This window comes from Aquarana catesbeiana, linkage group LG06 (assembly GCF_042186555.1).
Source record: "Aquarana catesbeiana isolate 2022-GZ linkage group LG06, ASM4218655v1, whole genome shotgun sequence".
NCBI classification, from domain to species: Eukaryota; Metazoa; Chordata; class Amphibia; order Anura; family Ranidae; genus Aquarana; species Aquarana catesbeiana.
The window spans coordinates 376,145,104-376,217,192 of record NC_133329.1 but is presented as its reverse complement, the minus strand read 5'-3'; positions in this window follow the sequence as shown (position 1 = coordinate 376,217,192).

The following is a 72,089-nucleotide window of genomic DNA, read 5'->3' as shown; positions in this document are numbered from 1 at the left end:
TATACAAGACCATAATATATGGCATAGAGTTCCAGATTCTCCACATTTTCTCCAGCACAAGGCCGAATGAGATGGGTAGAATTTGGAAAGTTTGTACGGGGTAAGGTACCAAGAATGTATTACCTTTTGGTAATGTTCCCAATGGTTAATGCACTTGGATGATGTATAAGTGGTAGATAGAGCTTTCACCCAATAGGTATCTGTGAAGGTTTTTCCCAAAGCCTCTTCCCATTTTAGCATGGTAGTGGTCTTTGAGAAGGGATCTTGAGTGTTGTAGATATTATAAAAGAGGGAAATACCCCTTAGAGGGGATGATGGCTCATTGAAGAAAGTATACATGGAGACTGGAATTTCTAAATGTAGAGGTAGAGGATGTTTATGGAGGAAGGAGCGTACTTGTAAATAGGTAAATTGCGCGGGTGGCGGAAGGTCAAAGCAGGTAGATAGGGTTTCATATGTGTGGAGAGATGCATCCTGGTATAGGTCTCTCAAAAGAAGAAGGCCTTTATTTTTCCAGAGTTTAAGGTCAATGCAGGGTATAAAGTGTTGGAGCACTGAGAGTGGGGTAGGGATTTTAAAAAATGATCCCTTGGGTGAAGATAAGAGGGGAATTTCTGACCATAATTTGATGGAGATTTGTACAGTTGGGATATTAGAGATGGGTAGTGGAGCTCCCATTCTACTAGCGATTAGAGTCGATTGGTAATTTTTATGTGGAAGCGCGTTGGATTCCATAAATGCCCACGTTTTATGTTTAGGGGGTTCCACCAGTGTCTAAGTTGATCTAATACGCATGCTTTATAATACGCCATAATATTGGGTACTCCCATTCCACCATTCTTTCTATGCCTTAACATAATATTGAGGGAGCATCTTGGGGGTTTGTGGTTCCAAATAAATTTTGGAGTGAAGAGCTTTTGGGTGGCGGAAAGGAAAGTTTGTGGTAAGGGGATTATTAAGGTGCGAAAGAGATAAAGGAGTTTTGGTAAGAGCAGCATTTTTAAGGTCGCTATTCTTCCAGCCGTTGAAAGTTCCTGAGTCCTCAGAAGGGATAGTTGTCGAGGCAGTGATTCCAAGAAGGGCTTAAAGTTATGTTCATATAGCTGTGAGGTGTGTGCAGTTAATTGAATTCCTAAGAATGTCAAAAATTGGGGGGACCACTCAAAAGGGAATCTATTAGTTAGGTAAATTTGCATGGAGGGTGGAACATTAAAACCTAAAATTTGGGACTTTATGGCGTTTAATTTATAGTAGGATATGGCACTAAATTCTTCCAGCAATTTCTGTGTCTCATGTAGTGATGTTTTGGGGTTAGAGAGCATGAGCAGGACATCATCCGCAAATAGGCTAATTTTATGTTCAGTATCGCCAATAGTGATGCCTGTAATGTTGGGATGAGATCGGAAACTTTCCGCCAATGGTTCCATAAGGAGTGTAAAAATAATGGGCGATAGGGGACATCCTTGCCTAGTTCTGTTAGTTATTCGGATCGGTTTGGAGGTAAGTCCTGAGGTGAGTACAGTGGTCGATGGAGTGGAATACAGAGATAGAATGGCTGTCTGTATCCATCCCGTAATCCCAAAATTATCGAGCACTGTCTTGAGGTATCCCCAGTGGATCCTGTCGAACGCCTTCTCCGCATCCAAGGAGAGGAGCAGAGAAGGCGTCCGAGAGGGACCAACATGGGAGATTAAATTAATGAGACGTCTAGTCCCATCAGGGGCCTGGCGACCCGGAACGAAGCCCACCTGGTCAGGATGGATAAGAAATGGTAAGATTTTTTGTAATCTGATTGCTACAAGTTTGGCAAATATTTTAACATCAGCGTTTAGAAGAGATATAGGTCTGTAATTTTCAGGGGAGGTGGGGTCTTTGTTGGGTTTAGGGATAGTCACAATCACAGCTCAAAACATTTCAGGTGGGAAAGTACCAGAGGAGGAGGCAAGGTCGAATACGGATTGTAGATAAGGAGCAGTTTCAGAGGAAAGAAATTTATACTATTCATTCAAAAAGCCATCATCACCTGGGGATTTGTGATTGGGTAATTTTGTGATAAGAGAGCAAATCTCTTGGGTAGTAAAAGGTTGAGAGATGGACTGGAGTTGATCACCATCAAGGTTAGGTAGTTTGATTTTGTTTAGAAAGTTATTAATGAGTACAGGAGAGGGTTGGGGAGTAGAGTCATCATTACGGAGGTCATATAGGGACTGATAATAATCCGCAAAGGCGTTGGCTATATCCTTTGGGTTAGATAAACTATTCTTTGGTTTAAGGGTGAACGATAGAAGTAATTTTTTGTTTATTCTGTTTTGCTTTTACTTTTTTGGCCAGCCAGGATCCTGCTTTGTTATTGAGGCCATAGTAATTGGATTTAAGGTATTTGAGATGGGTTTCATATTTGTAAAGGAGCATGGACCTTAATTTTTGCCTGTCTTGTAAGATATCTTGTGTGAGACGGGGATTTGGGTTCAACTTATTCTCACTTTCTTTTAAGGTTATAGAGTTCAGCACGTCTTCGATCTGCCTCCTTCTCTTTTTTTTGACAAATGAAGCCATTTTGATCAGTACTCCCCTCATGTAGACCTTATAAGTATTCCACAGTGTAAATCTATTTATATCAGGGGTGTCATTATACCTAAAAAAGTCATGGTGTTCTTGTACGATCTGTTGGTACAGTTCCTTATCCTCCAATAGGGAGGTGTTTAGTCTCCATATTGGAGGAGGGGAGTTGCGAAATGTGTCATCAAACTCTAGCGTGATCGGAGCGCGATCTGACCAAGAGATCGTACCAATGTCTGCACGCATAACATTTTGTAGAGACCTTTTATCAGTAAAGAAAAAGTCAATGCGGGAGTAGGAAGAGTGAGCTGCAGACAAAAAAGTAAAATCTTTCTCCGATCCATGGAAGCAACGCCAGGTATCATACAACTCGTATTTATGAAGTAAGGGGACAATTGAGTGGCCAGGTCTTCTAGCGAGGGTGGTGGAGTCCAAGGTGGGGTTCAGGATAGTATTAAAGTCTCCGCCAATAATAAGGATACCCTGTGTCACTTCCATAGCCTTGGCGAATAGAGGAGTGAGGAATTTTCTCTGTTGAACACTCGGAGCGTATAGGTTAACTAGAGTAAACACTACTTGATTAAGCTCACAGATGAGGATGATGTACCGACCTTGGGGATCCTGGATAGTGCGGATATGACGAAAAGCCACAGAGTCCTTGACAGCAATAAAGACTACACAAGCCTTTTTTGGGCCATTGGCCATGTACAAATGAGGGAAATGACGAAAGGACACTCGAGGGCACTTGTGGGCAGCGAAATGGGTTTCCTGAGCAAAGATTATGTCAGCTTTGAGAGACTGTGCTCCTTTCATTAGCGCTGCACGTTTAAAGGGGCTGTTGAGGCCCTTAGAGTTCAGTGACATGAATTTTAGAGGCATATTGAAGAATGTGTACTTACTAAGGAATCGTTGCAGAAAGAAACATTGCAGAGAGGAGAGACAGGGAAAGAGTACCTGGTATGTGGAGATTTCGGCCACCGAGGATTGACAATTTGTGTAGAGTCAGTTGGTGGGTTGATTGAAGGGTCTTTTGTTGTGACGAGCAGCAGGGGGAAACAAATGCGATAGTTCAGATTGAGTTCTGGTAGACATAGCGGTATAGATGGTGACTGGCTGGATGGTAGAAACTAGAGAAAGAGGGGTCAAACAAAGGAGAAACAAATACAACATACATAAAAAATGCCTGTCAAAACGCAGGCACAATGGGCAGCCGGAGCTGCTGTGGTGTCGTAGGGGGGAAATCATACTCAGAGATGGAATGAGGGCCTTCATGAGGCGTTGCACATAATTTGTTAATTCGTTTGGCGGAATGGATTCGGGTATTCCCCTAAATTTGATGTTGTTGCGCCGTGAGCGATCTTCGAGGTCCGCCATCTTATATTGGAGGCGTTCCATCTCAGATTCTTGATCCGCATAGGCATCAACGAGGTCATTGTGTGCAGAGTACAGATCTGCCATTTTAGTTTCTAGGTGTCAGATTTTGACAGCATGTGTTTGGACAGTCTCATTTAAGGGTGCAAACATATCTGAAAAATCATTAAACAGAGTGCTTCTGAGGGAGAGAAGCATGTTTTTCATGGTGTTCTCAGAAATGGATTGTTCTGTGGCTGGGAACATTTCAATTGACATTCCTGGGTGCACGTTCTGCAGAGATACCTGGGGAGGAATGCTCTGCAGTGCAGGGGAGAGCGCATCTTCCTCCCTGCGCTGTTTTGATTTCACTGGGCTGCGAGTGGAGGGAGTAGAGGGAGGAGAGCGTTCTTCCAGCTCCTCGGGCTGGGTGGTAATATGCAGCCCTGCGGCTTGATGGCCGTGTGGGGATCGGGCCGTTCCTGTGGAGCTAGGGCCGGCGCCATTTTGCCCACCTCCCTGAGGTACTGCAGGATAGAAGTCTGTGAGGCGCTGCGGCTGCCTATATGTCTTCCGCTGTTTAGTCATCGTTCCTGCGGGTGACAGGCGCTGCGGTGTGCGTGTGTGGAGCCGTAGGAGACCTCTCTCCGTGGTCGCTGAGTGTCAGTCAGAGCGTGAGGCTGCCGGAGCTCCGAGTTATGCGGCCATCTTCTCCGCCGGCCGGACACGTCCCCCACACAATGTGTTTTTATTGTGTGGGGCCTGAAGGGTCTGGTATATATTATGGGAGCCCCCACATTTTTTTTTGTGTGTGTGTGGGTGGTCCCCATTAACATCTATATCAGACCCTCATCTAAGGTAAAGGTCTGGTATAGATGAGAGGAATCTATCTGTTTACACCCAGAACAAAGCATCTCGGAGCTGCCATTTTGCCAGCAATTTAAACATGCTTTTCAGTGTTGGTTGATATTAATTGATTGTTTTTTCAATGTTGGTTGATATAGTCGGCTGTGTACATTGCACCAGCTCACAGGCAAGGTCAGGATATCCTCCAGGCATGCTACAGTATTTAATGGAGTTTTGCATTTCAATGTTTCACTTTAAGTATTACTAAAATTATTGCTCCCCAGTCAAAAAAAAACTTTTTTGCTTTGGTACTAGCTCCCCAGGGCAGTGCCCACCCCCCCATGATTTTTTTCTGACAATCCCTTGCCTAGAAAATGGCCATAACACTCGGTATTGATCCTAGCAGTCCCGTGGTCAGACCACGATCCAGTTCTAACGGTTTGTCGTTCTCTACTTAATAAACCACAACACGCTCCCTGGGTGATGAATGATTCACTTTTATATTTCAAACCGATCCTCAGTGAACTTAAAGAAGCTTCTGTGGAATACTTTAGACTTAATGCAGGTTCGGTTTCGTCCCCAATAACGTTATGGGAGGCTTATAAGGCGGTCCTCCGAGGTCGTGTTATTCGAATAGCATCTCAACGCAAAAGAGAAAGAATTCAGGCCCGACGCAAGCTAGAGCAGAACTTGGAGGACCGCTCGGCGGCCTTTAAACTAACCCCCACCCCAGCTAATCGCAGATCTTTAGACAAAGCCCGTACAGACTTGGATCTATGTCTGTCAGATGAAGCGGATCATACCTTACGTTGGGCCCGCCAGAAATGGTATGCTAAGGCAAACAAACCCAACGCGCAGTTGGCTAACAGACTGCCTACCTTTACCCCGAAATTTACCCCCATAACCTTGCGCACCCACCATAACATCCTCACGGGAAACACCCAGCGGATTTTGGAAGAATCCTGTTACCGACTTACTAAGCTTTACTCCCCCCCAAATCACCTTTCAACACAGGGCCTGAATGCTTTTTTAAGTAAACTATCTTTACCTTCCCTATCGGAATCCCATATTTCCCTAATGGACCGAGACATACAGGTCTCTGAGGTTCTCCAGTGTATTAAGGAACTGAAAGTGGGCAAAAGACCAGGTCCGGATGGTTTCACTGCTTTGTATTATCAAAAGTTTGCAGAGGTTCTGGCCCCACACCTAGCGGTTATGTATAATTCGGTCAAGGGGGGTCATACATTTACACCAGACTTGCTGACTGCCAACATAGTGATGATCCCTAAGCCAGACAAGGATCATTCTTCCTGGGCAAACTTTCGGCCAATCTCTTTAATTAACATTGACATGAAGATATTGACGAAAATTCTGGCCAACCGTTTGAATTCCTTTCTACCGCGCCTGATAAAAAAGGATCAGGTGGGTTTTGTCCCCCGCAGGCAGCTAGGAGATGCCATTAGACGACTCCTTCAAATCCAACATATAGCACATGAAAGGTCCCTGGAGACAATGTTTCTTTCCTTAGATCTTAATAAGGTTTTCGATACTTTATCCTGGCCCTATTTGACACAGGTCCTCACACATTATGGTTTTGGGACCTCTTTTTGGGTTGGGTCTCAGCCATATATCACTCCCCTCAGGCTAAAGTGCGTTATTATGGATATGAATCATCCACTTTCCCTATTAAGAGGGGAACCCGCCAGGGATGCCCGCTCTCCCCACTTCTATTTATACTAGCACTCGAACCCCTGGAGGAGGCCATACGCTCTCATTCAGATATATCAGGAGTGGAAATAGCAGGGACCGCGCACAAATTGTCTCTGTTTGCAGATGACATTTTATTAACCATTACTAAACCCAGAATCTCCCTTCCCAATTTATTCTCTCTCTTAGACTCCTTCACCTCGTTTTCGGGCCTTTCAGTTAATCCGGCAAAATATAAAGCAATGTCTATCAACCTTCGGGCCCCGGAATTAGAATCCCTACAATCGGCATTTTCATTTCAGTGGTTAACCTCACTACCCTGTCTGGGTATTAAACTTACCCTGAAGTACTCGGGATTATATCAAGCCAATTTTGCTCCGCTTTTCCGAAAGCTGGAGGCTATGCTTGCCTCTTGGTCCACACTTCCGATCTCTTGGTTCGGCAGAATAGCGACGGTACGCATGACATACCTCCCTAAATTGCTTTATTATTTTAGAGTTCTGCCAGTCCAAGTGCCCCCCATATCATTCGAATACATCAATGTAAAATTATGCAGTTTATATGGGGCCCCAAGAGACCCAGGATCAAGAGACAAGTGCTTTACGCGCGCAGGATCAATGGTGGCCTTTCAGTTCCTAATTTGCAAGCATGTTATATAGCTGCGGGTATCGCCCCATTAACTCACCTTCATGAAAAGCAACAAATGTCACTATGGGCCACCATTGATTTAGTCGACGCACACCCAACGCCTCTAGCTTCTCTTCCTTGGCTTCCTAAAGCACATCGCCCCCATACCATATGGTCCCTGTCTAGCTCACTCCCTTAAACTGTGGGATGTGGTTAAGTGCTCAGCAGGCCTAATTTCTCCTCATCTCCCACTACTTTGTCTCCTCCACTGCCCCTTATTTAAACCAGGTTGTGATAATCCACTGCAGTTTAAATGGTGGTCCGATAATGGTTTCACAGATGTTCATTCGTTATTCACCCCAACCAAGATCGTCTCTTTCGCGGCTTTACGTTCCTCACACGATATCCCCCTTAGGGAGCATTATAGTTACCTACAAATTAGATATTTTCTCCAACAGCTTACAAAATCCCATTCTGCCCCCTTTACCATGACCCAATTTGAAAGCCTTTGTAGATCGCGCCCCCAATCCTCGGGTTTGATTTCCCTAATATATATCGCTATAATTGAGTCTAAGACACCACCATTGAGACCCTACCATCTCCAATGGGAGGCTGAGCTTGGTAAACAACTAGACCCGGAGGATTGGCAAAGCATGACTACTGCGCTATCTAAATGTTCTAAGAATGTTCTCTTTTTGGAGAACGCTTACAAAGTCTTCTATAGATGGTATTATACCCCGGCTAGATTAGCAAGCTTCATTCCATCCTATTCTCCTCTCTGTTTTCGTGGGCGTTCACAGGAGGGCACAATGGCGCATATTTGGTGGACCTGTCCCAGGGTTTGCAGACTATGGGCCAGTCAGAGTATATGCACTATTACGCAATCTTTTTAATACCAATATAAAGCGGGACCCTTTTGAAGCCCTTTTATGGAAACCGATTACAGAACTTCTTCGTCCTGAACGCCAATTAGCAGCACATATTTTCACTGCAACTAAATTGACCATAGCAAGGGCCTGGAAAACTCCGAACCTTAGTTTTGAAGCAGTTAAAAACAGTGTGAATGATATCATGGTAAACGAGAAACTTACGGCCACATTGTTGGACACACATGACAAGTTCCTCAGGATATGGCAACCCTGGGTGACTTATAACCGCCCATCAAGATTTGACCTAACGCTCCTTTCCCTATAATGAGCCTCCGTTCCCCCCACCCCAGGGTCCTTCCTTCCCTTCTTTCTATCCCCTTCTTCTCCCACTTTCATTTTCTCTCTCCTTCTCCTCATTCAGGCCCTCAGGCTTAATTCTGCAGAGATTGGATATTTAATATAACATACGAATTATCACATGCAGAGGCATGTTCTCCTCTTTGAAGTTATAAAATTTAAGCCGATTTTGTTTTTGGTTCTTTTTGTTCCTCATTTTATTGCATGTAACGTTACATATTGCAACAACATCTTGCTATGTATTTTTTTTAGTCATTCATGTGCGTTTACAAAGCTAATACTCCGCGCTGGTATTATATCGCTACGCCAGTAAACGCGAGATGAGGATATGCCTTGGTATGTTGCCTGGCCTCGGCTTTGAGTCGCCTGAGACCAAGCTTAAATCTTTGATTATTAGCTCTAATGGCCGGTTACCGGTAGCCATGTACCTGTTCATTGATGATGTATCCATCACTGTTTTGTACTTTTCTGTTGATATATTTTCAATAAAAACCTTTGTACAAGAAAATGGCCATAACTGATTTTTAACATTTTGGCCCCCATTAACTTCAACGGGGGTTTGGATTCGCCACCTGAACTTTAGGTATGTTCTTGAACCCTTCTGAACCGAATCCAAGTGTGTGAGGCTCATTACTACTACTACTCAAAATCTACCAAAAACTAAAATATTGCCTATTGATGGACTAATCCTTTAAAGAGCATCTCTAAGAAATCTCAAACCCTAGATGTGTTTATGACCTTATTCCACCTTCTGGATATAACAACACTGTAAAAATTGTGCATGCAAAGTAGGGAAATGTTTTCTAATAATGAAAAAAAAAATATTGTAATTAGAGGAAGCCTTACGTTTCTGACACAGCGTGGTATTTTCCATAAAGATTTGTAAACTTCATACATTCCTATATTTTTATTTTACAGATGAAGACAACTTTTAAGTTAACAAACTCTGTACTTTGATATTTGGCAATGTATTGCTTCTCTTGAGAAGCTATATCTAAGCACAGTTTGACATTGGCTTGCTTTGCCTTTATTTCACCGCATGTTATAAACCCTCTGAGTGGTCAGCCATATAAAGACAAAAACAAAGAAAGATATATACGACAAAGAACAAAACTTTCTTTAGACCCCAAGAGAGAGTAGATTGTCTATTACTGAATTGTATTCCTTTTCCAGAAACTGCTATGGTGGGATATTGTCCTCCTGGGATTCTCTTAACCCTGAAGTCCAATAATAAAAACATTAAAAATTGAGAACAGTTATCAAATTCCTTCAGTGATCAATACAAACCACAGTACAAAAATAACAGAAAACAACATGGCGTCCAAGACCTGCCACCCTGCTCTGAAAACTTATTGATGCCGTTACCTGGACTTGTATTTTCTAGTAACAATTCATCAAAGTAAACATGGACACTGAAAATGATGGATTCATGCTTTAGGTTTTGATTTTTTTAAATAAATTTAATTAAAAGAACAATATGTTTTTTTTTCTGTCCGGTGTCATGACTTTAACAGCATTTCTTTCCAGTAAAAACAATATATTATAGTAAATGGAATTATAGCTGAACAGTAAATAATTCCCATTGTGCCTGACTCATAATAAATTTGCTTTGTGTTTGCAACTTACAGATAAGCCAGTTTCCTTTCAAAATCGTATATTAGATTTTATTGTGAAATGCCCCAACAGAAGCGTTCAAGGCGGATTATTAGCTTGTATGCTTGAAATGATTACTTTCTGTTTTTATGCTTGACTGGGGTGCCAAGGATAACACAGACCAATGTTTCCCTTCCACAACACATTAAAATACTCAAACTAAGACTACACTTTGTGATTTTTAATTATGGCCATAACAGCCATTTACTTAAACATAAGCTATAATGATTTGGGGTAAATTTTATTTTAACAACATTTTAAATGAATATTCTATTTAACTGTTTTTAGTTTATCAGATGTGTGACGGAGAAAACCAGAGCACTATGTCCTTTCCAAAAAGAGAGAAAAGCAGAAATTGTCTCCTTTTAACATGGGGATTCCCTGTATCTGACTGAAACCTTAGAGTAGGGGTCTCAAACTGGTGGCCCTCCAGCTCTTGTGAAACTAAAAGTACCATGAGGCATTGCAAGGCTGACAGTTACAAACATGACTCCCACAGGCAGAAGCATGATGGGACTTGTAGTTTTGCAACACCTGGAGGGCCGCCAGTTTGAGACCCCTGCCTTAGAGTGTCAAACACAAGGCCTTTGGGTGCTGTATCCGGCCCACCAGGTCATTTTAAGTGGCCCTCACACCTCTCCTGCAGCTGTGGCACCCCCCTCGTCTCCACCCCCACCTTGTCTCAGAAGTTGGCAGCAGGGAGGGGGACAGAACACCTCTGCCAGATCCTGCACTTCTTTGTGCAGCCGCAGAGAGGCCTGCCTCTCCCCCCACCCCCGTCTCAGCATTTGGGAGCAGGGAGGAGGACAGAACTCCATCACAGATCCCGCGCCTCTCTGTACAGTTACAGTACCCCCTTGTCTCCACCTTCCCTGATCTCAGCATGTAAAAGACTGCAGCAGATGACTCCAGCCCTCCTCTGGTCCTCCTCCAGACCCTGCACTTTCTGCTTCCCAGCTCCTTCCTGGCAGCAGCACAAGGTAAGGGGGGTGCAGTGGGTGCACTGTGATGTAAGGGAGGGTGGGGGACTCAGGACATCTAGTCTTACAGATACAATCAGCCCTTTGAGGGCAACCATAATGCTGATGAGGCCAATGATGAAATGGAGTTTGACACCCTTGTCCTTAGTGGGAGCCGAATGAAGGAAGGGGAGAAGGTGGAGGGGGATCCCAATGTTCTGATTACTGATTAGTTCACTTGTGTATGCAAATTTCTGTATTATCTATTGAGCTGTGGAAAAAACTGGAAATGAAATGGGGCCTAAAGCTCCACCTGTTGTCCGGATATACTGTAGGTATGCATAATATTCCTATTAAGATTTTCTATCAACTGTTCTAAAATATTATTTTAATCTTCTTTTTAACCCTGGCTAGTAAATAAAGAAAGTAAGCAGACTCTATGCCTTTCATCCTTACCTTGGTCTCACTACCTAGTGATTTACTGATGTAGAACAAGTTGGCAGTATAGGAATTCAGACTATTAAGACTTTACTGGCTACATATGTTTTCCAGGTGAGCTACTTATTAAGTAGTGAAGTCAAAATGGGTAAGACAGTTATGCCCCGTACACACGACGGAAAATGTGTGATAGGACCTTGCTGTCGGAATTTCCGATCGTGTGTACACAAATCCGACGCACAAAGTGCCACGCATGCTCAGAATAAATAAAGAGATGAAAGCCATTGGCTACTGCCCCGTTTAGAGTCCCGACATACGTGTTTTATGTCACCGCGTTCAGAACGATCGGATTTTCCGACAACTTTGTGTGACCGTGTGTATGCAAGACAAGTTTGAGCCAACATCCGTCGGAAAAAATCCTAGGATTTTGTTGTCGGAATGTCCGATCAATGTCCGACCGTGTGTACGGGGCATAAGACCGCTGTTGGGAACTGGATTACCTACTTATGGCACTGTGGTTCCTGGATATGAAGGTTACAGACATCCCAACCTGCAAAAACGAAATTCAGGGAGGTGGCGCTTCGCCAATTTTAATTTCATTTTTTTTCACAATGCTTTTGGAGGAGGGGGTTGGGGCAGTGCACAGTGTTGGTAGGGCAGGGGAGAGTGGTGTCAATAGTTTATTAAATTTATTTACACTTTTTCATTTTTTTGAATTTTTTTACAATATTTTATTTTTTATTTTTTGGGGGGCTTTGGTGAGATGTCAGGATTCTAAACAGAACCCTGACATCTCCCCTTTGAGACAGACAAAGGGACTGAGGACACAGATTCCCCAGTCACTTTCTCAGCGCTAAAGATGAATGAAGAGGAGACAGAGGCTCCTGTTCATTCATAAATTGAGCAGAGTAAACTCTGCTCAGTTATCACAGGACACAGGAGCGATCTTGCACACTGTGTCCTATCCCTGACATAGTTCCCACCCCCCTTGCAGCCGGCGGAAGAGGAGAGGAGGGGAGCCGGCTGCGGGGGGACGGGGGGGTGGAGGAGGAGGACAGGAGGGGCAGAGGAGAACATGGGGGGCCGGAGGAGAACAGGGAGGGCAGAGAGGGACTCGGAGGGGGCCAGAGGAGAACAGGGGGGGCAGAGAAGGACATGGAGGGGGCCGGGGGAGGAGCACACAGAACAGCCAGGAATGATCGGTGCAGCAGGAGGGACAGTTGTGATCACCAATCTCCCTGTATAGCTTTTTAGCTGACAGCCACAGGAGGGAGAGAAGGAGAAGCAGCAGTCATCTAAAAATCAATACAAAAGGGATCGATGTTCACAGCTGTTCCTCGCCACACCATTCATTCCTGGGAGTTCGTGAGGCGCTTGCTGGTGTGCGGGAGATGTCGCAGAAATGCGGGAGACTCCCGCACCTTGCGGGAGACTTGAGATGTCTGAGGTTATAGTCCCAGTGTCCACCAGTGGGTGTCCTCCAGTAGCTAGCAGATCCCAGCAATTCGCCTCCATCCCATGCTGCCTGCTGGAAGGGTATTTGGCCCTCTGCTAGCATTTCACAGTGCCTCAGCACTTTACCTTGGGTGTCAAACATCCCAATCCTGTTACCCTGATCCTGCTGCCTCTATTTGTTCCCTTGTAGTTGTTACCTGCTTGGGCCTCCTTCCTGGACTGTTTCACCCTCTGTTTCTTGCACCTCCTGCCTGTCCCTGCATTACCAGTTTTTTTTTCCCCTGTATATAGTATATCATAGTTAGTTTGCAGGTCTTTTTTTAGTAGATTTCCTTTGTCACGTGTGTTTCACAAATGCTTATACCGTTTGTGGTGTTGGATGGTTTTGCTATATTATTAAAGTGGAACTGAACTGTAATCTGAGCACCCCAAACTGAAAACACTACTTAATTCATTTTTAACATTCACAGCAAACTCCCCCATCCATCCATGTCTCCATGCTTTATATTGTTGAGAAATTGCTTCAAAAACACCCCCTAGCATTTCTAGCTGTGGCCATCTTGAGTAAGAGGAGATGATTCATGTAGTATTTACTTCCTAGAATCCAACTGCCCTTAGCTCAGACATGCAGGCAGGAGGATGTGCTTAGCTGAGAAAGCTCCTCCTCCCCTTTCAGGATAAAAAAAAAAAAATCCCATGAAGACTATTTGGATGTATGACATCATTTTGGCATAGGTCAGAACCCAGAAAGCAACTGGAGAAATGAACAAAAAAAAAAGTTTAAAATACATAAATATAATATACAGTATCTAATATACAGTATCTATTTACTAATATTAGTAGCATATGGATTAAAAATTGTTTCATCTTGATTGAGAGAGTTTAGTTCTTTAAAGGATAATTTCACCTTTCTTAACATGTTACATGTTACACGCATATTCAGGGTGTAACGTGTAACATTTTACTGTTTCAGCAGCCCCCCGATCCTTCATTGTGACAGCAAGTAAGGGATCTTCTCCTCGCCCTTACTGTCACAATTTTAAAAACATGGGCATGCAGGGTTCTGTCTATCCGACTGCTTCATTCATTCACAGAGTTCTGTGAATGTGAGAACTACAAGTAACGAAGTAACGGCAGCTTTTGCCACTATCGGCTTATACAGTCAGGTCCATAAATATTGGGACATTGACACAATTCTAATCTTTTTGGCTCTATACACCACCACAATGGATTTGAAATGAAACGAACAAGATGTGCTTTAACTGCAGACTTTCAGCTTTAATTTGAGGGTATTTACATCCAAATCAAGTGAACGGTGTAGATATTACAACAGTTTGTATATGTGCCTCCCACTTTTTAAGGGACCAAAAGTAATGGGACAATTGGCTGCTCAGCTGTTCCATGGCCAGGTGTGTGTTATTCCCTCATTATCCCATTTACAAGGAGCAGATAAAAGGTCCAGAGTTCATTTCAAGAGTGCTATTTGCATTTGGAATCTGTTGCTGTTAACTCTCAATATGAGATCCAAAGAGCTGTCACTATCAGTGAAGCAAGCCATCATTAGGCTGAAAAAAACAAAACAAACCCATCAGAGAGATGGCAAAATCATTAGGTGTGGCCAAATCAACTGTTTGGAACATCCTTAAAAAGAAAGAACGCACCGGTGAGCTCAGCAACACCAAAAGACCCGGAAGACCACGGAAAACAACTGTGGTGGATGACGGAAGAATTCTTTCCCTGGTGAAGAAAACACCCTTCACAACAGTTGGCCAGATCAAGAATACTCTCCAGGAGGTAGGTGTATGTGTGTCAAAGTCAACAATCAAGAGAAGACTTCACCAGAGTGAATACAGAGGGTTCACCACAATATGTAAACCATTGGTGAGCCTCAAAAACAGGAAGGCCAGATTAGAGTTTGCCAAACAACATCTAAAAAAGCCTTCACAGTTCTGGAACAACATCCTATGGACAGATGAGACCAAGATCAACTTGTACAAGAGTGATGGGAAGAGAAGAGCATGGAGAAGGAATGGAACTGGTCATGATCCAAAGCTTACCACCTCGTCAGTGAAGCATGGTGGTCATAGTGTCATGGCGTGAGCATGTATGGCTGGCATTGGAACTGGTTCTCTTGTATTTATTGATGATGTGACTGCTGACAAAAGCAGAAGGATGAATTCTGAAGTGTTTCGGGCAATATTATCTGCTCATATTCAGCAAAATTCTTCAGAACTCATTGCACAGCGCTTCACAGTGCAGATGGACAATGACCCAAAGCATACTGCGAAAGCAACCAAAGAGTTTTTTAAGGGAAAGAGGTGGAATGTTATGCAATGACCAAGTCTATCACCTGACCTGAATCCGATTGAGCATGCATTTCACTTGCTGAAGACAAAACTGAAGGGAAAATGCCCCAAGAACAAGCAGGAACTGAAGATCGTTGCAGTAGAGGCCTGGCAGAGCATCACCAGGGATGAAACCCAGCGTCTGGTGATGTCTATGCGTTCCAGACTTCAGGCTGTAATTGACTGCAAAGGATTTGCAACCAAGTATTAAAAAGTGAAAGTTTGATGGATGATTGTTAATCTGTCCCATTACTTTTGGTCCCTTAAAAAGTGGGAGGCACATATAAAAACTGTTGTAATTCTTACACCGTTCACCTGATTTGGATGTAAATACCCTCAAATTAAAGCTGAAAGTCTGCAGTTAAAGCACATCTTGTTTATTTCATTTCAAATCCATTGTGGTGGTGTATAGAGCCAAAAAGATTAGAATTGTGTCAATGTCCCAATATTTATGGACCTGACCGTAGTTCTCAACTACCAGGGCGCTGTTGAGCGTTTTAGGTAGTTCATTAAAGTGGGTGTAAACCCACTTTAAAAAAAAAACAAAAAAACTAACACCTGCAAGACAAAGACATAATGAGCTAGTATGCGTAGCATACTAGCTCATTATGTAATACTCACCTGAGATCGAAGCTCTCGTTGTGGTGCCTGTACACTGCTTTGGCAGCTGACATCACTCCCGGGGGTTACTTCCGGGTATCGCGGCTCCAGTGCTGTGATTGGCCGGAGCCACGATGGCGTCACTACCGCGCATGCGCATAGTAACGGCTCACTCACTACAGCAATGGCACATACGTGCCATTGCTTCAGTTTCTGTCAGTGCTCATGTGCCGATGACGTCAGTCAGCACATGCAAATATAGGGGTAGCTACAGGTAAGTAGGGATGAGCTTCGTGTTCGAGTCGAACCCATGTTCGACTCGAACATCGGCTGTTCGATCGTTCGTCGAATTGCGAATGATATGGACCGTTCGCACCAAATTCGTGTGGCGCGTCACGGCCCATAATTCACTGCGGCATCGCAGTGCATTGCTTGCTGATGATTGGCCAAGCATGCACTATGACCCGCATGCTTGGCCAATCACAGCGCCGCCTTAACAGAGAGCCGTAATTGGCCAAAGCCAAGGAGGCTTTGGCCAATTATGGCTCAGGGGATTTAGTACACGCCCCACACTATATAAGGCCGCCTGCACGGCGGCCCTGTGCAGTGTGTTCCGGTGTGCTGAGAAATAGAGAGAGAGAGAGACAGTGTCATTTCATTTGAGTTAGCTAGATTAGGCAGGACAGTCAGTCAGTTAGCTGCACTTAAAGTGTATTGTCTATATATATGCATCCCAGGTGTTGCATATATATATATATATATATACACTGTATTCAGTTTAGCTAGATCCGTTCCTGTTATCTTCTAGACTATTTACATTTAGTGCAGTGCGTCCTGCTCACAGTGTTCAGCTAGATCCGTTCCTGTTATCTTCTTACTGACAGGCAGGCTTGTCTTGTTACAGTATTTTGAAGAAAATTACTGGTGTTCTTTTGATCCTATTAGTACCACAGTCAGGCAGCTAGACTATTTACATTTAGTGCAGTGCTTCCTGCTCACAGTGTTCAGCTAGATCCGTTCCTGTTCTCTTCTTACTGACAGGCAGGCTTGTCTTGTTACAGTATATAAAGCTACCTGAAGAAAATTACTGGTGTTCTTTTGATCCTATTAGTACCACAGTCAGGCAGCTAGACTTTTTACATTTAGTGCAGAGCGTCCTGCTCACAGTGTTCTGCTAAACCTACAAGTTAGTGGGGTGCGTCCTGCTCACAGTGTTCAGCTAGATCCATTTCTGTTATCTTCTTACTGACAGGCAGGCTGGTCTTGTTACAGTAAATACAGCTACCTGAAGAAAATTGCTTGTGTTCTTTTGATCCTATTAGTACCACAGTCAGGCAGCTAGACTATTTACAGTTAGTGCAGTGCGTCCTGCTCACAGTGTTCTGCTAAACCTACAAGTGGGGTGCGTCCTGCTCACAGTGTTCAGCTAAACCTACAAGTTAGTGGGGTGCGTCCACCTCACAGTGTTCAGCTAAACCTACAAGCTAGTGGGGTGCGTCCTGCTCACAGTGTTCAGCTAGATCTGTTTCTGTTATCTTCTTACTGACAGGCAGGCTTGTCTTGTTACAGTAAATACAGCTACCTGAAGAAAATTGCTTGTGTTTTTTTGATCCTATTAGTACCACAGTCAGGCAGCTAGACTATTTACAGTTAGTGCAGTGCGTCCTGCTCACAGTGTTCTGCTAAACCTACAAGTTAGTGGGGTGTGTCCTGCTCACAGTGTTCAGCTAAACCTACAAGTTAGTGGGGTGCGTCCACCTCACAGTGTTCAGCTAAACCTACAAGCTAGTGGGGTGCGTCCTGCTCACAGTGTTCAGCTAGATCTGTTTCTGTTATCTTCTTACTGACAGGCAGGCTTGTCTTGTTACAGTAAATACAGCTACCTGAAGAAAATTGCTGGTGTTCTTTTGATCCTATTAGTACCACAGTCAGGCAGCTAGACTATTTACAGTTAGTGCAGTGCGTCCTGCTCACAGTGTTCTGCTAAACCTACAAGTTAGTGGGGTGTGTCCTGCTCACAGTGTTCAGCTAAACCTACAAGTTAGTGGGGTGCGTCCACCTCACAGTGTTCAGCTAAACCTACAAGCTAGTGGGGTGCGTCCTGCTCACAGTGTTCAGCTAGATCTGTTTCTGTTATCTTCTTACTGACAGGCAGGCTTGTCTTGTTACAGTAAATACAGCTACCTGAAGAAAATTGCTGGTGTTCTTTTGATCCTATTAGTACCACAGTCAGGCAGCTAGACTATTTACAGTTAGTGCAGTGCGTCCTGCTCACAGTGTTCAGCTAAACCTACAAGTTAGTGGGGTGCGTCCACCTCACAGTGTTCAGCTAAAGCTACCTGTAGAAGGTTGGTGGTGTTCTCATACTACAGGCAGGCAGTTGATTTTGCTAGCTGCAGTATCAGTACATATATATATATATATATATATATATATATATCCCAGCTTAGTGCAGCTACAGGCCATTAGTATGTCTGGAAGGCCAAGAAGGAGAGGCAGACAGTCACAAGCCAATAAGAGAGGGCAAGCAGGCTCTGTGTCTAGTGCTGGTCGTGGAGACGGTGCATCCTCATCAGCACGTGGCCATGGGACACGCTTGGCATTTTTTTCGGCAGCTGGCCGTGTTGAGCCGCAACATGCGGAAGACTTGGTCGAGTGGATGACCAAGCCGTCCTCATCCTCCTCATCCTCTCTCACCCATGCCCAGGGTACTTTGTCTGGCAAAGCAGCGGCCTCTTCCCTCGGCTCAATGTCATCAGTGACTCCTTCCCTAGCCCCACCATGTCCTCCTGAGGAGTCCCTCAAACTGTTTGACCACAGTGTTGGGTACATGCTCCAGGAGGATGCCCAGCGTTTGAAAGGCTCTGATGATGATACTGAGCTCGATGAAGGCAGTAACATGAGCACGGACAGAGGGGGTGCCCAAGAAGGACAGCAATCTGGCAGTCATGCTCCCCCTGCTGCAGCATACTGCCAGGTTTGCTCCAGTGATGAGGAGGGAGGGGATGATGAGGTCTCTGACTCAACGTGGGTGCCTGATAGGAGGAGGAGGAGGAGGAGGAGGCGGCACATCACCAACGAGACAGGATGCCCTCCAGGGTCCAGCCTAAGGGCAGCACATTGACTGCATCACACCCCAAAGCTCCACATGTGCAGGGCGCTGCAGTCTCTGCGCGTTATTCAAAAAGTTCTTTGGTGTGGGCCTTTTTTGAGACGAGTGCATCAGATCGCACCGCTGCTATTTGCAACATATGTCTCAAGCGTATCTCGCGTGGCCAAAACATCTCCCGCTTGGGTACCACATGCTTGACCAGACATATGTTGACCTGCCATGCAGTTCGTTGGCAAGCGTATCTAAAAGACCCACACCAAAGAACAAAGAGGACCTCTCCTTGATTCCTCATCAGCTGAGATTTCCAACCCCACTAGACCTTCAGTCCTCTCTGAGACCTGCACTGAGAGGAATGAAGGTGTAGAATTAGGTGTGTCACAGCCAAGTACTTGTGGGCAATCTGATTTTGGTACACCGACGTCAGATTGTACCAGGCAAATTTCCCTGCCCCAGCTGCTGCACCGCCGAAAGAAGTTTCCTCCCAGCCATCCACATGCCCAGCGGTTGAATGCTAGCTTGGCAAAATTGCTAGCACTTCAACTGCTGCCTTTTCAGTTGGTAGACTCTGCCCCCTTCCGTGAGTTTGTGGAATGTGCGGTTCCTCAGTGGCAGGTACCCAAACGCCACTTTTTCTCACGGAAGGCGATTCCGGCTCTCTACCAGCATGTGGAAGGCAATGTCCATGCCTCGCTGGACAGGGCGGTCAGCGGTAAGGTGCATATTACCGCTGACTCATGGTCCAGCAGGCATGGACAGGGACGTTACCTAAGTTTCACGGTGCATTGGGTGACTCTGCTGGCAGCTGGGAAGGATGCAGGACAAGGTGCAGTAGTGTTGGAGGTTGTTCCGCCACCACGCCTCCAAAATGCTAATGATTGTGACACACCTCTCTCCTCCACCCCCTCCTCTTCTTCTTCCTCCATGGCCTCTTCCTCGGAACCAGCGGTGCTCCGTAGTCGTTCAAGGGGCTACGCAAGTACACAGGCCAAAAGATGCCATGCGGTGCTTGAGCTGGTGTGCTTGGGGGACAGGAGCCACACTGGGGCAGAGGTTCTGTCAGCTCTGCAGGGGCAGGTTCAGAGGTGGTTGACGCCACGCCAACTTAAGGCAGGAATGGTGGTTTGCGACAATGGCACCAACCTCCTCTCTGCCCTCCGACAGGGACAAATGACCCATGTGCCCTGTTTGGCTCACGTCCTTAACTTGGTGGTGCAGCGGTTCTTGGGCAGGTACCCGGGCTTACAGGATGTCCTGAGGCAGGCCAGGAAAGTCTGTGTGCATTTCCGCCGGTCATATAATGCCAGTGCTCGGCTGACGGACCTCCAAAAGGAGTTTAACCTGCCCAAGAACCGCCTAATCTGTGACATGCCCACCAGGTGGGAACTCAACGTTGGCCATGCTGCAGCGGCTGCACACGCAGCAGAGGGCCATCAATGAGTACCTGTGCGACTATGGCACCAGGACAGGGTCAGGGGAGCTTGTTTTTTTTTCCCCACGCCAGTGGGCCATGATCAGGGATGCATGCACTGTCCTGTCACCATTTGAGGAGGCCACGAGGATGGTGAGCAGTGACAGTGCATGCATCAGTGACACTGTCCCCCTTGTCCACCTATTGGAGCACACGCTGCGTGGAATAATGGACAGGGCACTTGAGGCAGAACAGAGGCAGGAAGAGGAGGACTTCCTTAGCTCTCAAGGTCCCCTTTATCCAGACAGTGTTCCTGCGTGCCCGCCGATCACACAGGAAGAGGACGAGGAGGAGGAGGAGGAGGAGGAGGAGGAGGAAGATTGTGTCAGTATGGAGGTGGAGCCTGGCACTCAGCATCAGCAGCAGTCTTTAAGGGATCAGTCCCAAGAAACACATGGACTTGTACGTGGCTGGGAGGAGGTGGCTGCGGACCATGTCGTCCTTAGTGACCCAGAGGACTCCGGACCGAATGCCTCAGCAAACCTACGCTGCATGGCCTCCCTGATCCTGCAAAGCCTGCGTAAGGATCCTCGTATTCGTGGTATCAAGGAGAAGGACCAATACTGGCTGGCAACCCTCCTTGATCCACGTTACAAGGGTAAGGTTGCGGACCTTATCTTGCCATCGCAGAGGGAGCAGAGGATGAAAAATCTTCGGGAGGCCTTGCAGAAAGGTCTGTGCAACGCGTTCCCAGAGACTGGGAGGTTACAAACTCCTGTTTCTGGACAACGTGTTGCTGAGGCTTCGGTCAGTCAAAGAAGGAGCGGTGGAGAAGGTGGCCGTCTGACCGATGCGTTCAGACAATTTTTTGGTCCGCAGCCCCAAGGTATGATCGGTTCCAGCAACCATCGCCAGCGTCTGTTTTACATGGTGCAGGAATACCTAGGGGCAAGATCAGACTTGGACACCTTTCCCACCGAAAATCCTCTGGGTTACTGGGTATTGAGGATGGATCACTGGCCAGAGCTTGCACAGTATGCAATTGAGCTACTAGCCTGTCCTGCATCCAGCGTTCTTTCGGAACGCACATTCAGTGCTGCTGGAGGCGTGGTAACCGATCACAGGTTGCGTCTGTCCACTGACTCGGTCGATCGACTGACCTTCATAAAAATGAATCAGTCTTGGATCACCACCAGCTACCAAGCACCTGATGCTGATGTAACCGAATAATTTTTTTTGAAATCTCAGATCCCTTCAAAGACTGCCTATGCTGATGCTGAGTGACTATCCCTGAGTAATTATCCTCTTCCTCCTCAATCATCACGCTGATAGCTTGTAAGAACATTTTTGGTTCTGGGCGCCACCACCAGTGCCTAAGGCACAATTTTTCAGCCCCTGTTTAACAGGGGCGTGTAATTACAATTTTTGATGTAATACTTTGCAGCAGGGCTCGTTCCTGCATTCCAACTAGAGTGTCTGTGAGGGGTTGCAGTGTTGTGGCACCAGCACCAGTGCCTAAGGCCCATTTTTTCTGCCCCTGTTTAACAGGGGCGTGTAATTACAATTTTTGATGCAATACTTTGCAGCAGGGCTCGTTCCTGCGTTCCAACTAGAGTGTCTGTGAGGGGTTGCAGTGTTGTGGCACCAGCACCAGTGCCTAAGGCCCATTTTTTCTGCCCCTGTTTAACAGGGGCGTGTAATTACAATTTTTGATGCAATACTTTGCAGCAGGGCTCGTTCCTGCATTCCAACTAGAGTGTCTGTGAGTGGTTGCAGTGTTGTGGCACCAGCACCAGTGCCTAAGGCCCAATTTTTCAGCCCTTGTTTAACAGGGGCGTGTAATTACAATTTTTGATGCAATACTTTGCAGCAGGGCTCGTTCCTGCATTCCAACTAGAGTGTCTGTGAGGGGTTGCAGTGTTGTGGCACCAGCACCAGTGCCTAAGGCCTAATTTTTCAGCTCCTGTTCAACAGGGGCATGTAATTACAATTCTTGATCTAATATTTCACAGCAGGGCCCTGTGAGGGCTTACAGTGTTGTGGCCACAGCAACACCTAAGGCCCAAATTTCTGCTGAGTATATAGGGCAGGACCCTACTTTCAAACAACTAACTTACAAACGACTCCTACTTGCAAACGGAAGGAGACAACAGGAAGTGAGATGAAATCTACCCCTAGGAAGGGAAATTCTCTCCTGTAAGAGTTAATATGGGAAAAACATTTCTCCTTTCCACTGATGCTTTCCAATCCATTGGGACAAAAAGTGAGGTGAAATCTTCTGAAGAGGAGGAAAGACAGCAAAACAAATGTCACAGGGGTGATAACCCTTCCCTATGTTTTCCAAAAAGCTTAAAAAAGATTTTTTGGCTGGAGCTAAACACGTTAAAAATGTACCCGTTCAAAATTACAAAGAGATTCTACTTAACAACAAACCTACAGTCCCTGTCTTGTTTGCACCGCCTGTATACTGCTGTTCAGAGTATATAGGGCCTGGTGGCCCCACACCTTTCCTTATTTTAATTTGGGTGTAGGGTTCCCCTTAATATCCATACAAGACCCAAAGGGCCTGGTAATGGACTGGGGGGTACCCATGCCGTTTGTCTCACTGATTTTCATCCATATTGCCAGGACCCGACATTACATTAAACCCGCAAGCAGTTTTAAATGAGATTTTTTCCTTTAAAAATGACATTTGGTGCAGGGACTGTTCTAAACACAGGAAACACGCGTCACTTTACAGGCATACTATAGACACCCCTCAGGTACGATATTTAACCACTTGACCACTGGGCACTTAAACCCCCTTCCTAACCAGACCAATTTTCAGCTTTCGGTGCTCTCACACTTTGAATGACAATTACTCAGTCATACAACACTTTACCCATATGAAATTTTTATCCTTTTTTTCACACAAATAGAGCTTTCTTTTGGTGGTATTTAATCACCATTGGGTTTTTTATTTTTTGCGCTATAAAAGAAAAAAGACTGAAAATTTGGTAAAAAAATGAATTTTTCTTTGTTTCTGTTATAAAATTTAGCAAATTAGTAATTTTTCTTCGTAAATTTTGGCCAAAATTTATACCGCTACATATCTTTGGTAAAAATAAGTACAACTTGGTGTATATTATTTGGTCTTTGTGAATGTTAGAGAGTCCAAAAGCTACGGTGCCAATATCTGAAAATTGATCACACCTGAATTACTGACGGCCTATCTCATTTCTTGAGACCCTAACATGCCAGAAAAGTACAAATACCCCTCAAATGACCCCTTTTTGGAAAGAAGACATTCCAAGGTATTTGAAAAGATGCATGGTGAGTTTTTTTGAAATTGTCATCTTTTCCCACAATTCTTTGCAAAATCAAGATTTTTTTTTTCTTTTTTTTTTTTTTTCACAAAATTGTCATATTAGAAGGTTATTTCTCACACACAGCATATGCATACCACAAATTACACCCCAAAACACATTCTGCTATTACTCCCGAGTATGGCGATACCACATATGTGAGACTTTTACACAGCATGGCCACATACAGAGGCCCAACATGCAGGGGAGCATCTCCAGGCGTTCTGGAGCGCCCAGGCCAATTCTGACATTTCTCTCCTACATGTAAAAATCATAATTTATTTGCTAGAAAATTACATAGAACCCCAAAACATTATATATATTTTTTTTAGCAAAGACCCTAGAGAATACAATGGCGGTTGTTGCAACTTTTTATCTCGCACGGTATTTGTGCAGCAATTTTTCGAACGCGTTTTTTTGGGGAAAGAAACAGTTTTGTGCTTTAAAAAAAAACAAAACAGTAAAGTTAGCCCAATGTTTTTGCATAATGTGAAAGATGAAGTTACGCCGAGTAAATAGATACCCAACATGTCACCCTTCAAAATTGCACACTCTCGTGGAATGGTGCCAAACGTCGCTACTTAAAAATCTCCATAGGTGACACTTTAAAATTTTTTCCTGGTTACATGTTTTGAGTTACAGAGGAGGTCTAGGGCCAAAATTATTGCTCTCGCTCTACCGATCGCAGCGATACCTCACATGTGTGGTTTGAACACCGTTTTCATATGTGGGCGGGACTTACGTATGTGTTCGCTTCTGCATGCGAGCACACGGACATGGGCGCTTTAAATTTTTTTTTTTTTTTTTTTATTGTTTATTTTACTTTATTTATTTTAGTTTGACACTTTTTCCCCCCCAAAAAATTTTTTGATCACTTTTATTTCTATTACAAGGAATGTAAACATCCTTGTAATAGGAATATGGCATGACAGGTCCTCTTTACAGTGAGATATGGGGTCAATAAGACCCCACATCTCACCTCTAGGCTGGGAAGCCTGAAATAATAATAAAAAAAAACGATCTTGGCTTCGATCGTAGCGGTGAGTCGGTAGAAGCACCGGAGGGTGGCGGGAAGGGGGGGGCGTCCCCTCTCGCCTCCCATAAGAATGATCAAGCAGTGGAACAGCAGCTATGATCATTCCTATGGTGTAGGAAATCGCTGGCTGAAAAAGCTGATATCTGAATGATGCCTGTAGCTGCACCCATCATTCAGATATACCCGCTCAAAGTCAGGGACGTCATATGACTGTGGGCGGGAACTGGTTAAAAATTGCGGAGTATTGCGGGCTATTGCAGAGTATTGCGGGGTATATTGCAGAGTATTGCGGGGTATATTGCAGAGTATTGCGGGGTATATTGCAGAGTATTGCGGGGTATATTGCAGAGTATTGCAGGGTATATTGCAGAGTAGTGCCCGCGTATATTGCAGAGTAGTGCCGGGTATAATGCAGAGTAGTGCCGGGTATTATGCAGAGTATTGCAGGGTGTTATGCAGAGTATTGCAGGGTATAGTGCAGAGTATTGCAGGGTGTTATGCAGAGTATTGCAGGGTGTTATGCAGAGTATTGCAGGGTGTTATGCAGAGTATTGCAGGGTATAGTGCAGAGTATTGCAGGGTGTTATGCAGAGTATTGCAGGGTATAGTGCAGAGTATTGCAGGGTGTTATGCAGAGTATTGCAGGGTATAGTGCAGAGTATTGCAGGGTGTTATGCAGAGTATTGCAGGGTATAGTGCAGAGTATTGCAGGGTGTTATGCAGAGTATTGCAGGGTGTTATGCAGAGTATTGCAGGGTATAGGGCAGAGTATTGCAGGGTGTTATGCAGAGTATTGCAGGGTATTATGCAGAGTATTGCAGGGATGGCTGAGCATTGAGGGATGGATGGATGTGACAGCAATTGTCACTGAGCACCGCTGTGGGCACTACACATACAGCACACAGCGGTGCTGCCATCCGATCCCTCCCCCTCTACCCTCGCACTGTACCGATCGGTACAGAGAGGGGAGGGAGGAACCGGCGTCATGAGATGACGCCGGTCTGTTGACATGTGATCGCTCCGTCATTTGACGGAGCGATCACATGGTAAACGGCCGCGATCTGCGGCCGTTTACCGTGATCCGTGATGCGCCGGGTCCTCCGGACCCGGCGGTCACGGAAGTTCTCGGGTGCGCGCCCCAGGGGGCGCGCGAGAGCAGTATTCTGGGAGGACGTCCATGGACGTCCACCCAGAACTAGCCGACCGCGCTGTTGCCGTCTTTCGGCTATGGCCCGGTCGGCAAGTGGTTAAAGGAATATTTCACTTTTTTTTTTTTACTTTAAGCATCATTAAAATCACTGCTCCCGAAAAAACGGCCGTTTTTAAAAGTTTTTTTTTGCATTGATACATGTCCCCTGGGGTAGGACCCGGGTCCCCAAACCCTTTTTAGGACAATACCATGCAAATTAGTTTTTAAAATGAGCACTTTTGATTTTGAACGTTCGAGTCCCATAGACGTCAATGGGGTTCTAACGTTCGTGCGAACTTTTGGTCCGTTCGCAGGTTCTGGTGCAAACCGAACTGGGGGGTGTTCGGCTCATCCCTACAGGTAAGCCTTATAGGCTTACCTGTAGCACAAAGTGGTCTGTAAGGGTTTACAACCACTTTAATGCTTCCTGTCAGTGTGTGACTACCTGCTCCTACGCGGTACAAGCAGACAGCTTACACTGACAGTCTGCAAAACCCTGCATTTGCACCCACAAAGGTGAACTTATCCTTTTTTAAAGCTCATAATATTTGCTCATAGTTTGGGTCCAGTCTCCTTTGTACAGCTACATACAGTAGAACTGGTCAGAAAGCAAGATGGGGGGGGCGCCAACTAGATAAATCCTACTGGTTTCAGTATATCCGTGTAAAGCCGTGTACACACGAGTGGAATGTCCGACAGAAAAAGTCAGACGGAAGCTTTCCATTGTATATTCCGATCGTGTGTATGCCTCATCTGACTTTTTTTTTGAAAATTCTGACGGACCTAGAAATGGAACATGTTCTAAATATTCCCAAACAATTCTTCTCTGGAAAACCGATCGTCTGTATGCTGTTCCAAGGTACCAAAAACGACGCATGCTCTGAAGCAAGTACGAGACGGAAGCTGTTGACTACTGGCTATTGGACTTCCTTTTTCTAGTCCCGTCGTACATGTTGTACGTCACCTAGTTCCGGGGCGGTCGGACTTTGGTCGGACTTTGGTTTGACCATGTGTAGGCAAGACCGCTTGAATGGAGTTCCGTCGGAGAGACCTTCGGAGTTTGGTCGTGTGTACAGGGCATAAAGGTGTATACTTACAAGTCCATGAGGTGAAGATGCCCATCAAAGATTGAAACATCCTGGGGTACTCTGATGCCGCTCTGCGGGTTCCGGTATCTATCTCTCGGTCGTGGGGGTCTTGTATTCGGTCACAGGCCTCTGTGTAGTGTGCGCTTGACAGGAAGCTCCATGCTAACCTGTCTGGAATGCGAAAGCGGAAGTGACGTCACCACGGCAGGGCGGGCATCCAAGCTGGGGATTGCAGGAAATGTACAGGCTACGCGCTCGGAGCTCACAGCTCCTTCTAGTGGCCTCTGGCCACCATGACCAGAGTGGTCAGCGTGGAGCTTCCTGTCGAGTGCACAATACACAGAAGCCTGTAACCGAATACAACACCCCCACGACCGACGGATAGATACCGGATCCCGCAGAGCAGCATCAGAGCACCTCGGGATATTTCAATCTTTGATGGGCATCTTCACCTCCACCTTACACAGATATACTGAAACCAGTAGGATTGATCTAGTTGGCGCCTCCCCCCTCTCTTGCTTTCTCACTTGTTCACAGAGGCACCAAAGACCCTCTGAGGATGGCTCCCTCCTTTTTATATTAGATCATAGTATTGATCTAAAAGCACTTGCTATTAGAGCTACTGCTATACCATTTTACCAAGGGCATCACATTATTTGGAGCGCCAGAATTTTTTCCTTTTATATGACAGTAGATCTGTTCATCAGTGCTTTTGCCGGAAATCAGCCCTGATAACCTGTACCTTAAGGTTTGGTTCACAAATATGCAAATTTGATTAGTTTTGAAACGCATCCGATTCACATAACATGTGATTCAAACAACTTTCAATGGTGCCGGTGTCTTGCAGAGAAAGTTCCCCCGACGGATAAGGACCCCCCTGTACTGCGCAGGTGCTGCCCTTGCGCAGTACGAATGACTAGGAGCCGCCAAAAATAGCTGAAGATGAAAAACTTCAATCAGCTGTACACGGCGCCTGCACCCTGGGTCCAGGTTCAAGCCCCACCATCCAAGTGGACTCAGAGGGAAAATAAAAAAGTGCCGAGCGCAGCGAAGCGTGGCGAGCGGAGCGAGGCCGTGCCCGAAGCGTGGCGAGCGAAGCGAGGCCGTGCCCGAAGCGTGGCGAGCGAAGCGAGGCCGTGCCCGAAGCATGGCAAGCGAAGCGTGACGAGGGGCCCTCTTACAGGCGCCGTATTCAGCTGATTTCTAGTCTATTTCGCTTCGGCTATTTCCGCCGACTCCTACTGCGCAGGCGCTGCGCCTGCGCAGTAGAGGGGGGTCCTTATCCGCCGACAGGAACTTTCTCGGCAGAACACCGGTTCACATATGTCCAGGGCGGCCGCGATCCATTTTTAAAAAGAGTCCTGTGCATTTTTCAGCCTGGTTAAGGTGCGATTTCAAGTAAAGATTTGCACCTGAATCGCACCTGAACCAGTGAACAAAACCGTACCGGATTCCTTTTAAAAAACTGCTCTGAAACCACGGCCAGACATACACTATATTACCAAAAGTATTGGGACGCCTGCCTTTACATGCACATGAACCTTAATGGCATCCCAGTCCTAGTCCGTATGGTTCAGTATTGAGTTGGCCCACCCTTTGCAGTTATAACAGCTTCAACTCTTCTGGGAAGGCTGTCCACAAGGTTTAGGAGTGTGTCTATGGGAATATTTGACCAATTATCCAGAAGCACGTTTGTGAGGTCAGGCTCTGATGTGGACAAGAAAGCCTGGCATGAAGTTTGCATTCATCTCAAAGGTGTTCTATCGGGTTGACGTCAGGACCAGGCCAGTCAAGTTGCTCTACCCCGAACTCGCTCATCCATGTCTTTATGGACCTTGTTGTGCACTGGTGCGCAGTCATGTTGGAACAGGAAGGGGCCATCCCCAAACTGTTGTCACAAAGTTGGGAGCATGAAATTGTCCAAAATGTCTTGGAATGCTGATGCCTTAGGAGTTCCCTTCACTGGAAGTAAGGGGCCATGCCCAATCCCTAAAAGAACAACCCCACATCATAACCCCCCCTCTACCACATGATTTGGACCAGTGCACAAAGCAAGGTCCATAAAGACATGGATGAGTGAGTTTGGGGTGGAGGAACTTGACTGGCCTGCAAAGAGTCCTGACCTCAACCTGATAAAATGCCTTTTAGGATGAATTAGAGTGGAGAGTGCAAACCAGGCCTTCCCAGAAGAGTTGAAGCTGTTATAGCTGCAAAGGGTGGGCCAACTCAATATTGAACCCTACGGACTAATGCCCTGTACACACAATCGGATTTTCCGATGGAAAAAGTGCGATCGGTTTGTGTTGTCGGAAATTCCGATCCTGTGTGGGCTCCATCGGACTTTTTCCGTCGGAATTTCCGACATACAAAGTTTGAGAGCAGGCTATAAAATTTTCCGACAACAAAATCCGATTGTTTAAATTCCGATTGTGTGTACACAAATACGACGCACAAAGTGCCACATATGCTCAGAATAAATTAAGAGATGAAAGCTATTGGCCACTGCCCCGTTTATAGTCCCGACGTATGTGTTTTACGTCACCGCGTTCAGAGCGATCGAATTTTCCGACAACTTTGTGCGACCGTGTGTATGCAAGACAAGTTTGAGCCAACATCCGTCGGAAAAAATCCAATGGATTTTGTTGTCATAATGTCCAATCAATGTCCGATCGTGTGTACAGGGCATTAGACATGTCCACACTGAAATATTTTGTTTCGGAATTTCGTTTTCGTCCGAAAAATAAATTTATTTAGTTACTCCTGAAATTCATTTTTAATCATTTCATTTTTCGTTAAAAAAAGCATTCGTCCGAAAATCCAAATTAACTAAGGTCGAATCTGTCATTGAAGGCTTATGGTGTCTGTCGAATGTTCAAAGAAGATTCAACAGAGCAGCTAAACTGTACGTGTACATTTCCGGTCGAATTTTCCTACAAGCTAGCTGTAGTAGAATTCTAACGTTGTATGACTAGTAATAATTATATTTATTAATTATTTTACTAGTCAACAAACAGTAGAATTTCTCTATAGCCTATGGGCGGATGCATTTGACCGGAAATGTACGATTGCAGCGTCATACAGTTTAGCTGCTCCTTAGAATCTTCTTAGAACTTTCGACAGTTTGTATGTTTTTCGTTGCTTTGTCGAATCTTCGTCGTTCATGTTCAATGGTCTACTCTACCCCAACAGTCAGCCAACTTTCACATTTGTTTCTCAATCTCCAAGTGCAATGGCGGGCGTGGCATGCGACATTGTGTCAGATATTGATATGGCATTATAATATAGAATCTATAATAATAAACCCTCCCCCACAACACGGGCAGCCTCTGAGGCTATCACAACACTGGCAACACTAGTATCACTATCAAATTCACAACACTAACACAATAGCAGCAGATTATTATGAAAAAGTTAAGTTGAACTGTAGCTTGCTTCACTATTGTTCTGCTGCTGTGCTTATGCTTAATTGCTAAATAATTCAGGTTCTCTGACAAACGGACCAGCTAAGATTGACTGTCTTCTGAACTGATTCAGTGTGTGTCTCTCTCTGCTAGCAAATTGTAAGTGAAAGTAAGTTGGCTGTACCTGTGTACTTAGTTCTAGCTATTTTACTGCTCCTCCTCTTTGGTTACAATCGGCCAATAACATTCATCATCATCATTATTTTTATTTTACTTCCCCCACCCAATTCCAGCAGCGATCTTTTCTCTCTATGTCGAATCTTTTCTCTCTATGTTGAATCTTTTCTCTCTATGTAGAATAATCTTGGACTAATAGAGTTAAGGTTAGGGACATTCGAGCACAGGTTCGATAGACACAGATTGTTATTGTCAGCGTCATGTTGAATCTCCTATCTATAACGAACTGTTGTCGCAACGAAAACGAAAATAAAGCATTTGTTTATGTCGGATCTTTTGGTTTTCGTATTCTGCACTTTTGATAACGAAAATACCTGAAATTCGGACGAAAATGCATTCGGACGAAAACAAATGCACATGTCTACAGGGCATAAGACTGGGATGCCATTAAAGTTCATGTGCGTGTAAAGGCAGGCGTCCCAATACTTTTGGTAATATGGTGTATGTGAACTGAGCCTAAAACAGAACAAAATCTGTAGTTTTCTTTTCCCGAAGCATTTGCCATAATGGACATGTGACAGTGGTCACTGGTCACTATGAGAAAGTGGGTCTCCCCGTCTTGGAAACAGCAATAAAAAAGAGGTAATAAACCTTCTAAACTATCCAAAACTCATACAAACATTTTGGTTTAGATACAGTGGGGCAAAAAAGTATTTAGTCAGCCACCAATTGTGCAAGTTCTCCCACTTAAAAAGATGAGAGAGGCCTGTAATTGTCACCATAGGTATACCTCAACTATAAAGAGACAAAATGTGGAAACAAATCCAGACAATCACATTCTCTGATTTTTGAAAGAATTTATTTGCAAATTATGGTGGAAAATAAGTATTTGGTCACCTACAAACAGGCAAGATTTCTGGCTCTCACAGACCTGTATCTTCTTCATTAAGAGTCTCCTCTGTCCTCCACTCATTACCTGTATTAATGGCACATGTTTGAACTTGTTATCAGTATAAAAGACACCTGTCCACAACCTCAAACTGTCACACTCCAAACTCCACTATGGTGAAGACCAAAGAGCTGTCAAAGGACACCAGAAACAAAATTGTAGACCTGCACCAGGCTGGGAAGACTGAATCTGCAATAGGCAAGTAGCTTGGTGTGAAGAAATCAACCGTGGGAGCAATAATTAGAAAATGGAAGACATACAAGACCACTGATAATCTCCCTCAATCTGGGGCTCCACGCAAGATCTCACCCCATGGGGTCAAAATGATCACAAGAATATTGAGCAAAAATCCCAGAACCACACGGGGGGACCTAGTGAATGACCTGCAGAGAGCTGGGACCAACGTAACAAAGGCTACCATCAGTAACACACTACGCCGCCAGGGACTCAGATCCTGCAGTGCCAGACATGTCCCCCTGCTTAAGCCAGTACATGTCCGGGCCCATCTGAGGTTTGCTAGAGAGCATTTGGATGATCCAGAAGAGGATTGGGAGAATGTCATATGGTCCGATGAAACCAAAGTAGAACTATTTGGTAGAAACATAAATCGTCATGTTTGGAGGAGAGAGAATGCTGAGTTGCAACCAAAGAACACGATACCTACTGTGAAGCATGGGGTTTGCAACATCATGTTTTGGGGCTGTTTCTCTGCAAAGGGAACAGGACAACTGATCCGTGTACATGAAAGAATGAATGGGGCCATGTATCGTGAGATTTTGTGTGCAAACCTTCTCCCATCAGCAAGTGCATTGAAGATGAAACGTGGCTGGGTCTTTCAGCATGACAGTGATCCCAAACACACTGCCCGGGCAACAAAGGCGTGGCTTCGTAAGAAGCATTCCAAGTTCCTGGAGTGGCCTAGCCAGTCTCCAGATCTCAACCCCATAGAAAACCTTTGGAGGGAGTTGAAAGTCCGTGTTGCCCAGCGATAGCCCCAAAACATCACTGCTCTAGAGGAGATCTGCATGGAGGAATGGACCAACATACCAGCAACAGTGTGTGACAACCTTGTGAAGACTTACAGAAAACGTTTGACCTCTGTCATTGCCAACAAAGGATATAGAACAAAGTATTGAGATGAACTTTTGATATTGACCAAATACTTATTTTCCACCATAATTTGCAAATAAATTCTTTCAAAAATCGGACAATGTGATTGTCTGGATTTGTTTCCACATTTTGTCTCTCATAGTTGAGGTATACCTATGATGACAATTACAGGCCTCTCTCATCTTTTTAAGTGGGAGAACTTGCACAATTGGTGACTGACTAAATACTTTTTTGCCCCACTGTACACTTCAACTGAACATAACAAGTGAATCTTCACCCTAGGAATAAACCTCCCTCTAATCCACCCCTCCCCCTCTACTGTACTTGAATAGAGCTTTTTTTTTACCTTTTATTTTATAAAAAAATGTACAACCCCATCCCCTAATGCACGTCACTTGCATAGGTAAATGACAAGCACAGTGCTCAATGTCCCTCTTAGAACATGCACGTCACATAGGCATAGGCATACATTCATAAAGAAGGAGGGGGGTGCCTAGTGCCACGTCACTGGAAGGTACGCTGAACCCGGAAGAGCCAGAGAGCCTCTCGATGATGTCACAAACAACATGGCAGCATGAGACTGAACGGTGACAGAAGACAAGAGGTTCTCAGTGGGACAACGCTGGATCCTCTAGGGTGGTGAGTATCTAAAATGTGCACAGCACACCACCCAGTAACTGGTGATAAAAAAAAAAAAAATGGGGGGGGGGGGGGGGTGCAGGCAAAGATCGGCTTTAAGTTGTCTATATTTTTGGACCTGCTGGTCATTTTTAAACCCGTTTAACCTCTGCTAATGTTTTTTTACACAAATGCTCAATTTGCATTTTGTAAAAAGTTTACTTTAAAGCAATGCCCATAATGGTTTAGTTGGTTATACATTGGCAAATTTTCAGGTTGACGTATGTGATTGTTGAGAAAAAAATGCCCCCAAGGGTAACAGTCAATAGAATTACCGCAGCCTCATTGTATCTAATACTTTTGTCCAGTCATGCACACAGCAGCTAACAGCTTCTGGTGCAAAATACATTCATGCAAAGGCTAAAGACCCCTTTCCATGCTATGCCACAGAACATATCCTGAATATTTTAGAAGATTGAAGATTTAACAACGTTTGACACTTCAATATTTGCTTTCTTCTATTGTAGAAAGATGAACTCTTTATTAAAAGAAAAACATTAAAATATATATAGATATATAGATATATGTATATATATAGATATATCTATATATCTATATATATATATCTATATATATAGATATATATATATCTATAGATATAGATATAGATATATATATATATATATATATATATCTATATCTATATCTATATCTATAGATATAGATATATAGATCTATATCTATATCTATAGATATATATATATATTGCTCTGGCACCGCAAGCAGTTCCAATTATGGTGACATCTTCTCTGGCACCAAGATCATAAATTACACATTTTTCCTTTTTTTAAGCATGGCTTTATATAAATATTATCGGTCAAGACCTCCACTGGATTGGAAGTAAGTGAATAAGCATACATGGAGCACTTAATTTCAATCAAAGAGGACTGGGGGGGGGGCATGGGCTGAATGTCTATGTAAGCAGCATCAGAATCCCCACTGAATACAGAGTCCCCACCGAAAACACATGTGTGATTATCCTGGGACTACAATCCGAGGCACAAAGTAACCTGAGCAGTGCCGCAATCCTTCCCGCAGCAACCCTTCCGCAAACACACTGGACTTGACCAGGAGAAACTGAGAGGAGCTGGCTATATTCAGCCTTCAGTCCCAAGGTAGCACTGAGTCCATCCGTGCAAAAACAGAGAAGGACATACAGTAGGGTTGCCACCTGTCCAGGATTCACCTGAACAGTTCAGGTTTTGAATCATGCGTCTGGGTTTCAGACTGCCAGAAACCCGGACACATTATTCAGACCGGACTATGGCTTCCCAGCAGGGTTGGTGGCTGCAGTTGTCTAAGCCAAGAGTGTCTGTTACACTCTCTTTCACACTGCCCAAGCACTAACAGTCGCCCCCCCCAAACATACACACAGACATGAGTTGGTGGGAAATTTGAAGTCCAGCAGCCACAGGTACATCTGGATGAGAGGTGCTGACTGCCAAGGGGTGGGTGAGCTCACCATCCATCCCTGTCTGTGACTGAAGTCTCCCCCCTCCCCCCTTCTCTCTCCTGCCTGAGTGAGTACACTAAGGTAAATCAGGGTTCTCAGAGCACTCTTTACATCAGAGTTCCCCTTTACATCAAGGTCCATGGTGTTCCTCCTTACATAAGAGTCCTCTCCGTACATCAGAGTTCTGTGTTCCCCCTTAAATCAGGGTTCCCGGAGCATCCCTTATGTCAGAGTCTCCAGATTTCTCCCTTACAGTGCAAGGGAACTCTGCGAGTTCAGATGTAAAATGGGAACTCTGTGGACTCTGATGTAAAGGGGGACTCTTGTGATTAATGTCATATGATTTAACCACAAAATGTATGTATAGTTTATACTAAAAACAAACAAAATTGCACCGCATTACGGTTTGACTTTAAGAAAAGGTGGTAACCCTAACATACAGAGAGAAGCAGCAGCCAAACTAGAAAAATTTGCCAGGCACCCGTCATAGATGGCCCAAATAGATTCAGAGGAGGACAGGCGGCAGGCCCACACAGCCCAATGACATACAGCCCTTCACCTAACTCTGTGGGGTTGATTTAATAAAGACAAATAGAATGAGCACTTTGCATAGTGCAGTTGCCCTCTGCAGGTGCAGTTGCTCCAGAGCTCAGTAAATGAGGTAAAGCTTCGCTTTTCACAGAATACCCAATCACGTGCAAGGAAAATAAAAATAACAGCATTTTTGCTTCCACGTGATTAGATGATGGAAGTCAGCAGAGCTTCTCATTTACCAAGCTCTGGAGCAACTGCACCTGCCGAGGGCCACTACACTTTGCAAAGTGCTCATTCTATTTACCTTTAGTAAATCAATTCCCATTCTGGCATTTGAGTGGGAGGATGTACTGTACATGATGCCGCTCAGACCCCACAATGCGTGCAGAACTGTAACCACCCAATGGATACACAGAGAGGAAATAGGGAGCCTACTTTAACAGATGTTTAATGGCAGCCAGAAGAAGGAACTCATTTCCCTCATTAAAATGCAGTATAGGGCAATAAAGAAGAAATATCATTCCTACTTCATGATTTTCTAAAGATACAGCAGAGCTCCTCTGCCTTTGAGGGAAAAGTAGAAGAAATTGAGGATATGCTGACACCTTAAAGTGGAGTTCCACCCACTTTTACAACTCTTCAGCATCCTTCACTAAACTGTGCACTGTAAACGAATTGGATATTTTTCAATTTTTTTTTCTCAGCACTTACTGTATATCTGCTGTATTCATTGTTCACTTCCTCCTCCCTGGCCGCGGCCCATCGCATCATTTCCTGTTTGCAATGCCTTTTGGGAAGGGGCGGCAACTTCCTCTGACACTGCCGTTGCTATGGAAACCTGACCTGAAACCTATTACACTACTTGTGCTGCACTGAGCATGTGCGAGATCTGCAAGGATGAGATCCAGGAAGAAATACAGTCTGGCTTCAGATGCCCACACTTAAGATGGCCATGGCCTGCTGTAAGTTTATAAAATAACAAACTACTGCTATAAACTAACAAAACAGACCTTAGTTTACAGACTAACTTTACTAGAATACATTAAGCTTGTGTATTATAGGGATATTTTTATTTAAAAAGTATAATTTCGGCCGGAACACCACTTTAAAGAAATGTCCTATCTGATCATTTGCATGATGGCAACTCTTGCCAACAGAATAGATTACTTAGAACATTGTCGCAATGCAGAAATGTTCGCTTTATCTGTATACCTGAATGAGTGGACAGCAATAATAGGATTTTTAAATACAACTTACCTGTAAAATCCTTTTCTTAAGAGTACATCACGGGACACATAATATCCATTACATAGTGGTTAGATAGGCACCATCGGTGATTGGACACTGGTTAACCCCAATTAAGGAGAATTCCTCCCCTATATAACCCCTCCCATACGGGGAGGACCTCAGTTTTGTAGCAAAGTAATGGGTAACCACGTAAAACCCATAGAAGGGCGGGAACTCTGTGTCCCGTGATGTACTCTCAAGAAAAGGATTTTACAGGTAAGCTGTATTTAAAAATCCTATTTTCTTGATCATACATCACGGGACACAGAGTATTCATTACATAGTGGGATGTCCCAAAGCAATGCTCATTTGAGGGGAGGGAGACAGATCAGAAAATAGACCACAAATGGACCAGAGGAACAAACTGCAGCCTGCAGTACACTGCGCCCGAAGGCGGTATCCTCTTGCCCTCTTACATCCACGTGATAGAATCTGGTGAATGTATGGACTGAAGACCAAGTCGCAGCCTTACAGATCTGAGCCATGGAGGCCTGGTGATGCATTGCCCAAGAAGCAATAACAGCCCTAGTTGAGTGCACTTTCACATGAAAAGGAGGAGTCTTCCTCTTTATATCATAAGCCTGAAAAATAACCTGTCTAATCCATCTAGAAAGAGTGGATTTTGACGCTGCTTGGCCTTTCTTATGGCCATCCGGCAGAATAAACAAACAATCAGTTTTCCGTATCTGAGCGGTTGCCTGCAGATAGACACTGACTGCTCTAACCACATCAAGAGTATGCAAAGATTCTTCCTCCGCGGACTGCGGATCTGAAAAAAAGGATGGTATGATTACATCTTGATTCAAATGGAATTCTGAAACCACCTTAGCTAAGAAGGAACGATTAGGACGCATAACAATCCTGTCCTTGTGAATAATTAAATATGGCTCTTTACAAGAAAAAGCTGCCAATTCTGATACTCTCCTAGCAGAGGATATGGCTATCAAGAAGACTAATTTTTTAGTCAAAAGCGCTAAAGGAGCCAGGTGCAGTGGCTCAAAGGGTTGTCCCTGTAAAGCCGACAACACCAAATTCAAATCCCATGGGCATACTGGAGGTTTGACTGTCGGATTGAACCGCAGTGCCCCCTGAATAAAGGCCCGGACAAGGAAATGTGAAGCAATTGGCTTCTGAAAAAATACAGACAAAGCCGAAATTTGGACTTTGATAGTGCTCAAAGCCAATCTCATTTCTAGGCCTGACTGAAGAAAGGTCAAGATTCTGCTAATCATATACCTTCTAGGATGCCATCCCCTGGGTTCACACCAGGAAACATATGCCTTCCAGATTTTGTAGTAAATAAGCCTGGAGGCCGGCTTTCTGGCATTGACCAGAGTGGAAAGGACTGACTCCGAGAGCCCACGGTCTTTTAAAATGTGGGTCTCAGCAGCCAAGCCATCAAATTTAGACTTCGTAAAGCAGGGTGGCAAATCGGACTCTGTGTGAGCAGATCTGGCCGGAATGGGAGGACCCAAGGCCTGCCCACTGCCATCTTTATGATCTCTGCATACCAAGGTCGTCTGGGCCAAGCCGGGGCTACTAAAAGGACCGACTTTGCTTCCCTTTTGACCCTTCCCAGGAACCGCGAAAGAAGTGGGTTCGGAGGGAAGGCATACATTAGATTGTACTGATCCCATGGGATTGTCAGAGCATCTGAACCCAGAGCAAGTTCATTCCTTGTTCTGGACACAAATTTGTCCAGCTTTCTGTTGAATCTGGATGCAAATAGATCCACATCTGGTGTTCCCCACCTTTGACATATGGTTTGGAATATGTCAGGGTGTAGGGACCATTCTCCTGGGCATAATTGCCGGTGGCTTAAGAAATCCGCTTGCCAATTTTCCACTCCTGGGATGAATACTGCAGACAGGCAGGGAACATGGTTTTCTGCCCATGTAAGAATGCGATTCACCTCCCTTTGGGCATCCAGACTTCTGGTGCCTCCTTGGTGATTGATGTAAGCCACAGCCGTGGCATTGTCGGATTGTATCCGAATAGGATGACCCTGTAGCCTGTAAGACCAGTCCATGAGGGCCAAGTAAATTGCCCGAATTTCTAGAATATTGATGGGCAAGCGTCTCTCGGTTGCAGACCATCTTCCCTGCATGCATGTTTCTTCCAGAACTGCTCCCCAGCCCGTCAGACTGGCATCTGTGGTTACGATCTTCCATTGTAGTGGAAGAAAGGCTTTGCCTTTCAAAAGATTTTTGGTTCGTAACCACCAATTGAGGCTTTTGCGTATCCTTGGGGATAGGCACATCAGAAGATCCAAGGCATGAGTCTTTTTGTTCCAAGCTGCGAGAATACTTCTCTGCAGGGGCCTTGAGTGAAACTGGGCAAATGGAACAGCCTCGAAAGTGGCAACCATCTTTCCTAACAGTCTCATACATAGCCGAATGGATGGACTCTTTTTTCTTAATACTAAGCGGACTAGAGCTCTTAGGGCCTTGACCTTTGGCTCTGGTAGAAACACCCTGCCTTGAGCGGTGTCTTTGATCATGCCTAGATACTCCAACCTTGTTGAAGGTTGCAAAGAAGACTTTTCTAGGTTGATTATCCAGCCTAGTCTTTCCAAATGTCTTACTGTCTTGAAGACAGCGCTGTTCAGGTGTGCCACCGATTGCTCTATGAGTAGCAAATAGTCTAGATAAGCTACCACAGTTATGCCCTGAGCTCTTAGATTTGCTAAGAGAGGGTCTAGAATTTTTGTAAAAATTTGAGGAGCTGTAGCGAGACCGAAAGGAAGGGCCACAAACTGGAAATGGCGCTGGTCTCCCGCGAACCTTAGATATCTTTGGTGAGCAGGAAAAATCGGCACATGAAGATATGCATCCTTGATATCTATTGATGCCATAAATTCTCCCCCCTGCAGGGTGGAGACCACCAAACAAATTGACTGCATTCGGAAGGATCGAATGTGTAGAAACTGATTCAGATCCTTTAGACCTAGGATGGGTCTGACATCTCCATTTGGCTTTGGAACGGTGAAGAGATTCGAGTAGAACCCTGAACCCTTATCTTTTGGGTTCATTTCTACTATCACTCCCTGGGATAGTAAGCGATCTAAGGCCAGTAGTAGCGGTTCTCACTTTACTGGATCTTTGGGAACTCTTGACCTTAGGAAACGAGCTGGTGGAAGCTCTAGGAACTCTATTTTGTAACCTAGAGATACTGAAGAGACCACCCACTTGTCTTGAACCTCTTCCCGCCAGGCTCCTGCAAACTGTAGGAGCCTTCCCCCCACTCGGCCGTGTGGGGGCGCCCCTTCACAGGGATGTTTTGGGGCTCTGCTTGGCAGGCTTTCATCCCCAAGCCTTTTTCTGCCCTTGGGTGTGACCCTGGGCCATTCCTCTGAAAGTAGATTGGGAAGGCCGTCGCCACTGCTTAGAGTCTGATGTTCCAGGGGAAGGGGAAAGAGACAATTTGAATGGTGGACGTTTACTCCTCTTAACTGGTAGGAGTGTAGATTTACCACCTGTAATTTTTTGGATAAAATTATCTAGGTCATACCCAAATAGGTGTTCCCCTTTGAATGGGAAGCCAGCTAAATATCTTTTGCATGAAAGCTATGCTGCCCAACATTTAAGCCAAAGGGACCTGCGCATGTGTACCAACAGGAGAGACAAACGAGATGCTTGCTGGGCAGAATCCAGAATGGCATCAATCATAAAACACAGCAACTGTGGAAGGTCTGCATAGTTCTCCACTTCCTCACTGGGAAGGAGGCCAAGCATCTGCTTAACCTGTTCCTTGAGGAATTGACACAAACCCACATTTGCGACTGTAGGTTGGACTACAGCGCCAGCCATGGAGAAAGAGGCTTTTAATAAAGTTTCCAGCTTTTTATCAGTTGGATCTTTAAACACCTGAGCATTGTCCAAGGGACAGGTCAGGTTTTTATTCACACAAGAGACAGCCGCATCCACGGATGGGAAAACCTTTTAGGAGGAGTAAACAGTTTATCGGGATGTCCCCAGTCACATACAACAATTTATCTATTAAAGGATGAATTGGAAAGGAAAACGCAGTCTGTGGGATCTTTCTGACTCCCAGGGAAGAAACAGAGGATGTAGCGGCCTCAGCAGATGGTATTTTAAATGTGGAACGCACTAGTTCAGTATAATACTGGACCTGCTTCTTGAGTGCCTGAGAGGAAGAAGCTCTCTCCTCTTCCTCTGAATCCTCAGACTGCTCTTGATGCCTATCTCCAGGCATGTACTGGCCATTGGGACTACAGGGAGTTTCCCGGTGGGCCGATGGCTCAGTGGGCCGGTTTCAGTGAAAGCCTGTCAAAGTAATGGTTTTCTTGGTTCGCCCTCAACTTCATGCAGTGATGTGAGAAAGACGAGAAAAATACAGAGGAGAATAAGTGAAATAATAAAAGAGGTTAGTGAGGACTCCTTATGTTCTGCTACTTTTTTTAAATGTTTTTTTGCACAATTGCGTATAGTTTATATACTGTTTTTGTGCTTGTTTGCACAATTAAAGTGGTCTGGTCTGGATGAAGTCCAGGGCCAAATTTTTATCCCAGTCCAGCCCTGCCTATCTCTGGATAGGGATCTCTCCTCATTGTCAGAAGAATCATCTGAAAGAGAAAGTGCAGCAGAGGGAGGGGATCTACCCCTTTTTCTGCTATCTTTTAAGGAAGCTGAAATAAAATTCATAATTCTTCCCTCAAAACCCTCCAATGTAGCCCTAAGGGAATCCTCTGTGACATACGCTGGGGCTGTAACATTAGGAGAGGCTGCAAAACCTGACAGGGGCACTGACTCATCCTGTGAGGCTGGCTCCAGTCTTGCAGGGGGGGATGGTAATCTGCAGGCATCTTTAGGACCCCTAGACACAGGCGGTGACTTTCTTGTGCCTTTGTTACCTCCCCCCGAGACCCTCTTACGAGGAGACATAGTCCCAAGCTACAAAGCAGAGGTACTAGTACATATGCAATCACTGTTGTGCTAAAAGTCTCACAATATACAAATATGCTTAATACTGCACAACCTGATGCCGAGTAGGTGTCTTAGGTTATCCTGGATCCGACCACTTTAAGATGCTCACTGCCCAAACTCTGTGTCCATCTGTTTACAGAGCTCTGAACGCTCTGGGCTTTTAAATTAGTCACCTGGCGTCTGCACACCTGCAGTGGAGGAAGGGAACGATTGGACACCAGCTTCAGTGAGTGTGTCTGAAAAGCACGTAAGTTTGCTCTTTACTCCCTCTAGTGGTGGAAATCAGGTAAGACATGAACTACTCAATGAAGTAAATCCACTTGTAATATAAATATATATATAGGATTAACTTCTCTTACCTGTCCCCGCCGCAGGAACTGCTGAGAACAGACAGTTTCCAGCCTTCACCCATCACGGTGGGTAGTGTTGTGCCAACCTTCAGGGTTTTTTGGGTTCCTACTCAGAGAAACCTCTTTACCTGGACCTGTAAAAGACTCTGCCAGAAACTTTCGTGCCACTGTTTTAATAGTACACCAAGCCTGGTTTTCTCAGAGCCCAGTCCTCAAAAGAGAGACTTACTGGCAAAACTTCGCTTCTTCGGATGACGAGGCCCGGGTACCATACCATCTTGGGAGTCAAAATATCGGCCCGAGATATGGATCCGGTCAGCATAGCCCCTTAAGCCCCCGCAGGGACCAAACTGGAGCTTTCTTCACAGCACATGTTTTAAGTGACCAACCACCTTAGACACTGGTGAAAAAACTGAGGTCCTCCCCATATGGGAGGGGTTATATAGGGGAGGAATTCTCCTTAATTGGGGTTAACCAGTGTCCAATCACCGACGGTGCCTATCTAACCCACTATGTAATGAATACTCTGTGTCCCGTGATGTATGATCAAGAAAACTCTGTTTATATCATGGAGACATGGATACAGACAACAATTGGCAAATATTCTCAATACCCCTTGTTCTCTGTTGAAAGTGCACACTGGGTTCCTTCCTGCTCTCTATGTCAAGGTAGCCTTCCAAGAGCGTTCCTGATGAATTATAATGGTAAGGAAGAGAAATAGGTTATCTGCAAATTAAAAACTTTACATTTTTTGTATGTCCTGATTTCTCTACTGATTTACAAAAATTAAGGGTCAAGTTCCAGGAGGTCATGTGTTGCCTTCATAGCCTTCATGTCCCCTATGCAATGCTATTCCCAGTTAACCTCTGTGTGATAGTGAGTAGGTAGACACACTTCTTTGAAACTGCTGCTTCTACAACATTCTGGCAGGACAAACATTAAAATCACTCTGCTGTATGGTTGACCATTAAAGGCTAACTTCACCATCTTCAGCAACCCCTGCTCACCCCCTTCACCTCCCCCGCAGGGATTTCTTGTCCCCCGCACCTGCTATTGTCATATTTTAGATTGGCACAGCTGCATAATTCATTCACAGTGATCTGTGTGTAGCACCCTTGTCCTAAACAGAGCTGCTAGTAAATGTAGTTGTGCTTGGTGGTAACTAAGCCTGGGTAATTTGTAGTCTTTGATCAAATGAGTTTGTCCTAAGCTTGGGTTTAATTGTGATGTCTCTCTTTTGTCAATAGGTGGCACTATTACCTTTGGCATTAGTATGATAGCTTACAGTGATTTTAGGTTATGAGTGAATATTCTTTTCTCAGCCAATCAGCAAGAGTTTCTTTGGCCACTAAGGCTGCTGGGATAGACTATTTATTTGGAGAGAGTCAGGTGATCAGGGTTCTTTCCACCCGGGCTGCGGCCTGGGTGGGTGTGTGTGGAGCAGCAACCGAGGTGTGGACCTGAAGCCTGGGGCCTAACCATGTGTAAAGGGGCTCGGCATGAGGGGAGCCTGATCGCTGCCGGGAGGCAAGGAAGAAGAAGTTGCCAGAGGGTCAACCACTCTTGTTGTCAGAGGCAGGTGTAAAGGGATGGAGTTCTGAAGGAGTACCAGAGGAGACTCTTCATCAGCCAGGGACTATGACGTAGCTGGGAAAGCTTCAGGAAAGAACTCATCCACAAAGTACAGCGGGTAGCTGTGAGTAAAGCTTAAAGGAGTACAGCGGGTAGCTGTATGTAAAGTTTGAGGAAGTACAGCGGGTAGCTGTGAGATAAGCTTGAGGGATCCAGCATGTAGCTGTGGGTGAAGCTTGAAAAATACAGCGGGTAGCTCTGAGTCCGAGGAACCCAGCGGGTAGCTGTGGGTGAAGCTTGAAGAATACAATGGGTAGCTGTAAGTGAAGCTTGAAGAGTCCAGCACGTAGCTGTGAGCCGAGCTTGAGGATCTACAGTGGGATACTGTGAGTAAAGTTGTTGCTATAGGAGACAGCAGTTGCTACAAGATACAGGTCGCTGCATTCAGCTTAAAGACCCTTTTTCTGTATTGCTGTCTGCCTAGTTCTATTTTTGTCTAGGGAGTGTGCCAAGTTGCTATTGCATTTGCCTAAGGGTGTCCTGTGCCCTACCCCTCTCTCCCACTGTTCCTGTTAAGAGAAATAAAACTCTCTTTGTTCATTTCTAAAAGTGACTGGCGCCCATCTTTTCACCTTGCCCTACACCCACCATGCACTTGGTTCCATTCCCCCAACTTGGTGCACATGAGAGGGACACCTTAGACCATTCACCCGGTATTGTTGCATGCTAGTCTCATGTCGAAAGTGAAGAGGTTACTCACCATATGAAAATTCTCGTACAGTAGAATTCAACTTCAGAATTGATGGAATGTGTTGAATAGTTTTGTATGTATTCTTTCCATTCTAAGCATGTGTAGTCTTGCTCTTGCGATTTTTTTGGACGAAAGCCATACTAATTAAACAAAAATTGGATGATGATTTCATGTACGACAAAAATGTTATAGTCTGCACATCCAGCTTTTGTCAGATGAAAAACCGGAATCGGCTGTCGAAAGCATCGATACTAATGATCCGAAAATCGGCAAATTGTTCGGATGAAATTTTACTTCCGATTTTCGTATCGTGTGTACAAACCAGGCTAAGATATTACAATAACCAGATTCCCATAGATCTATTTCCCTATTGAATACTGACACTAAACTGCTAATTGACTTGCTAAAACAATTACAAAATTACAAAATTACAGATCAATCAATATGGGTAACCAGGCAGTGCTGTCATTTGACTCTGCCAAGTGCTTCGACAGTGTTGACTGACCATATTTGTGGGAGCTTTTTGCTTATTTTGGGCTAGTCCCAAATTTTATGTAGCACCCTCTTTGTCTGGCTTTGGAATAAACTCGAGTCACTGAATCTGGGTCAGGGTTAGGGGTGCAACGGATCGTCACCGATCCGTGATCCGTACGGGTCAACCTCCGCGGATCGGCACATCCGTGATCTGTGGAGTGCTCCGCGGCCATAGGAAAGGCCGCGGCTTCGGCCTAGCTCCGGAGCGGCGGCCATCTTGGTACACCCGGCAGTGGCTGCTGTCTCGTCAGGAAGTGACGTTTTGTCGCCGCCATCTTGCTACACCCCACACTCCTGCACAGTATTGTAATGAGAGAATGAGAAGGGGCAAGCGGACATCTTGTTACACCCACCGGAGTTTTAGATTTAACAGCTATTTTCAACACAAAACGGAGCTTATATGCATAAATACAGTATTTGTAGATCGGACGGACTGTTTAGATGTTAAATTTTAAAAGCATCAGCAAACCTGCTGACCTTACATGGTTGCTAATGTGACAGAACACCTCTGATTTTTACATTTAACATTTAGTTAAATGTGAAAATCAGAGGTGTTCTGTCACATTAGCAACCATGTAAGGTCAGCAGGTTTGCTGCTGCTTTTAAAATTTAACATCTAAACAGTCCGTCCGATCTACAAATACTGTATTTATGCATATAAGCTCCGTTTTGTGTTGAAAATAGCTGTTAAATCGAAAACACCGGTGGGTGTAACAAGATTTGTCTTTTTTTTCTTTTTGCTGATCTGAAAATGATCCGATCCGTGACTCTGATCCGAGGATCGATCCGATCCGTGAGTTTTTTAATCCGTTGCACCCCTAGTCAGGGTTATTAGAGTTAAAGGCTGGGTGACTCATCCTGGCAGCTCTCTGGTGCCCCAACCCCCCCTCATGTTTCTAGAAAGTTGGAGAACATTCTAGAAAATAGTGGGCGGAGGTTAGGAGGGGCTGCCTTGAATATATATGGTCCCCCAGGCAATAAAACCCATAAATAGACATGAGTCATGCCAGCAGGCAGTCAGGTGGAAGATGAAGAAGCAGTGCTGAGTGAGGCTGTCAGTTGCCCTTGATGGACCCACACCGTGTGGGGGGGATTACCTCAGACTGGAGCTCGGGAGGCTGGCCTGGAAGGATCCCCTACAGGAGTTCAAGTTGGAGCGGTAGCAGAGAAAGCAATGAGTGACAGTGAGTAGATCAGCATGGTGCATGGACAGACAAGGTTACATGCTGTTTCACTCCATATGTGCTATTTTTCAAGGGACTCAGAGTTTTTGTCTGTAATGGGCTGTTGCTGAACTGACAAGAAGCCTGTCTGTTCCTTCAGGAGTGAACCAGCAAAGGTTGTGCAAAAGAGGAACAAAGTTTGTGCAGGTGGAAGGCTGAAGAGGAGTGGGAGGGAGGGAGTGTCCCTAAAGTTAAACTGTTGTCACTCTGAGCTTCCCATAGTCCCTTACCCCATCCAAGTTATCATCCCCTAATAAAGCAACAAAAACAAACCAAAGACTGATTTCTGTGTCTGGATGAAAGAAGGAAATGCTGAGGGACTGACTTGCAGCGCCTGAGGGATAGTGCTACATTTATAACATAGGTTAAGATCATATGCTCTTTACCATTTATGTGTAAGCATAATAAATGGTGAACAATATGACCCACTATATAATAACAAAAGCACCAGACAAGGTTGCTCTCTGCTGCTTCTATTATTTGGCACCGGCTCTGGAGCTTCTAGCAATACTGATTTGAAAAATCTAAAGATATAAAAGGGTTCATTAAGAGCAACACTGAAGAAAAACATGTCTAATATGCGGACAAAGCTTGGTTATTTCTAAGGGACATTAGTGGCTTGATAAAAAATCTAATTACTGTAACTCATAAGTTCTCAGCCTTCTTGGGACTGGAAATGAATTGGGGTAAGTCAACAATGCTCCCCTTAGACCCACTTAGGAAACTGCTGACAATTTGTACTTGTTCCCTACAGATCATCAAAACATTTTGCTACCTTGGGATGAATATCAACACCAGCCTAAAGATTATCTAAAAACTCAATTCACTCCTCCTAATTAACAACCTGAGAGAAAAGGGAAACAGTTGGTGGTATCTGCTTCTCTGTGGTCAGACGTGCAAACCTCTTAAAGTGATTGTAAAGTCTTATTTATTTTTTTTTCTATAAAAATAACAAACATGTTATACTTACCTGTTATTTGCAGTGGATTTACAAAGAGCACCTCCGATTCTCCTCTTCTTGGTTCCCACTTCTGTAATCCTGGCCCCTCCCTCCTGTTGGGTGCCCCCATAGCAAGCAGCTTGCTATGGGTGCACCCGAATGGTGTCACAGCTCCCTGTGTCCATTCAGACAAGGAGCCCCGGTTTGGCCCCATCTCCTCTCTCTGCTGATTGGCTAACTGACTTTGATTGACAGCAGCGGGAGCCAATGGCGCCACTACTGTGTCTCAGCCAATCAGGAGGAGAGTCTCGGATGGCTGAGGAACTCGTGGACATCGCTGGATCTAGATGGGGCTCAGGTAAGTATTAGGGGGCTTGAGGGGGGCTGCTACACACAGAAGGCTTTGTATCTTAATGCATAGAATGCATTAGGATAAAAAAATAACTTCTGACTTTACAACCCCTTTAAAGATGATCTGGATGCCTCAGATTGTTTACATTCTCCATAATTTCATTATATGGCTACCCAAAGACTCGCTTAGAATGATAGATAACCTGTTTTGTGAGCTAATCTGGAAAATATGTTAAAACAGAATTAAGGTACGTTACTTACAATGATTAACTGACGATAGTGGGTTAGCAATTCCAAATCTGTGGCTGTATTTTGTAGCTACGCAGCTATAACATTTAGCTGGTCAACCAATATTGATAATATACTGTAGATTCCACTTATGCTCAGCTCTCACTCCTCTCCTCCCTTGTCTCTTGTACAAAAATGTGGAATACTATGGCGTGGTTTTACTAAAGGCAAATAGACTGTGCCCCCTGCAAGTGCAGTTGCACTAATTTTTCCCCAGAGCTTATTAAATGAGGTAAAGCTTCCCTTTGCAAAGAATACCCAATCAGATGCAAGGAAAATTTGTTAAAAAAAACAGCATTTTTGCTTACACATGATTAGGTGATGGAAATTAGCAGAGCCTTGCCACATTTTTCTAAGCTCTGGGGAAAATTTGTGTCTAAGGGGTTGATTTACAAAAGGCAAATAGACTGTGCACTTTGCAAAGTACAGTTGTCCCACAGCTTAGTAAATGAGGTAAAGCTTCACTTTGCAAAGAATACCCAATCATGTTCAAGGAAAATGAAAGAAACAGCATTTATGCTTGCACATGATTGGATGATGGAAGTCAGCAGTTAAAGCTTCTGCTCATTTTCTAAGCTCTGGAGAAACTGCACAGTCTATTTGCCTATAGCAGTGTTTCTCAACTCCAGTCCTCAAGGCGCCCCAACAGGTCATATCTTCAGGATTTCCCTCAGATGAAACGGTTGTGGTAATTACCAAGGCAGTGAAACTGTTCAAATCACCTGTGAAAAATAATGGGAAGCCTGAAAACATGACCTGTTGGGGCGCCTTGAGGACTGGAGTTGAGAAACACCGGCCTATAGTAAATCAACCCCTAATTGCCTTAATCCACCCCTATGAAAGACCTTTTACACTATACCAGTTACAATATTTACCCCCCCCCTCATTTCTTCCATGACAATGCACTTCTACTGGAAACGCAAAAACTGGGCAAACTGGAAAGTACCAGGAATGAAATATGTTAATCAAATCTTCACTTTAAAAAAATAATTGGAGGTGAGTACATAGAAAAATAATATTGCACTTCATTGTCACTTTCTTCTAAATCAGGCCAAGAACTTTTGGGAAGCCCCTTGTATTTCTGCATAATGCCACTATCCTCAGGCTGGTACAGTAAAACCCATCAGTTTCAATTTGGTGTGTAGGCAGGTGCAGTCTGTACTCACCAATGTAGGTGGTGCTCGACCGAGGCAGCGATGCAGAAGGGGAAGGAAGTTGTGCGCTGGCACCTCATGTAATTCTAATGGCCATGTTGGGTCAGGAAGAGTCTATTTAAGAATCCGGCTCCTGGATTTGGAGCACTTTATGGGAGTAGCTTGCATAAGGACATGTTCCCTTTCTGGCAGGGACAGTACTTACAGGTAGGGAAAGGTTCCTAAGGAGTAGGGATAGTGCAGGGACAACGCCCTTCTCTTTCTAGGAAACCTCCCCTTTTGGTGTGAACTAGCCAGGGCACATTCCACTCCTAGTTACGGGCGCTGTCGGCATCTTTAAATCTTCAGACCGCTGTCACAGATCGTAGGTGGTGCTAGACGGGTGTGCCTACCCTCCAGGCCTGAATAAGTTGTGTTGAACCTTTCTACAATATAACTTTATTACCTAACATGTGTGTTTACTGCTCACCACACCACTCTGTACCTTGCTCACAGTTGTCTATTGAAGAAAGCGAGAATTTTGATTGGCAGGTTTCTCACACTGTTTCTCCACCTGAACCCAGCTTGTTGAACTTTCAGTGAATGGGCAAACTAAATGGTCAGATTTTATCAATACCACCATTAAAAGACAATTTCCTGGCAGCCTGTTTCACACTGTAAACAAACTGTCAGGAATCCCAGGTGACATCATTGACCATGCATGGTCATGACAAAAGCACAAGGTGGATCTCCCCACCAGGGCCACAGACAGCTAAAAAAGAAACCTAACAAAGGTTCAAATCCCTCATCACTCTACCAACGTTAATATGAAATTATTTCTGGTAGATATATACAATAAAATCCTAGCTGAAAATTGTAAACATTCTGCAATTAGGTTAGTACGCCTTAAAGCATTTGGACGTAACATATTCATATTTGACTGGGGCTTTGGTATGTGCTTTTACAATCTCACAGAAGTTTTATATAAGTGTATTTGTTTCTGACAAAAGTACAGTTAGATATTGTGTTATCAAGTGGTGCAGCATTTTAAGTGCTTTTTAAGCAGGCCTTGGCTCATTTACATCTCAAAAAGAGATCTTCGATGATTTTGACATTGCTATGCAGTTCATTGATGTATCACCACGCATAGCAGACACTCAGAGCAGTCACACACTATCACAAATTCCAAAACAGCACAAGATGTTCTCTAGAACTAAAGAAAAAAACCCAGAGCAGTAGATGTTGAGTGGTTTGTTCTTTAATTCATTTTGCTCATTAAGCAGAGCCGCTTATGAGGGCGAGCTACTCGTATCCATTTGTCATAAGTTAGATTAGGTTTATCATGGCAGTAAACACAAACACGTTAAAAGAAAGAAATCCAAGATGAGGTATAACATCTCACAATTCCTCAACACTAAACTTGACTCATTTTAAAAAATGGAAAAACTTTCTGGCAGACATGTCAATGGTTGGAGATTTTAAATATTTGTTTGTAAACGGTATTATTCAGTGATCCATATTTTGGAGCAACAGTCTCTATGTTTCAAAGATCTTGGACAGCTGCTATGTAGCAGAAACACAATTTGCTTAAAAAAAATGTGAACCTCTCATGTTATATGATTATTTTAATATGTAGGCATTTTGTAGTGCCTGAAAATACCTTTGTTAACCCTCAGATCAGCTTCAGGGGGCCCCCAAATCACGTATACATGGTATATTTAGGCTTTGGTTTGGGCCCCATCTTTAATATAAGTCTCGTCCGTCCCACACAACCTACCTCACAGCATTTTACCAGTCCATAGCAAGAGCATCAAAGGCTAGTTGTTTAGCTCCAATGTGGAAGTCTCTCTCTCTCTCACTCTATATATATATATATAGAGAGAGAGAGAGAGGGAGAGAGAGAGAGAGAGAGAGAGAGAGAGAGAGAGAGAGAGAGAGAGAGAGAGAGAGAGAGAGAGAGAGAGAGAGAGAGAGAGAGAGATCTATATATATGTACAGTATCTCACAAAAGTGAGTACACCCCTCACATTTTTGTAAATATTTAATTATATCTTTTCATGTGACAACACTGAAGATATGACACTTTGCTACACTGTAACGTAGTGAGTGTACAGCTTGTATAACAGTGTAAATTTGCTGTCCCCTCAAAATAACTGAACACACAGCCATTAATATCTAAACTGCTGGCAACAAAAGTGAGTACACCCCTAAGTGAAAATGACCAAATTGGGACCACAGTGTCAATATTTTGTGTGTCCACCATTATTTTCCAGCACTCCTTTAACCCTCTTGGGCATGGAGTTCAGCAGAGCTTCACAGGTTGCCATTGGAGTCCTCTTCCACTCCTCCATGATGACATCACAGAGCTGGTGAATGTTAGAGACCTTGCGCTCCTCCACCTCTTGGAGGTGTGTGTTGGGGTCGTTATCAAGTTGGAATATTGCCCTGCGGCCCAGTCTCCAAAGGGAGGGGATCATGCAGTATGCATTGCTTCAGTATGTCATAGCACATGTTGGCATTCATAGTTCCCTCGATGAACTGTAGCTCCCCAGTTCTGGCAGCATTCATGCAGCCCCAGACCATGACACTCCCACCACCATGTTTGACTGTAGGTAAGACACACTTGTCTTTGTACACCTCACCTGGTTGCCGCGACACACGCTTGACACCATCTGAACCAAATTTTTTTATTTTTTTTTTATAACTGACATTTTTTTATTATTTTTCCACAGAAAAACAAATACAGCATTTCAGCATTGGGTACATAAAGAGAAAGAGATCATAATATCACAGTTCAATTTGGCACGTTATCACTCACATGTTGTGCGGCAAATCTTTACAGTATAGACAGTTAGTGATAAAAAGAGGTGGATTTACTGGATAATAATACATCTCAAACAATGTATACACTAGTACCATATGCTTAAACATATAAATTCTCAGATATAGAGAAGAAGGAAGAAAGAAGAGAAAGACGGAAAAAAAGGGGGGAGGGGGGGGGGCCACTCGCCTCCAGGGTCCAGACCAGGCCGGCGGAGAGCGGTTCATTAATACATAAACAACATATACCTTCAGGTCACAGGGGTCTCCAACAAAACCCAGGGTTCCCAGATACGATTATGCTTGTCAAGTGTGTCATTTAATGAGGCCGTGAGATATTCCATTCTCTTGACATCTCTGATCCTGGAATGCAACTCAGTTAGCGAGGGGGGCTCTCTTTTTTTCCACTTTAGGGCCACCAGGCAACGTGCTGCAGTAAGCACATGGGCTAAGAGTTTTTTGGACACTTTAGAGAAGGTGGCAGGTGGAAGGCCCAAAAGAAAGGTCCTCGGGTCGAGGAGCATTTCAACATCAAAGATGGACTGGAGTAGGGAATGAACCATATTCCAGTAGGGAACGATTAGAGGGCAGGTCCAGTAGACATGAAATAGTGTTCCCCTGTCTTTATAGCATCTCCAACAACGGGAGTCGGCCGTAGGGTATATGGAGTGGAGCAGGTCAGGGGTCTGATACCAGTGATATAGAATCTTAAATTGATTCTCTTTATAAAGCGTGCATATGGAGCTTTTGGTGGCCTGGGTCCATATGGATTGCCAGGTCCTTAAGGATAACTCTGTGCCCAGCGCCTGCTCCCACTTAGCCATATATGAATGTCGCGGCCCGTCTGGTGAGAAATCTGTGATCAGTATCTGATAGGTGCGGGAGATCATGCCTCTAGGGGACGAACCCTCCAAACAAAGCTTTTCAAAGTCTGTGAGGGGGTAAAATCTCAAATTCGACCCCAGTGATTGTACATAATGGCGTAGTTGTAGGTAACCGAAGAAGGCTTGCTTGGGGATATCAAAAGACTTTTGCAGGTCTAGGAAGGGTCGCAACATTCTGGTTTTAGGATCAATTAGTTGTCCATAACGGAATATGGCCTTATCCATCCAAAAGTGGGACATCTGTGAAGTTAAGCTGTCAGGAATATTGGGCGTGAATAGGAATGAGGTGACTGGGGAGGATGTGGTGGTGAGCGGATATTTCAATTTAGCCCGTCGCCATAAGGTACGTAATAGAGCCATCGGTCCTAGCAGTTGTATGCTGCTGGGGGGTATATCGGAGCGCCAAAGCATGGAATTTGGGTGTATGGGGGCTAGCCACAGCTTTTCTATCTGTGTCCACCTATTGTAAGCATGTAGGGAGCACCAGGAGGCTATAGGTCTTAGTTGAGCTGCCAGGTAGTACTTAGCTATGTTAGGAAACGCCAATCCACCCTGGTTACGTGGGGCATATAAAACAGATCTAGCAACTCGATGTCTTTTATAGTTCCAGAAAAAGTTTATCAGGTCGGCTTGAAGTTTTTTAAGGTGTGAACACGGAATGGGAATGGGGAGTGTCTCAAAAAGATATAGAAGTCTGGGTAGTATCGTCATCTTCAAGGTTGCAAGTCTACCAAAAAGGGACAGTTTCAGAGATTTCCATTTGGTTAGGGAAGCTCTGATAGAGGTGAACATTTGGGGGAAGTTAGCTTTGTATAATGTATCGTATGTGGATGTTATATGTATCCCCAGGTATTTTAGGGAGGAGGACCGCCAAGAGTATGGAAATGTTTGCGAGAGTGTGGATAATGTTTGGGGGGATAAATTAAGAGGGAGAGCCTCCGTCTTGGAGCCGTTAATTTTATAACCCGAAAGGACGCTATACCTTTCCAGCTCTACTTGTAAATTTGGGAGGGATATGCGAGGTTGGGCGAGAGTGAGAAGAACATCATCCGCAAATAAGGAGATCTTGAATTCTCTAGTACGGACTGGAATACCATGAATACTTGGATTATTTCTGATATTGGCTGCTAACGGTTCAATGCATAGGGCATATAACAGAGGGGAGAGTGGGCAGCCTTGTCGGGTCCCATTAGAGATCAGAAAGGTAGGGGAGGTGGCAAAGTTAGTGCGAACCTGGGCTGTTGGGGCCGAGTATAGGTGGGTAATAGCTCGGAGGAATGGGCCCTCAATACCGACCCGATTGAGAGTCGCGAACAGGAAAGGCCAGCCCAGCCTGTCAAAGGCTTTTTCGGCATCCAGGCTGAGCAGTATTGCCTCTGTTGAATTTCTATTCGCAACCTCCACTAGGTCAATAACCCTCCTGGTGTTATCCCCAGCCTGTCGGCAAGGGATAAAACCCACCTGGTTCCTATGGACCAGGGATGGCATAAAGTTGTTTAGTCTGTTTGCCAGCAGTTTCGTAAAGATTTTTAAATCTGTGTTGAGGAGTGCTATTGGTCTGTAATTGGCCGGAAGAGTATGGTCTTTCCCTGGTTTTGGGATTAATGTCAGATAAGAATTTTGCATATCTCTGGGAATGGGTGTGTCAGAGAGAAATGAGTTAAAAAGGTTTGTCATATGGGGGAGTAAATGTGGTAGGAATGTCTTGTAATAAAGGTATGGTAGTCCATCAGGCCCGGGGGCTTTATTGTTTGGTAACAGTTTGATTGTTTCTGTCACCTCCTCTTCCGTAACGGAGGCATTAAGAGTCTCCAGAGCAGAGGAGGTAAGCCTGGGAGTATCCGTTTCCGCTAGATAAGTATGGATGGCCTGGGATAGGTCAGGAGGGGGTGGGTTGTGCGGAACACTCGGGTCATTATACAGTACAGAATAAAAGTCATGAAAAAGTTGTGCTATTTTATTAGGGTGGGACTGAAGGACCCCATTTGCCTCCCTAAGTTGTGTAGTTGTAGTAGTTGCTGCTTTGTCACGAAGCTGTTTCGCCAGAAGCGTATGTGATTTGTTGGCTTTGTCGTAATATGTCTGTCTAAGCCTAATTAACGCTTTTTCTATTTTACCCATCTCGATATCTTTCAATCCAGCCCGAACACTAGTGAGTTCTCTAAGGGTTGCTAAGGACGGAGATGCGAGCAAACGCGCTTCCAGATGTTTAAGTCTGTCTAAAAGGGCGCTGCGTGTTGTATTAGCGTTTCTTTTTAGGGCAGTAGAGAGTGAAATGCATTGGCCTCGAAAGACCGTCTTATGGGCCTCCCACAGAGTTGAGGTGGAGATCTCAGAGGTGGTATTTTCCGCAAAGTAGAGTTTCAAAGTTTGCTCTAATTCTATTCTAGATGGGTCATGTTTAAGTAGAAAATCGTTTCGACGCCAATGGCATTTACGAAAGGAGCTTGGGGAGAGTGTCAGGGAGAGTGTAATCGGGGCATGATCAGACCAAGAAATGGCCTAAATGTCTGGGTTCATGCATGTTCGCAGAGTCGGGGCGTTGACAAAAAAATAATCCAATCGTGAGTGGGACATATGGGGATGGGAATAGAAAGTAAATTGTTTGGCAGATGGATAGGTAGTGCGCCATGTATCAAACAGGGCATATTTCCTAGTTAGTTGGCGAAACTGGGCGGCCGTTTTATTGTTATCTGGGTTTTCCTCTGACCCACTGAGTGTTTATCAAGACCCGGAGAATGAACAAGGTTAAAATCTCCTCCAATCACCAGGTATTGATGGGAGGCCTCAAACAGGCGATCGAAGACCTTAGACAAAAAGGGGATTTGGTTAGTGTTTGGAGCATAGACGTTGCAAAGAGTGATATTCGCTCCTCCCCAAAGGCCTCGGAGGATGAGGTAGTGTCCCAGTGGGTCAGAGTATAGGGATTGCAACTGGAAGGGGGAGCCTTGTCTAAAAAGAATTGCCACCCCTGCCCGTTTATGTGGGCCAGAGGCCTGGTATATATGAGGGTATTGTCGCCGTGCAAATGGCATTTGAGTTAAGGCCCTTTACGTTTAGTGAAAATATGTCAATCATGGTGGGTATGTTGCGGGAAGAGACGGTTGCTTACCTAGTGGGCGTAGTAGAGTCTTGGAATATAGGATGTCCCTATATTGGATCTCCTTGTTGATCACGGTTTGGAGGTCTGGGACCCCCCGTACCTGAACCAGGTCCCGGAGGCGAGCGGCACCCAGGAAATTGAGAAAGAGAAGAGGAACGGGAATAACAGTAGAGGAAGAGCAGAAAAAAAGGAGTGAAAAACAGAAAAAAAACACAAAAATTAGTACAAAGTCAAGTTTAGTTAACCATTCACAATATAACCCACCTACATAGAGTGATGGGGTGGGAGACTCCGAAGGGCCCCCTCTGACATCGGAGGCGGAAGTGCCATTGTCAGAAAAAATAGGGGAAGGAGCCATTCGGAGAGCCCCGGGGGGGAGGAGAGGACGGACCCAAGGAGGGGACGACCCCCCTCCGAACCTGCCTGCATCTAATTTCTCAAAAGAGGAACTGAATAACAGAAAAAACATGGAACCTGCATGCATCAACTGGCAACCGACATACCTATATTCCTGGTTATGACCCGAATAAAAGTATAAACCACTGAGGCTATTGATTCGTAAAATTTGGAGCAATAGAAAGATGTATCCTGCAAATTCAAAAACTGTAATAAAAAAAAAATAAATAAATAATACAGGTGCAAAGGATACCTCTCTTCGTGGTAGTATTCTCCTATAGTTTGATCCCCGACATGGGGGTAGCGAAGAAAAAGGGTTAAGGGAAGGAGGGGATAACCCTCTCAACTGGCCCCGCCCCTCCTCTAACCCACAAAGTAAGGGGGAGGGGAGAGAAAGAGAGTGGGCAAATGGGTATAGGTAAATGGAGAAGAGGGGTGATGGGGGGGGTAGAGAGGGGAGGGGGGGGAGAGGGGAAGGGGGGGAGAAAAAGGGAGGGAAGGGGAGAGGGAGAGAGGGTATGTGTGAAAGAGGAGGGGCGTGAGGGGGAGGAGGGGGGGTGGCCTAGCTCGGTTCATTAAGTAAATCCTATCAAAACTTTACAGTCATAATCAAACATATGTTGCTAACTTGATAAAGGATCTGTTTGCTGAATATGTCCACCCTACAAATGGGTAGGATGAGCAGAGTAAGGTTTCGGGTTCCTAGGTATAGAAGTAGGGAAAGATTAACCAAGTAAACCTGGAGTCAGTCTGGAGTAAGGACTTTAAATGAGCAGCAGTTCATCTCTGATGGGATGGTGGGGAAGGGCCCGCAGATCGCGGTCTTGTGCGTTTCCGGCCTGCGACTTGGATCCAAGGATCTGGGCGAGGTGGGGGTGCTGGGAGCGGTTCCCATCCAGGGGTAGGTGGTACCGGAATATCCAGTTCTCTGCAGAAAAATTGGAGATCTTCCGGATAGCGGAGGGTTGTGGACCTCCCATCTTTTTTTGCCGTGAGGCTAAAGGGAAAACCCCAATGATAGCGAAAGTCATGCTCTCTTAACAAGGTGAGGAGTGGTTGCAAAGATCTTCTTTGTTGAAGGGTGATCCATGAGAGGTCTGGGAAAAGTTGTAGGGAGGCCCCGTCAAAATCAATGGTATGCATGTTTCGCGCCTTTCTCATAATGTCCTCTTTGAGGGTGTAGTTATGTACCCTGCAGATCACGTCCCGTGGGCGGGATCCTGGTCCACGGGGGCGCAAGGCTCGGTGCGCGCGGTCCAACTTAACTCGTTGGTGTTCCGGACGACCTAAAATGTTATTGAAAATGGCTTGCAAAGTCACATTCAGGTCTTCTTCTTGTGTCGCCTCCGGTAGGCCTCTGACCCTAATATTATTACGCCTACCTCTATTGTCGAGGTCCTCGAGGTGACGTTGGAAGTCTCTGAGGGTAGTGGCTTGTGAAGTTAAGCGGTCGTGGATTTGTGAGATTTCAAATTTAGTGTCATTTGTTTCCTCCTCTAAGGATGCGACTTTAGTGGACAGTTGGTGAAGGTCAGTGCGAAGCATACTAATCTCAGTCCTGCAAGTGTCCCGTACTTCTTGAATCAGCATGCAAAAGTCCTGTTTTGTGGGCATACAACGGACGTAATCTCGCCAAGATGTGCATGCTTCAGGGTCAGAGTCTGATGGAATGTGAGCATGCGAGCCCTGCACTACAGCTGAATAGGTAGCTGGTATGGGGGTTCCCCTCTGTGGTGGTAGTGAAGAGGGGGTAGTGCTGGCATGCTTAGTTAGCAACAGGCTGTGCGGGCTCCCAGGTTGTGAATAAGCCCCCTGGGATCCTGGTGGCCTTGAGGCCTGTGAAATCGCTGGGGCCTGGACTGCATCTCTCTGAAGAGAGGAGAGAGAGGGGGCTCTATCCCTGTGTAGCTGGGAACGTTGCGGCATGGAACGAGGGTCCCATTCTGGGGCGTAGGAGTCCCAGGAGGGGGATGGCTGGCCAGTGGATACAGATGGCGCAGGCCCTATGAGGCATGGGGGAAAAGTTTGTGATAAGCTGCCCAGGACATGGCTTCCGGAGGGGGAGCCGATTGAGAGGTCAGCAGGGGGGATCGGAGAATGGGTGGCGGGCAGGTCACCCTCGGATCCGTACCTGTTACTCCTGCGGTCCACGGAGGCTTGTGGAGGAGGAGAGGGTGAGATTGCTGAGTGTGGCGCCGGCGCCATCTTGGCCTCGTGGTGTCCGGCCGTAGCTCCCTGCCCGAAATACTCGGTGATGAGTGGCGGGGGGACCGAGGAAGAACGGGTTGTGTGTCCTCTGGGGTCCGTTTCTTTGTTTTTGCGTGGTTTGCCCATGTTTTGCTGCGAAGAGGAGCAGGTTCCAGCTCTATGCAGGCAGGTCGGAGCGGGAGCCTCAGTGAAACACGTCCGCCCGGGAAGCCATAAAAGCCACGCCCCCCTGAACCAAATTTTTGAGTATAACCTCATATATTAATGAATAATATATAATATGAAAGTACCATCATCCAAGTTGATATATGAAAAATTGGGAAGGTTGAAATGTGGGGGCAGTTGCTGACGCTGACCAATACACATGACCACCTAAAGTGATTCATGGACTATTTTGGTATCTCGGACCATTCCTCCTGAAGAAGCGGTTTATGCCGCAAAATCGGTAGAGGAAACAACTTATACTCCACTCCAATAGAAACTCTATGGGGGAACCCGTTAGTAGTTAGTTATTTGTGGTGTATTTTTTAAGACTTTTGCATGTTTTATATGTATTAAAATTTGAATTTTATCACAATTAATTTGTCATTGTATCAGTACCAAGATAGTCCATTAATCACTTTAGGTGGTCATGTGTATTGGTCAGTGTCAGCAACTGCCTCCACATTTCCACCTTCCCAATTTTTCACCATCTGAACCAAATAAGTTTATCTTGGTCTCATCAGACCACAGGACATGGTTCCAGTGATCCATGTCCTTAGTCTGCTTGTCTTCAACAAACTGTTTGCAGGCTACTTGTGCATCATCTTTAGAAGAGGCTTCCTTCTCGGATGACAGCCATGCAGACCAATTTAATGCAGTGTGTGACATATGGTCTGAGCACTGACAGGCTGATGCCCCACCGCTTCAACCTCTGCAGCAATGCTGGCAGCACTCATATGTCTATTTCCCAAAGACAACCTCTGGATATGACGCTGAGCACGTGCACTCAACTTCTTTAGTCGACCAATGTGCGAGGCCTGTTCTGAGTGGAACCTGTCCTGTTAAACTGCTGTATGGTCTTGGCCACTCTGCTGCAGCTCAGTTTCAGGGTCTTGCCAATCTTCTTATAGACTAGACCATCTTTATGTGGAGCAACAATTCTTTTTTTTCATATTCTTAGAGATTTCTTTGCCATGAGGTGCCATGTTGAACTTCCAATGACCAGTATGAGAAAGTGAGAGCGATAACACCAAATTTAACACACCTTCTCCCCATTTACACCTGAGACTTTGTAACACTTACAAGTCACATGTCACCGGGGAGGGAAAATGGCAAATTGGGCCCAATTTGGACATTTTCACTTAGGGGTGTACTCACTTTTGTTGCCAGGGGTTTAGACATTAATGGCTGTTTGTTGAGGTATTTTGAGGGGACCGCAAATTTACACTGTTATACAAGCTGTGCACTCACTACTTTACATTGTAACAAAGTGTAATTTCTTCAGTGCTGTCACATGATAAGATATAATAGATAGATAGATAGATAGATAGATAGATAGATAGATAGATAGTAAGGAAGGCAGGCTCAGCCAGTGTTGGCAGAGATGCATGAGATAGGAACTCCCAGGAACAGTCCAAGCAGGTTTGTCCTGCACTTTCATTCAGCAAGGCAGCAAACAATCACAGTTTGAATGCAGCAGGGCTTTGTACAGTTAGTCCATGGCATAAAACATATAATACATCTGATCATTTGAGCCAAAAACCAAGCTCTTGTCAGTTCATGAATAACACGCTGTACCTTAATGGGCTTCCAAAAACAAACAGACAGCTTGTACTTTTTAGTGTTCTATCAGCAGTCAGCCATTCACCCAGCAGCAGACTCTCACAGCAGAGAGGGAAAGCTTAAACGAGAAGTATGGGATTTGTTTTTTGTTTTTTTAGATTAATACTTATCTAGGTGGATGCAGCATGGGTCCGATACTGCATCTGTCCCCCGGCCCCTCTGCACTGAGAACCGAGCGATCGAACACCGCCGATCGCTCGGTTCTGACAGCTTCCCGAGCAGAGAGCTGCTGACTGTCAGTCACAGGTCTCTGCCTTGCCCCCTCCTCACTCACTGGAGTGCTGGGCTGTGGAGATGGCAGCCGGCTCAGTCTCTCAGCAGCTCGCTGAGGGGCTGAGCCGGGAGTCGGTCCAGGCACCTGGGGGATCCACAGCGATGACGCTGTGCCTAGGCCAACTTCTGTGACGTCAGCAGAGAGCGGACTTTAGCCCGCTTTCTACTGAAAACGGGTCACAGGAATGCAAAACAAACTGCACTCCTGTGATCCACAGGAGATGTACAGCTTTGGCTGTACTTCTCCTTTAATATGAGTCAGCTCACATAATCTGTCAGTATAGAACAGAATCACCCCCCTTTAAAATAATCACATTTTGTTGCTTTGGAGCCTAAAATGAAGACGGACACAGTTTTTGTTTTATCCAGCTGTGTTTACTCAGTGCAACTTATAACATCCAAGTGAAAGATATAACACCAACATGTCAGGAAAAAAAAAATCAAAAAGAGAATCACTGAGTTGGAAAAAGGATCACCCCTTCTAAAAATGACATGTAAACTCAATCAGGTGTAGCTAATCACCTTCTCAATGGCACACAAAGCCATTTGATTTTCAACTGTGCTTAGCTGTGGTCATTTCGATCAGCTTAGCATGAAAAGATCTTTCCTGGAGCATTTCAGTCCCTGGTAGTGCAACTGAAGCAAACCATCATCTATAGGTGGCAAGGCGCTGTCAAAAGATCTCCAGGATAAAGTTGTGGACAGGCAGGCACAAGTCAGAAGATGGATACAAAATTATTTCAAAATCTTTATCAATGCCTAGAAGCACAGTGAAGTCTACTAATAAGAAGTCGAAGGTATTTGGTACAACGCAGACCCTCCCTGAATCAGGACGTCGCTCCAAACTGGATAAAAGAGCCAAGAGGAAACTGGTCAGAGAGGCTACCAAGAGGCCTACAGAAACTCTGAAGCAGCTGTAGGAATTTATGACAAAGAGTGATCATTGTGAGCATGTGACAACAATATCACTAATTCTCCACAAATGTGGCTTGTATGGGAGGGTTTCAAGAAAGGCCACATGCAGTCATGACTGAGCTTTGCCAAAACACACCTTGAAGATTCTGAGGCCACATGGAAAAGGTGTTATGGTCAGATGAGACTAAAATGTAATTATTTGGCCTCAATACCAAACGATATGTCTGGCAGAAATCCAATACAGCTCACTATCCAAAAAACACAATTCCTACAGTAAAGTATGGAGGTGGTAATATCCTGTTATGGGGGTATTTCTCTGCAGCAGGGACTAGAGCACTTGTCTAGATAGAAGGAAAAGTGGATGGGGCAAAATACCGTAAAACTATTGAGGAAAATCTTCTGCCCTCTGCCAGAAAGTTGTCAATGGGAAGGTTTACCTTCCAACATGACAATGACCCAAAGCACACAGTAAAAATGACCACACAGTGGTTGAAAGAGAAAAGGGTGAATGTCCTTGCATGGCATAGTCAGAGCCCAGACTTAAACCCCATTGAAAATCCATGGAATGACTTGAAGACTACAGTCCACAAATGGTCACCATCAAATTTAAATGAACTTTTAAAAAAAGCAGTTCTGCAAAGAAGAGTGGGCAAATATTGCAAAGTCTAGATGTGCAAAGTTAGTAGAGACATATCCCAACAGACTAAAGGCTGTAATTAAAGTAAAGGTGGTTCAACAAAATACTGACACAAGGGGTCCTTTTTCCAATTCAGTGATTCTGTTTTTTTATTTATTTATTTATTTTTTTGACATGTTGGTGTTATATCTTTCACTTGGATGTTATAAGTTGCACTGAGTAAATACAGCCAGACAAAACAAAAACTGTGTCTGTCTTCATTTCAGGCTGAAAAGCAACAAAATGTGATTATTTTAAAGGGGGTGATTCTTTTCTATACCCACTGTAGACTCGGTTCACACTCTTTGTATACGACTTTAAACACCCAAAGTCACAGGACATGTAAATTACAACTGTTTTTTTTTTTTGAAAAATATTTATTGATTTTTTTCAAAATATATTCATAGAAGACATTGTACAGAACAATTGTAAGGCATGAATATACACAATTATTCTTTATACAGAATGCACGTTCTATCTAAACATAAACATATTTATAAGGAGCACTGGGGAAAGGGAGGGGAGAGGGGAGGGGCAGGGGGGTAAGCAATTCACATTTGCCAGCTTGTCACTAACATTGGGTAAGAAGTTGCCAAAAAGGTTCATCCTACATTTTCGTACCTTTAGGGAATGGAGGCGACTTATGAGCATATCTAGCTAGATAACCTACAATATTTTCTAGTTAATACATTTTATTTGGGTGAGTATAGTCCCAAAGTGTAATAGCTAAAGTTGATGGATGCCAAGGAGCTTCAAGTGATTGTAGGCCGCTTACGGTGGTTTAAATGAAGAAGGATCAGAGGCCGGAGGAATTTTAAGTTTGCCGAGTGAGTTAGTGATGTCTCTCGTCAGGTACCATTCTGTATATCTAAATGGGTGCATTATGTCTTGGATGGTCTGTTGAGGAAATGTGGCTTCCAGAAATCTTCTCCAGCGTTTAAAAAATCGTGGGGTAAAGCGGAGATTCGACTTGATGAGGTCCAATCTTTCTAGATAGAATAATGAAGTCAAGGCTTTTATAACCGCAGGCAGACTGGGCGGCGATGTCGTTATCCAGTGGGACATAATAGTCCTGCGGGCTACAAGAAGGCAGATATGGGCCCAGTGCGGTATGTTTGAAAAGTCCAATTTGGACGAGGAGTATGCTGGAGGTGTAATGCTAAACAGGCATAGTAGGCAGTCACTATGTAATTTGATATTGCAGATTTTATTAATGTAGGCTATCACATTGTTCCAGTAGCTGTTAATAGCAGAGCACTCCCAAAGCCTATGGAGCAGCGTAGGATGTGGCAAAAAACACCATGGACATAGAGCTTGAGACGGGTCCTCTTTGTTGAAATGGAATGGGAAGTATGCTCTGTGGATAATCTTGAATTGAGTTTCACGCCATGTTTCAGAGATCGTAAGTTTCCGGGTGAGTCTATATCCCTCAAGGATTTTGTCGGGTAGGTCCTCATCTCCTAGTATATGAGACCATTTTTGGAAAGGCGTGAGGTGGTACTTCCGTGACTGGTGCTGAATGAGGTGAGAATAGATGTTGGAGATAGAGTAATCTTTGCTTTGCAGTAGGTTATCAATAAAGGATGGTTTAAAAGGATCAGTCTCGGGACCATAGCAGGATCTCAGATAATTTGTGAGTTGGTAATGGAAGAAGCTGTGAGTTGGTGGCAGGGAGAATTCCCGCATCAGCTTTTGGTATGGTTTGAGCTTGCTTGTATTGTTTTGGTATAACGAGGTTATCTTCATGAGTCCTTTGGATTGCCATTGGGTATAAGCTTTATGTAGAGTGGAAGGTAAGAACATAGGGTTGCCTTGTATTTTGAGATGTTTCGAGATGTTAGAGGGCAGACCAAGTAGTTTTCTGACCTCCCTCCAGGCGATGACAGTGTCCCTGAACAATATGCTGGTTTTGAGGTGGTGCGGCAGGTTGTTAGGATTGGAGTGGAGGATGCCTGCAAGGTCGTATGGAGAAGCCATAGAGTCCTCTAGGGCAAAGTTGGAGTATTTGGACCCTCCTGTTAACCAGTCTAGACCCTGTCTAAGTAAGCAGGCTAAATTATAAAAACGAATGTTGGGGAGCCCCGCCCTGCCCTCGCTCTTCGGGAGACATAGTTTTTGAAGCGTGATGTGCGGTTTTTTGCTAGACCATAGGAAAGCTGTCACAGCCTTCTGAAGTTTCTGCACGTCTGAATGCCTCAGTAATAGAGGTATGGTTTGCATGGGATATAGTAGGCGTGCAAATGATACCATTTTAAAAAGATGGGCTCTCCCAAAAAGCGAGAGGGGAAGGGCACCCCAAGCCTCCAATTCCCGAACAATTTTGGCCACCAGGGGAGGATAGTTGAGTATATATAAGGAAGATGGGTCTCGGCCTATATGTATTCCTAAGTATGTTATATGATGAGGTGCAATGGTCAGCGGGGACAAATGTATCCATTTAGTGGATAGTCGAGGGTGTAGTGTTAGGAGTTCACTTTTATCAAAGTTTATACGAAAGCCTGAACAGAGTCGGAAGGTCGTAAATATTTGTTTAAGTCTGTCAAAGTCTGATACGGGGTCAGTAGGGAACAATAAAATATCGTCCGCAAATAGTGCAGAGCGGAGTGTTTGGTTTCCCAAGGTGATGCCACTAACCCCTTCGGTTGAATTGAGGATTCTAGATAAGGGTTCAATCGCAATGTTGAATAACAACGGGGATAGGGGGCATCCCTGTCTCGTTCCTTTCGCTAAGGGGATGGTGTCTGAAATAAAGTTCGGGGTGACAAGGCGTGCCGTTGGTGAGGCGTACATTTGTGTGAGGAACCTTGTGATTTGACCTGGTAAGCCGAATTTTTCCATTACAGTAAAAAGCCATGAAAAACCAATATTGTCAAAGGCTTTTTCGGCGTCTAGGGACATGATTGCTACATCTTGATCAGGGTGTGTTTTAGCATATTCTAGTGCCATTAAGACCTTACGTATATTTAGTGTGGCTGATCGTCCTGATACAAAACCTGATTGGGCTGGGTGTAAGAGGGACGGAAGTAAGAGAGCTAAACGTGATGCTATAATTTTAGACAGGATTTTTACGTCTACATTTATTAATGAGATTGGACGATAGGAGCCTGGAAGTAAAGGATCCTTTCCTTTCTTGGAGATTAATTTAATATGAGCTTGTGTCCCAGTGGGGAGGTAAGGACCTCCGTCCCACATGGCTGCATATACATGCTTCAGTGTGTTGGGGATGAAGTCGGCCGTTAATTTAAAGAATTCCGCAGTGTACCCGTCGGGACCCGGAGCCTTAGCAGAGGTCATAGATTTGATCGTGTGTTGTATGTCTTCTAAGGTAATAGGCGCATTAAGTGCCTCCATGTGTGACGTTTGAAGCCTGGGCAGGCGTATCTTGTCAAGCAGAGCTTCCACGGCAGGTTGATCTGTTGGGTCTGCTCGGTACAGATCAGTATAATAATCTGCAAGTAGTTTGCTGACTTCGGTAGTTGAGGTAGCTAGCGATCCGGATGCATTTCTCAGGGTTGGGATATGTGTAGTACGTCTTGGTCCTGGACATAGTCTGGCTAGCATTCTGCCTGCCTTGTTGCCAAATTTGTGAAAGTGAAGAGTAGAGTACGAGGTTTTAGCAGCTTCGTGCTGTTCTGCCCAGAGATCAAAGGCACACTTGGCCCGCTTCCATTCCTGTATATTAGCTAAGGTGCGGTCTAGTGTTAGCTTGTCATGAGCTAGACGTAGGGATTCGCTTGCTTGCATATACTGTTGTCGGGTGTGTTTTTTAAATTGTACGGTGTACGAGATGATTTTACCCCGTAAGAAAGCTTTACCTGCTTCCCAGAAGAGGTTTGGGTCAGAGATATGTGCTCCATTTGTGGAAATATATTCTTCCCATGTTTGGTGCAAGACTTGTCGGAAGTCTTCATTATCCGCCAGATATGAAGGGAAACGCCAGATAGGGGAAGGAGTTGAGGGTGTGAGTTGTGTCATATGGACTGCGATGGGGCTGTGGTCTGAGATTCTGGCATCGTAAATGTCTGGGGTGTTTATTACAGATACTAGGGCCGGGGAGACAAAGAAGTAGTCTATACGAGAGAAGGTATTATGTGGGGGTGAGAAGAAAGTATATTCTCTGTCAGTTGGATGTGTCAGGCACCAGATGTCTACAAAGTGCATAGATTCAATAGAGTGTGCTAAGGGAGTCGAGTCTGGTGTATGGGAGGGACCGGGCCTTGTCTTTTGCTTAGGGAGATAAGTGCGGTCTGCCAGTGTGGACATGGCAGAGTTAAAGTCCCCGCCCACTAAATGCAATACCTCAGGGGCCGTGAGAATCCATTGAACCATGTCCTGGAAGAATGAAGTGTCTGGAGAGTTGGGAGCATAGATATTAGTGATAGCTACGGCTTTGTCACCTATGGTCATATGTAAGGTCAGTTTGCGGCCTAAGGCGTCAGCCCTCACTTCTCTGAGAGAAGTGTCGTAGGTTTTTATGAATTAAAATAGCTACACCAGCCTTGCGGCCTATTGCAGGGGACCCGTATACAGACCCTACCCACAATTTTTGAAGGCGTGTTAAATCGTCTGCGGAGAGATGTGTCTCCTGTAATAGGGCCACATCTGCCCGAAGACGCCGTAGATGTCTAAGAATGGACATACGTTTATTTGGGGATCGGAGCCCCTTAACATTCCATGATATAAATTTCAGGTGACTCCCGTCGGCAGACAAAGACATGATTGGATATGATAGTTGCGATAAATGGGAGGCTGATCAGGGAGCCTCCTGACATGTACAGTGTCAACCATACGGGAATCACCCAAAAGTTGTAGGTCACATAGGAGAAAAGGTACTAGTAAGGCAAACATGAATTGCAAATGTATTAAGCAATAGGTATTAAGCTGTAACAAAGCAGGATTACGGTTATAGCGTAACAAACTACAAACAGTGTACTTCACTTTTTTCCACATGGGATACAACTACCCATAATGCCTCTCAGCGACCCGCCAGCTCCTCACATATGAGCATGATTTTGGCTAGGAGGAGTGGGATAAGGGAGGAAGAGATGAGGGAAAAAGGGGGGAGAGAGGGGAGGGAGGGAGGGGTATGATCAGGGTATGGGGTTAGGGGAAGTTCTGGTTGTATCTGTGTAAAATAAAGGGCTCAGCTAAGATAATAAAGTACAAAAATAGGGGGGTGGCTTAATCAAATGGTCTGCCCCGTTAGGGGTCTATAGCCATGGAGATCGCCTGAGTTATTATGTTAACCTTTTGGGTAAACAGAGTATGTGGGCGGTGGGTAGTGGTAAACCAGGCTGGGAGGCATAATAACAGGACCTTTAGCTAACAAATAATAGCAACCGTGTAATACATTACACCTAAAACAGGCTAACATAAAAAATTATAGGAAGAAAACAGGTTAGAGACAATGGGGGGTAATATTACCCATCCGAGGAAGTGTAGATGGTTAGATAAAGTACCTGGAGTCCTTCATCGATTTGCAGAGCGGTCGTCTCGGTTAGTAAAGCGCCTGCGCTTGTATGGAGGTTTTGTGGGGCTGCGTTGCTGTTTAGGTGGTACCTTCGCTGTCGACGGTGATGATGATGGTGAATTCTCTTCAATGTTGCTATGCTCCATTTCTGTGCCTCGGGTGGCGAGAAAGTGTTCCGCCTCCTCAGGGGTATGAAACGTGAGGTGTTCTCCTTCATGTGTTTGGATGCGGAGGACAGCCGGATAGGCTAAGGAGAACCGGATTTGGTTATGATGAAGGGTGGAGCAGATCGGTGAAAACGCTTTACGCTGCTTCATTACCTCTATGGAATAATCTGCAAAAAGTAGGAGTTTTGCACCATCAACCATTAAAGACCGTGAGCGACGAAACTTTTGCATTATGGCATTCTTGTCCGTGTAATTGAGGTACTTTACAATAACGTGGCGGGGTTTGGCACGTGATTCTGAGAATTGACCTATGCGGTGCGCGCGTTCAATAGTGCAGGGAATGCGAAGGCCCAGTTGTTCTGGGATAATTTTTGCGCATATATTGGTTAACTGTGGTGTGGAAACTGATTCAGGCAGGCCAATGATGTGTAAATTGTTTCTTCTCGAACGATTTTCCAAATCATCGAGTTTGTCCCATATGTCCCTATTAGTAGCTGTGAGACGTGCTACTGCTGCAGATGAGGCTGTAAGTTCATCTTCCAGGGAGGAAATCCTATCCTCTACCTGATTGATTATCTGTGCCTGTGCTTGTAGGTCAATATGTAACTGCTCTAACCCTCTATGGACTGCTGCATCCACTGTAGCTGTGAGAGTGGGGCCCAGCAGCGTGACTACAGCCTGTGCAATTCCAGCAGGGGAGGTAGGGTCTGTACCTTGTATGTCAGGAGCTGAGGGGTGCTGTGGTTGTGGCTGTGGCTGCGTGTGTGCCTGCTCCGTCATGCCTGGGGCGGCCGCCATCTTGGCTGTGTCCACCACTGTATCTCCTCCGGTGGGGATCGTGGATGTGACCGCCCGAGCGTACGATCGTTCCACAAAGCGATCCATGGGAGCCCGCTGTGTGATGGGGGGTCTCCTCGGAGCAATAGCCGGCTTGAGAGGCAGATTGGTGAGGAGCGTTGCGGGAGCTGGAGCTCGCTACCTCCTCCTCATGTGGCGCCGGAACCGGAAGTGACAACTGTTTTAAATGAAGTTCGTTTTACTTGATCCACTGTCTCAGTGGATGCTGCTGCCACCCCTGTACTTTCTCTCCCTCTCCCAGGCTGCCAGGGAGCTGGAGGACATTGTGATTGGCTGCAGTGCAGCCTGGGAAAGCAAACACTCCAGGGAACCACCTGGAATTGTTGGGGATGTAGTCCTTAGAGACAGTTCTCTATCAAACCTTGGACAGATGGGTCAACAAACTCCCAGCAGGACAAGGAGCTAGAAGAAGGAAAGGGAGAAATAAGCCTGGTGCTTGGGGCAATTTCAAGGGGGACAGTGAGAGATGGCTATCTGAGGGGGCTGCTCTGTCAGAGAGCTGCTTTCTGGAAAGTTCACCACAGTGTCAGAGATAGTAAGAGACTCTGCTGCCACATCTACACAGAGGTCACAGCTGTGAGAGATCGTCACTTCCAGCTCCCAATGTCACCGGTTCCGGACATTAGAGAGTGGGAGAAGGCATAATAAGACATTGTTTGGCAGTGAGACGCCACTGGCCACAACTTTGTGCTCAATTCTTACAGGGACATTGTCACCTTACTTTAGGAGATACACATTACAATACAGGCAATTGTAGTTGAACCAGGAAAAAATATATTTGAAGATTATTTATCAGTTGACAAAAGGTCTGGGCATGAATCTCTTAACCACTTCAGCCCCGGCAGGATTTACCCCCTTCGTGACCAGAGCACTTTTTACAATTTGGCACTGCGTCGCTTTAACTGCTAATTGCGCAATGCTGTACCCAAACTAAATTTGCGTCCTTTTCTTCTCACAAATAGAGCTTTCTTTTGATGATATTTGATCCCCTCTGCCATTTTTATTTTTTGCGCTATAAGCGGAAAAAGACCGAAAATTTTGAAAAAAAAATGATATTTTCTACTTTTTGTTATAAAAAAAATCCAATAAACTCAATTTTAGTCATACATTTAGGCCAAAATGCATTCGGCCACATGTCTTTGGTAAAAAAAAATGTCAATAAGTGTATATTTATTGGTTTGCGCAAAAGTTATAGCGTCTACAAGCTAGGGTACTGGAATTTACACAGCTTTTAGTTTATGACTGCCTATGTCATTTCTTGAGGTGCTAAAATGGCAGGGCAGTACAATACCCCCCCAATTGACCCCATTTTGGAAAGTAGACACCCCAAGGAAATTGCTGAGAGGCATGTTGAGCCCATTGAATATTAATTTTTTTTGTCCCAAGTGATTGAATAATGACGAAAAAAAAAAAATTACAAAAAGTTGTCACTAAATGATATATTGCTCACACAGGCCATAGGCATATGTGGAATTGCACCCCAAAATACATTCATCTGCTTCTCCTGAGTACGGGGATACCACATGTGTGGGACTTTTTGGGAGCCTAGCCGCGTACGGGGCCCCGAAAACCAATCACCGCCTTCAGGATTTCTAAGGGCGTAAATTTTTGATTTCACTCCTCACTACCTATCACAGTTTTGAAAGCCATAAAATGCCCAGATGGCACAACTACCCAGCAAATGACCCCATTTTGGAAAGTAGACACCCCAAGCTATTTGCTGAGAGGCATGTTGAGTCCATGGAATATTTTATATTTTGACACAAGTTGCGGGAAAGTGACAAATTTTTTTTTTTTTTTTTTGCACAAAGTTGTCACTAAATGATATATTGCTCACACAGTCCATGGGCATATGTGGAATTGCACCCCAAAATACATTTAGCTGCTTCTCCTGAGTATGGGGATACCACATGTGTGGGACTTTTTGGGAGCCTAGCCGCGTACGGGGCCCCGAAAACCAATCTCTGCCTTCAGGATTTCTAAGGGTGTAAATTTTTGATTTCACTCTTCACTGCCTATCACAGTTTCGGAGGCCATGGAATGCCCAGGTGGCACAACTCCCCCCCCAAATGACCCCATTTTGGAAAATAGACACCCCAAGCTATTTGCTGAGAGGCATGGTGAGTATTTTGCAGCTCTCATTTGTTTTTGAAAATGAAGAAAGCCAAGAAAAAACATTTTTTTTTCTTTTTTCAATTTTCAAAACTTTGTGGCAAAAAGTGAGGTTTGCAAAATACTCACTATACCTCTCAGCAAATAGCTTGGGGTGTCTACTTTCCAAAATAGGGTCATTTGGGGGGGGGGGGGGGGTTGTGCCACCTGGGCATTCCATTGCCTCCGAAACTGTGATAGGCAGTGAAGAGTGAAATAAAAAATTTAAGCCCTTAGAAAGCCTGAACGCGGTGCTTGGTTTTCGGGGTCCCGTACGCGGCTAGGCTCCCAAAAAGTCTCACACATGTGGTATCCCCGTACTCAGGAGAAGCAACAGAATGTATTTTGGGGTGTAATTTCACATATTCCCATGGCATTTTTGAGCAAATATATCATTTAGTGACAACTTTGTGCAAAAAAAAAACAAATTGTCTTTTTCCCGCAACTTGTGTCACAATATAAAATATTCCATGGACTCGACATGCCTCTCAGCAAATAGCTTGGGGTGTCTACTTTCCAAAATGGGGTCATTTGGGGCGGGTTTGAACTGTCCTGGCATTTTATGCAAAACATTTAGAAGCTTATGTCACACATTACCCACTCTTCTAACCACTTGAAGACAAAGCCCTTTCTGACACTTTTTGTTTACATAAAAAAAAATATTTTTTTTTGCAAGAAAATTACTTTGAACCCCCAAACATTATATATATATTTTTTAAAGCAAATGCCCTACAGATTAAAATGGTGGGTGTTTCATTTTTTTGTTTCACACAGTATTTGCGCAGCGATTTTTCAAACGCATTTTTTGGGGAAAAAACACACTTTTTTAAAATTTTCATGCACCAAAACACTATATTGCCCAAATGTTTGATGGAATAAAAAGATGATCTTAGGCCGAGTACATAGATACCAAACATGACATGCTTTAAAATTGCGCACAAACGTGCAGTGGCAACAAAATAAATACATTTTTAAAAGCCTTTAAAAGCCTTTACAGGTTACCACTTTAGATTTACAGAGGAGGTCTACTGCTAAAATTACTGCCCTTGATCTGACCTTCGCGGTGCTACCTCACATGCATGGTGCAATTGCTGTTTACATTTGACGCCAAACCAACGCTTGCGTTCGCCTTAGCGCGAGAGCAGGGGGGGACAGGGGTGCTTTTTTTTTTTTTTTTTATAATTTTTTAGCTTTTCTATCTTATTTTTAAACTGTTCCTTTCATTTTTTTTTTTATTATTTTTATTGTTATCTCAGGGAATGTAAATATCCCCTATGATAGCAATAGGTAGTGACAGGTACTCTTTTTTGAAAAAATTGGGGTCTATTAGACCTTAGATCTCTCCTCTGCCCTTAAAGCATCTGACCACTCCAAGATCGGTGTGATAAAATGCTTTCCCAATTTCCCAATGGCGCTGTTTACATCCGGCGAAATCTAAGTCATGAAATGCTTGTAGCTTCCGGTTTCTTAGGCCATAGAGATGTTTGGAGCCACTCTGGTCTCTGATCAGCTCTATGATCAGCTGGCTGAATCACCGGCTGCATTCTCAGGTTCCCTGTTGAGACAGGAGAGCCAGAGAAAAACACGGAAGACGGTTGGGGGTGCATTCCCTCCCACTGCTTGTAAAAGCAGTCTAGAGGCTAATTAGCCACTAGAATTGCTTTTACCTGAAAGCTGACAGCTGGCTGAAAAGAATGATACCAAGATGATACCTAAACCTGCAGG